Source organism: Adiantum capillus-veneris, chromosome 17, assembly GCF_014529385.1.
Source record: "Adiantum capillus-veneris isolate H3 chromosome 17, ASM1452938v2, whole genome shotgun sequence".
Classification (NCBI taxonomy): domain Eukaryota; kingdom Viridiplantae; phylum Streptophyta; class Polypodiopsida; order Polypodiales; family Pteridaceae; genus Adiantum; species Adiantum capillus-veneris.
The window spans coordinates 99370918-99443006 of record NC_140947.1 but is presented as its reverse complement, the minus strand read 5'-3'; the positions used below and the strand labels follow the sequence as shown (position 1 = coordinate 99443006).

At 42.1% G+C, this 72089-nt stretch overlaps 2 protein-coding genes across 2 annotated transcripts; one reads left to right on the top strand and one right to left on the bottom strand.

The window, feature by feature from the left end:
* The first annotated feature begins 26587 nt into the window (after positions 1-26587).
* LOC147437770 (putative serine/threonine-protein kinase WNK9) lies at positions 26588-52123 on the top strand. The gene is made up of 7 exons (XM_086487244.1): positions 26588-27462; positions 27801-27838; positions 27940-28164; positions 28257-28477; positions 28555-28712; positions 28831-29323; positions 50451-52123. Exons 1-7 carry the CDS (start codon positions 27343-27345, stop codon positions 51560-51562), a joined length of 2367 nt encoding a protein of 788 aa, XP_086343370.1. The 5' UTR covers positions 26588-27342; the 3' UTR covers positions 51563-52123.
* A 9236-nt stretch (positions 52124-61359) lies between these two features.
* On the bottom strand, positions 61360-63739 carry LOC147437769 (uncharacterized). The gene is made up of 3 exons (XM_086487243.1): positions 62792-63739; positions 62611-62675; positions 61360-62528 (listed from the first exon to the last, which is right to left on the bottom strand). Exons 1-3 carry the CDS (start codon positions 62909-62911, stop codon positions 62213-62215), a joined length of 501 nt encoding a protein of 166 aa, XP_086343369.1. The 5' UTR covers positions 62912-63739; the 3' UTR covers positions 61360-62212.
* Positions 63740-72089: the final 8350 nt, after the last annotated feature.

Here is a 72089-nt window from a genome sequence, read left to right as displayed (position 1 = left end):
ATATGGCACCCAAAATGGCCACATGAGATGAAGGTCTTTATATGGAAGGTTTTATGGGGAGCCTTGCCAACTAAGGTGAAGGTACTCACCAGGGAAATTGGCCTAGATAGATGTTCGCAATGCAAATGGCTAGCGAGGACCTCCCCCATCTTGTTAAGGAATGCCCAATGATTTGTGGTCTGGCAGAGAAGGTTTGCAAATGGGTTCAAAAGACTTTTAAAAGGATTCTTCAAGAAAGATCTCTTCTTGGAAGGGAAGGTGTTCAAGAGACAAGCATTACTCATTGCAACGCAAATAGTGAGATTTAGTTACTTCAAACATATTTGGAAGGCAAGGAACTATCAAATTTTTTAGAACACCATGAAAACTGCTAAGTTCACATAGATAATTCAAGAAATCCAAGGGGCAATCGTCACCATTGGAAAATAGAGTAACTCTAAAGAGTGGAAGAGGGCCTTGTGTGCCGTGATGAATGACTCACAAGAATAAAGGAGTGGGCTCTTCTCTCATCATTGGGTAGCCCCACATTGACTAGTTTGTTTGTGTAAAGGTGTAGGCTCGAGCATCTCTTGTCATGGGTGGCTCCCCAATCAACCGATGTAACTAGGGACACTTGAAGATGGCATGGCTCGACACGAGCATGGCAGGGAGTTTTAAATTTTATAGTTATGATAATGTAAGCTACTCACAATTGTGAGTTTTACCAACAACAACAAAAAAAATCTCTAAGAAATGTACAAAGTAACCTCAAGCTCGTGTCGAGCTTTGAGGTATCTCCTGATCTCTCCAAATGCTACAAAGCACTAGCCATAGGCTAGCCAAAATCCATAATCACTTACTCACCATTAACAGTCAAGACAATGAGACTTGCCCAATTCCATGTATTCGAGTTCTTCCTTTTTCCAAGGGCAATAATCATTTCTCTGCTTTCTGGATGATCTCTATGAAGCTAGCTACCGAGCTCTCATTTTTTAAAACATGATGGTTTCTAGCCTTCCAAACATGCTGAAAATAACAGAATCTAATAGTTTATGTGTAGATTATCAGAGCTTGGCTTTTCGTCATCGTCCCTCCAAAGAGCCAATCGTTCTTGAAGAACTTTATCTTCCATGTCCTTGAACCCATTTGCACATCTTACTTCTAAGGCCACTGATTGTTGGGCATTCCTTGAATAAGTGAGGGGGTCCTCAATTGCCATTTTGCACTTTGAGCATCTATTAGAGCCAATACCTCTGGAAAGGATCTTCATGCATGTTGGAAAAGGCCCCCATAGCACCTTCCATAGAAAGATCTTCAACAAAAGCGGCCATTGTGGATTCCAGATATTGTTTTCTACCATCACCCATCTTGCTGTCGGCCACTGCAAGCCCCACTGTTTATTAAAAGGGGAGAACCAATCAGTCTCAAACATTAATGTGAGGTAAATACTCTCGGTTTGTGGTTGGTTTGTGGGTCGTTTGTGGTTTATAGAAGTGTCTGCTCTAGGGCCATCGCCAAGATTACCACTCAAAATTTGACTTGCAAATAGGCATCAAGCACTTATCTAGCGCTTAAACAGTTCTAATTATCAACAATCTTTTAGTGTCATTGAGGTTAAATCGGGTAGCTAGTTGGTTTGACTCTTTCAAGCTCTTGGTGATGTCGTCCCAGAAATGAGCCAATCGTCTAAGGCCTTTGTTATTTCCCTTTTTGGAAATTTCTCTCCATAATGGGTTCAAAAGTTCATTTCTTGCTTTATATATCCAAGGGACCAGTGTGTTATGGAGTTTTGGAAATATCTGATTAATTCTCTCCACTCCAGTGACTCCGTTGCTTTGGTACACTTGCGTACCAGCTCACCCATTGTGCCACTTAATCTCAAGCTAGACAGCCGAGGGGCTAGAAGTTTGTCATGTACTTCTATCTCTTTCCATTGTCCACCTTGAGAGAAGAGCTTAGCCTTGCCCATCATATTTTTTGTCATAATCGCCCATGCTTGGTCTTTGCTTTGTGATTGTAACCACAAATTTGGCACATTGGGCTTCTACATAAATAATAGGGTTAAGTATCTCAATACCACCTTGCTCCATGGGCCTAACAACAGACTCCCATTTGGCCCACTACTAGGGCATCGAGTCTTTTGTGTTATTTTTCCACATAAATATTTTTATTGGTTTTAATAATTCTTTCCAATTGCCGTTGGGTATCTTAAGGAGTGGGCCAGTGAAGGCTATATACAAGAAGCTCACATTGGCATTCTAAAACTAAGTAAAATGGAAAAGAAGTAAAATATAAACGATAAAATAAATGGATCCATTGACATAAACAAAAGAATATTTTAATGCTTTCATAAGAAAAGGGAGGTCTAATAAGGATAGAAAATGTCACCATATACATGTGGTAGTGATGTGTGTGAACACACTAGGACCACCGGGGCATTTTTCCCTCTTTAAGAGGTTTTCTTTCCCCGAGCATTGTATATACGCCCATCACTCTAGGGCTATCTATCTTTCCATTGCACACTAAGTAACACACTCTCTATTATGTGCCTTGAGCTTCCTTCATCTTCTCCAAGTTGTGTGCATTTCTCTGCAAGCCTAATTCCAACAATTGGTATCAGAGCAGGTTGCGTCCTCCCGGGCTCAGTCTCGCCAGTTGCTCTAGCACACGCCTGCTCACTTTCTCCAATTTTTGTGAGCTTTGGCGAGCGTTCGCAGTTCGCACGTCTGCTCAGATTTTTGCTTCGGGCTCATTTCGGCCTCCGTTTCCACTATAGGCAGTACTACACGGGCTATTTCATCATTTTGTGCAAATTTTTTGTCATTGCCGTTTTCTGCATAACAAGTGCCTAACAGTCTTCTATGGTTTGTGCTATATAACACGTGTTGTTCCCGCTTCGTTTCTCCTCTTTTCGGGCAGTTTTCACATCAAGTGCAGCATTTACCATGGCTGACAACAACACATATGTGTTCAAGATGTTTGTTGTTGAGGATAGATTGGATGGGGACAATTACCCTATGTGGCTTACATGATGCAACACGTTCTCGTGTCAAAGGGCGTCTAGAATATTGTGCAGGGCATTGATGTACGTCCTGGTTCTGAGGATGTAGGCGATGTTGAGGATGTTGCAAGTCTTGCTGCAAGAATTGCTGCTATTAGAGTTGTTTTGCCTACGGCAGAACAATCTCATTGGGATGTAAAGGATGCACAGGCTCATGCATTGATTGTGTGTTGTCTGTGAAGCGCACCATTGTTCCTCACATTCATTTAGCAAAATCTGCAAAACAGGCTTGGGATATTCTAGTAGGTCTTTATGCAAGCCGCAATGAGGCTAAAATTGCTTTGTTGTGTAAAGAGCTGGAATCGAAGATTATGCATGAGGAAGATGATATGGACACTTTCCTTGCTGGTGTCAAGGATATTAATGAACAGCTTATTTCTGCAGGTGAAGTCATTTCAGACAGTTTCCTTGACGTGCAGACTGTTCTTGATACCTTACCAGATTCATACCAGACTTTTGCTAGTACTTGGAGACTAATGACGCAAGGAAATCCTGAAGTTGTCAGGTATGATGCATTATGCACATTGTTGTTGCAAGAGTCACTTTCCTAGAAAAAACAGGACTAGGCAGCATGTAGTTGAACAGGCTTTTATTGCTTCTCAAAGAAAGGGTGGTAACAGCAATGCAGCCACTTCTTATGGTTCTGCTGCGAGTGGCAAAACTTTTGTTCCTAATGCTTCTGCTGGCAGCAATTTGTCTGGAAATTCTAGTGATAAGGGCAAAAAGAAGATGCGTTGCCATTATTGTAGAGCTAATGATCATTTGATGTGTTGCCACTGGTGATAAGGGCAAAAAGAAGATGCATCTGGCCTTTTGTGTCGTGGGCTATATAAGCTCACTTTGTATGACAGTGTGGATAGAATTTTGCAAATATAGTTGCAGATTCAAGGGCTATTTCCGATGCAAAACTTTGGCATGCACATTTTGGGCATATGAATTTTGCCAGTTTGCTGCGTTTGGAGAAATTTGATATGGTTGCTTCTTTGCCGCCTCTTGAAGCACCTAGGATGGTTCAGTTAGGGCCACATGCAGGTTGGAGCTTGTGCATAGTGATGTTTGTGGGCCCATGCAAACTCCGTCCTTGGGCAATTACCTGTACTTCCTGACTTTCATTGATGATTACTCCAGGCATGCATGGGTATTCCGCTTAAAGCGAAGTCCGAAGTTTTTATGTGCTTCAAACAATTTCTGGCTATGGCTGAAAGTGTATCGAAATGTACTATGGCCACCCTCCGTTCCAATCGAGGGGGGGAGTATATGTCTCATGAATTTAATGCATTTTTGGCTAGTCATGGGATAAAACACCAATGTACAGTGCCATATACGCCTCAGCAAAATGGTGTTGTTGAGAGAAAACACAGGTCTCTTACAGAAATGGCAAGATGTATGGTCAAGAGTCAAGCTTTACCACATTCTTTTTGGCTCGAGGCTGTCATGTGTGCCACTTATGTACTCAACAGGTGTCCTACAAAAGGGTTGCAGTCTATGACTCCATATGAAGCATGGCATGATAGAAAGCCAACTATTGAGCACATGCATGTTTTTGGCTGTTTGGCTTATGGTTTAGTGCCACAAGTGCAGCGCAGAAACCGGATGATAAGGCTGTCAAATGTATTTTTGTTGGTTATAGTGCTGAAAGCAAAGGTTACAGGTTGTATCATCCACAAACAAAGAGTATTTTGGTTTCACGGGATGTAGTGTTTGTGGAAGATTCTGTTCAGCCCTTGCTGTCATGTACTATAGACAATAATGTAAGCTCACAAGACATTTATGACACTTTGTTGCCTCTTTTCCGTGGTGGAAGTTTGAATGTAAATTCCAATGAGGCAAATGTACAGCCTATGGGGGTTTTCGAAAATGTTGCAGATCAGCCTATTACATATGCAGATGTACATGATGTACTTGATGAGGAAAGGGCTGAAAATGAGCAGGCTAGAGGTATGCCAAAATGGCTAGTGCACACTTTGTGTGACAGTAAATTGGATGCACCTTTGTCTAGTCATACTCGTTCAGGCTCTCGCCATGCATTTTATGCATCAGATTGTTATGCTTTGGCTGTGTCTAGTTTACATGATGTTGAGGAACCTCTATCTTTTGATGAAGCACAAAATTCAGAAAATTGGATGGCTGCCATGCAAATCAGAATATGATGCACTTATAGAAAATGACACTTGGACTTTATGTGATTTGCCTCCTGGCAAAAAGGCCATTGGTACGAAGTGGGTTTACAAGTTGAAACGCAAGCAGGATGGTGAGATCGATCGCCATAAGGCTTGACTTGTTGCAAAGGGTTATGCACAACAAGAAGGCATAGATTATGAAGAGACTTTTGCTCCCACTCGTCATATGACTACTATGCGTTTTCTATGTGCATTGGCAGCTCATTTTGGTTGGGATGTACATCAATCATACATTGTTACTGCTTTCTTGAATGGTGACATATTTGAGGAAGTTTATGTAACGCAGCCTCGCGGTTTTGTCAAGAAAGGACAAGAGGACAAAGTGTGCAAATGTAACAAGGCTTTGTATGGGTTGAAGCAATCTCCTCGTGCTTGGTATGAGGGAGCTAACACTCATTTGGTCAAACAAGGATTTCATAACAGTCCAACAGAAAGCACATTGTATGTAAAGCATGAGGGTGATGTACTTCTTATTGTGGTTCTTTATGTAGATGATTTGCTGATCACTGGACCAAATGAGAGACATATTGTTGAATTTAAGGCTGATTTGAATGCTACTTTCAAGATGAAAGATTTGGGGTTGTTGCATCATTACTTGGGCATACAGTTTAAGCAGTGCAATGGTGGTATTGCCTTGTGTCAGAAAAGTTACATGGAGACATTGCTACATAAGTTTGGACTTGAGGATTGCAAACCTATTGCCACTCCCATGGACACAGGTTTGAAATTGAGTCTACATGATGCTGGTGATCATGCAGATGTCACTCTTTACCAAACTGCTGCTGGATGCCTCATTTATGTATGCAACACGAGGCTAGATATTCAGTCTCACAGGTCAGCGGATTTATGCATAGCCCAGGGTCTAAGCATTGGCAAGCAGTCACGAAGATTTTTTGCTACCTTAGTGGCACTTTACATCTTGGCTTGTTTTATCCCAAGGGGGATCATTTCCGCCAGACTTACATGCTTTTTTGGACTCAGATTGTGGTGGTTGTTTTGACACGCAAGTGTCCACAAGTGGTTTTTGTTTCATGCTTGGCAGTTCATGTATATCATGGTTGAGCAAGAAGCAACCTACTGTGGCCACTTCGAGTTGTGAGGCTGAGTACAGGGAAATCTTCACAGCTACGATTGAGTGTGTATGGCTCAGACGCCTTATGGTTGATTTGGGTGTTGGACAGGACACTGCCAACACTATCTACAATGACAGTCAGAGCACATTGGCAGTTGCAAGGAACCCAGTTTTCATGTTCGTACAAAGCACATTGAGGTGCATTACCACTATGTCAGGGAGAGGCTCTCAGCAGGAGAGATCGGCTTGGCTTATGTGCCAGCACAGGACAACCTTGTAGATCTTTTCACAAAGGAATTGTCTCGTAAGAAGCTTGAAGCTTTCTGCAAAGCTTTGGGCTTACTCCCCTTTGTGGACTGATCATGTCCTCAGGGCATGGCACTTTCCTTTACTCATGTGCCAGCTCTCGTTCACCGCATCACTCCAGGGGGGATTTGTTACCATATACATGTGGTAGTGATGTGTGTGAACACACTAGGACCGTCGGGGCATTTTTTCCCTCTTTAGGAGGTTTTTCCCCCCCGAGCATTGTATATACGCCCATCACTCTAGGGCTATCTATCTTTCCATTGCACACTAAGTAACACACTCTCTATTGTGTGCCTTGAGCTTTCTTCATCTTCTCCAAGCCATGTGTGTTTCTCTGCAACCCTAATTCCAACAAAAAATAATAAATAAAATGGACCTTTATGAGGTCCTTAAATGAAGGGGCTCTTTCACAAATTAAAATATTAAGAAAATTTCAATGTGTCAATACTTCACATCATGGAATCACACTCCTATGAATTCACTTCTTGATCCTTGTTCTCTAAAGCATTTTTTAGCATGCCAATAAGGCCAAGAAAATGGTTTACTCAAGCATACTTAACCCTATTATTTATGTTGAAGCCCAATGTGGTTGGTGCTCCAAAGGTGTCTCGCCAGATGCAAAATGAATTTATCTAGCTTGACACAAGCTTCTTATGCATAGATTACAAGGATCACACCATATCTTTGATAAATCAATCAATTGAGAATGGTTGTATGAGTCATCCTAAAATCTCACTCTACACGAGATTGCATATTATGTGGATGGGTGAATGAATTGTTCTCAAATATCAAAGCTTCATTGAAGGTACTTAGATTCCTTTTTGGATCAAGGATTAGCATTAGTGGGAGCTAAAAAGATAGCAGTAATCTCCATATCTCTCACATTGAACTTCATCAAGGATCACAGAGGGGATGTTAGCATCATGCAAGTGTGGAAGATCTCACCAGATTCCATATCCTTAATTAGCCTCCTTGTGCATGTATGTGCACATGTGTGTCTACTTGCAATAGCTATCTTGCCTTTATCTGTGGCAAACCCTAAACCCTACTTTATCTTGTAGCAAGTTATACTTTAGTACTTAGTCAATGGACATATGGAAAATCTTCACACCCACCTTTGTCACCATCATGGTGTGTCTCATCACCTTTTGCAAATGGCTCCCCCGCCCACTTCTCTCTCTCTCTCTCTCTCTCTCTCTCTCTCTCTCTCTCAAAATATCTTGTATTAATTATAAATCTTGATGGCATATACCCCAAGATAAACCATACAAAATGTTGATTACATCCACGATTGTAATTTAAATATAACTATATAGAGCTAACAAAAAATAAGACTTCTATTTCTTGTCTTTTAGTCTCTCAAACCTCCCAACATATACACTTTGATGCAGTGCATGAGGTAAAAACATCTCCTCATATTATGACATAATTACAACAAGAGGAATCTCTTCTCTATCATGGGGGTATGTTGTCAAGCCCCATAAAAGATAGGGGAGATATCGTAGTTGAAGAATCCCTATACCTATGAACATGTTGGAATAAGGCACCTTTGTTTGCCTCTAATGTCTGCAAATTCTTTTCTTTGGCTCTCTTCCTTCAACTCTTTTGCATGTGGTATAGTCCTTCCAAAAGTGCATGTAGTTAGAAGACTTTCATGAAGCTTTGTGACTGTTTCTGTAACATTTAATGGCCTAATAACTTATGTGTAGCGGAAATTAGCATGAACATAGTGGGCATTTCATTAGAGTAGATTCCTAATGAGAATTACAAGAGTGCTTGGGTGGAGAGAGCAACAAAAAGCATAACACCTAGTTAGATAGCATCGACAATACTTTCAAAAGAGAGAGCAATTAAGCTATTGACAACAGTTGAGGACCGGATTTTCATGGAGCCGGTCCCCCCTCCAAAAGGCTTTGTATTATGGTTTCTCCCATCAAGAGAGACATTGTACAATACAATTCTTTGTGTTCCTTCAAGACTAGCTAGTGCAATGAAGATGGAAACTTCATGCACTAAGCAAAACACTTAACAAACACAACTTGAATTATCCCCTTTCTCAGACCCGAGACCTCACACACCTTCGAAGATGGTGAGAGCTAGCAGGGTATGAGAGTAGATTGAGAGGAAGAAGGAGTATCTTACGAGAAAGATGTACATCTCCTCACATAATCACTCATATGTAGCATAGCTTAGCTTAGTAATTAGCTTGGTAGAGGAGATGAGCATGCATTGAATCTTGGTTCTTGGTTGGATTTGCATCCACATGCCAAAAGAGTGTTGATGTAGGCTTCTATCTCACAAGCTTGGAGTATGTGATGAGTTCTCCATTAAAGCTTGGGAAGAGATAGTCTTCTCTTTCTTCACACATGAGCTTGTGTGAGTGTGTGTGTGTGATAATGCCTTGCAAAAATCAGCCCCCTCTCTCTCTTGGGCAAGCCCTCTTGCTAAATGCTCTTCCTGAAGCCTCATTGGCCCTCCCCAAGTCAAGCCAATTACAATTAAGCAGCATAAGTGATAGCCTTCTGACATGTGTCCCCCTTTCCCCTTTTGTGAGAGCTTTAGTTAATTAAATAATTAAACTAAACTCTCATTGGACCCCTTTGCCTCCTGGCCAATAGGAATCAGGCAAGCCATGGGGCTCCTGAATGCTCATTGGACCCCTTGGGAGACTACCCAATAGTCTTCTAGGAGACTTAATTCTCATTGGTTTCTTTTATTAAATGTTTTTAAATTAATTAAACTAGATTTACTCTAGCTTAATTTTCATTGGTCCACTTCAAGGGTCATCCAATAGAAATTGGGCACACCTTGTGGGCATCTGGCCTAGGGAGCTGACATGTGTCCCTCATTCCCTTTGTTTAAAGGGAGCCTATGTGTGTGTGTGGCTTTCTCTCTCATCCCCTACCTTTAGGGCTCGCCCCCTCCCATGTAGGGATGTGCAAAGACTTTTAGGGCACACACAAAGCCTCCAATTTTCCCTAGGGTTGACCTTTGGACACAACCTTTGAATTTTGGAACCTTAGCATTTTGGAAGTCTTAATGGGTTGAACCTTAGGGTCTTTTTAGCCCATTGTTGCACATGGCTCTTTTGCAGATGGCCCCCCCTTTGGATCCCTATTTTCCCTCCTTTGGATCCCTACTGTGGCCAGTCTGCTAGCTTAACCAATATTCTAGCTTTTTCTCCCATGGCCTTCCCCACATTAAATGATCAGTTTAATATGAGAAAATCATTTAGGAGAATTAGATATTGATTATTATGACATTACCTCTCTCTTGAAATCATAGTCATCCTCGACTATGGTGTAGAGAAGATAAAGCATGTTCATGAGTCCTTTTCTTAGCGGGTAGAGGATCCCTATGTTACCCTACGACATCATTCCACAATGGATGACTAGTCCATTTGGCGCTTGAGAGCCTGAGGCTTCCGCAAGCATGTCTGCACATTAGTCCTATCAATCTTCCATAGTAGAGTGACAAGCTCTACTTGGTGTTTGGGAGACGTCGTCTCCGCAAACTTGATCTAAGCATGCATACTACTTCATTTTTGTGCACAAATAAAGAAAAAGAGAGTCTTATAAGACAAAAATTTTGTTCATTTTTAACATTTTGTACATTTGCTTACTCTTGGGAAGCATTGTAAGCATTGACAAGGTTTAGGTTATCTTTTAATTGTATGCCTTGCATCCATCTAGCATCTTCAAAAGGATAATTCTTAAACTTAATAAGATATCGTCGGATAGTCTTACCACCTCTTAGTACCTTGTCTTCATGTCGGAGAATGGACTCGGGCTGCAACACCTCTTCTTGGTCCTCGATCTCCGGTGGGTCTGCAATAGTTGGTTCTTGAGGTGGCTCTCCTTTGTAAGGATTTAATAGGCTCACATGAAAAGCGTTGTGTATGAGCCAATGATTGGGCAACTTGACTTGATAGGCCATCTCATTAATTGGCCTAAGAATCTAAAAGGGACCATAGTACCTTTTTGCTAGTTTAGCATAGTACTTTTGGTGACCCGTAGGATTCTTGCCCGTTGTGTGCCTTAATCGAGCCTTGGGAAACTTTAACAAGACCCAATCGTTTTCTTTAAAGGCTTGGGCTCTTCTGTGCTTGTCAGGAGCAGCCTTTTGCCTTTGCTGTGAGATAGAGATAGCATCCTTAATCTTTTGGAAAGATTCTTGTAGGTCTCGGCTATACTCATCTTCAGCGAAGATCTTCCCATGTACCTTAAGTGGCAAGGGACTTTTTGATCTTCCCTCAATTACCTCGAAAGGTGCTTTTCTTGTGGAAGTATGTACAGTGTTATTGTAAGCATACTCCACTAAGGGTAAGTACTTCTCCCATTGGGATCTTTGATCTACTTCCGTTACATAGGCTTTTAGTAGATCGAGAATTGTTAGGTTAGCTATTTCACTTTGGCCATCCGTTTGTGGATGATAAGCCGAAGAGAAATTTAGCCTTGTCCCTAAATTCTCAAAGAGACCCTTCCAGAAATTACTGGTCATTCTAGGATCTCTATCCGACACTATGGACATTGGCAAGCCATGGTATTTGAAAATTTGTGAAATGAAGAGGGTTGCCATTTGATGGGCTTTGATAGTCTTTTTGACAGGTATAAAATGAGCTTGTTTACTGAACCTGTCTACTATCATCCATATTCTCGTATTCCCATGGATAGACTTAGGCAATCCAAAGATAAAATCCATGGATATGCTCTCCCATGGTGAATTAGGGATTGGCAAGGGTTGAAGCAATCCAGGTTGCTTCCCTCTATCAAATTTTGTCTTTTGACATACCACACATTTGGAAACATACTCTTGTATGTTCACTTTCATGGTAGGCCAATAGAAATATGTTTCAATTCCCTTAAAGGTAGACTGAATCCCTCTATGCCCCGCATACGGGGGAGCATGAGATTCATACATTACTTTCTCACGCAGGGAGTTAGTAACGCATAGTCTATTGCCATAGATAAGATAACCATCTTGTAAAGTAAATGGTTCTTCTTTCTTCCCTAATGTAAGGGCTGAAATCACATCTCTAAAATCGGGATCAATAGCATACTCATCTATCATTGAAGATAGATCATTGTGAGTTGCTATGGAAACCGCATTCACTCTCGGCCGTCTTGAGAGTGCATCGGTTACTTGATTATGCTTGCCAGCAATGTGAGCAATATGAAAATGAAATTGTGAAAGGAAATTTTCCCACCTCATTTGTTTGTCGGAGAGCTTGGTCTGCGTCATGAAGTACTTAAGACTTTGGTGATCCGTTCGCAGAATGAAAGGAGTCCCCAATAAATAGTGCTTCCATGAGTCTAAGGCATGTAGAACTGCAAGGAGTTATTTTTCGTATATGCCTAGAGCTTGCTCAACAGGGTCGAGCCTTCGACTCTCATAGCCTATGGCGTGCCCTTCTTGGAGCAAAACAGCTCCAAGGCAATCACCACAAGCATCACATTGGACCTCAAATGGTTTTGAGAGATCCGGTAGTGTAAGCACAGGTTGAGAGATAAGCTTTTCTTTAAGCTTTTCAAAAGCATTGTTCTCCTTAGCAGACCATGTATACCTAACGCTTTTCTTTGTTAGGTCATGTAATGGTCCCACAATTTGTGAGAACTTTTCTATGAAGTGTCTATAGTATGCGCACATACCTATAAAGCTTCTTAGTTCATGAAGATTCCTTGGTTTAGGCCATCCTTTTATTACCTCTAACTTGGATGGATGCATTTGGATGCCATCTTGAGAGATAATGTGACCTAAATACTGAATCTCTTGCAAGAAAAATTCACTTTTCTTTCGATTAACATAAAGTTTATTCTCTCTTAAAACTTGAAATATTACCTGGAGGTGTTACTTGTGTTCCTCCAATGAATTAGAGTAGATGATAATATCATCAAAGAACACTCCAGTGAAGGTTCGATGAGGCTTGAACAGCTTCTCCATCAAGCGGTTGAATGTGGTTGGTGCATTGGTCAAGCCAAAAGGCATGACAATGTATTCGTAAAGACCAAATGTAGTGCGAAACGCGGTCTTTACAATGTCTTGATCAACTATCCTTATTTGATGATAGCCACTCTTTAGGTCAACCCTACTGAAGTAGGTCGATCCTTGTAGCTTATCAAATAGGTCTTCTACCCGTGGAATGGGAAACCTATTCTTGATAGTGATCCTATTTAGTGCTCTATAGTCAACACACATACGATATGTGCCGTCTTTCTTTTGCACTAATAGCACAGGTGAGCAAAATGGAGATGAGCTAGGCCTAACCATGCCCTTCTCAACTAACTCATGCACTTGCCGCATAATCTCCTCTTGTTGAGCTTGAGAAACTCTATAAGGAGGTTTATTAGGCGGTGAACTTCCTGGAAGAAGTTCAATTGCATGGTCATCATTACCTCGTTTAGGAGGTAGCTCACAAGGGATGTCGTCAATAAAAACATCTTGAAACCCCTTGAGAAAATTGGATAACTCTAATTCCTTTTGGTTGCTTTTATTTTCTTTTGCTAAATCATTAGGTTCATTTTGAGAGTCTTTAACAAAAATCATGTACACGGAAATAGAGCTCTTTATTGACTTGTTGAAAGCTGGTGTATGTACAATGGGGATGGTGTTACCCATTTCCTTAGCATCTATATACATGTCTTTTTCCCTGAACTTAAAGGAGATTCTCCTTTCAAGAAATTTAACATCGGCAGCCAGGCGGTCAAACCATGGTGCCCCTAGGATTACATCCTCATGCTTGAGAGGAGAGATAAAGAAGTCCTCTTTGTCCACATAGCCTTGGACATGAAGCCTCAATTTCCCAATTAAGGGAGTAACTGAAGCTTCTTGCCCCTTGAAGGCATTGTCTGCGGGTAGGACATCTCCCATCTCGTAGGATTGTATTCCTAGCTTGGTGGCCAACTCTATAGATATAAAATTGTGAGTAGAACCAAGGTCAAAGAGAATAAAAGCATCATGTTCTCTTACCTTTCCCCAAGCATGGCATAGAGGAGATCCTTTGTGGTGAGTTTGGTGAGTCTCCTCCTCTTGGATTTCAACCAAGGAGGCTCTAGGAGGATCTTGGCGGTTGTTCTTTTGGGGACAAGCGCGGTACGCATGCCCTTGTTCGCCGCACTTGAAACACCGGTTATCCTTACGATAACGCTCAAGCTCTTCAGGAGAGAGTTTATTCTTACCTTTGTAAACTCCCTTTTCTTTAGCTTTGTTGGAGTTGCCCTTAGGAGACTTTTGGACATTGTCCTTCCCCTTAGGCTCATTGGAACCCTTGTTTTTCGGGGGCTTATTATTTCTTTTTGCCCCCGTTTGGAAATTGATTCGAGAGGCGACCATAGTGTGGTGTATTACCGCCGATATGGTGCGTGGTCTTTGGGAGTTGACATACTACGCCATTTCTTCGGTTCAGCCCGCACAAAATTTTTGCTTTTGCTCTCCAAAATCCAACCTTTTGAAGGCAGTGGCTTTGAGTTGTAGGTCCCAAAACTTGTCTACATATTTTGTGGATGGATTCATTGGGAGAGAGCTTTAAGCTTCGCCATTCGGTGAGTACTTTGTCTTTGGCATCGGTTGCCAAAAACTGCTTCATAATGGAAGCTCTTAAAGCTTTCCATGTTCGTGGAGCTTCACCGTTGGCTTGTAGGCTAGACCACCATTGTCTGGCGGACTTTTGAAAGTGCATAGCTACATGGCGTAGCTTAGAGGACTCCGTGAAGCCCTCATCTCCAAACGCCGCATCGAATTGCTGGATAAAGGCCAAGACTTTGTCCGTAGCCCCAAAGGTACCATCATAGGTAAGGAAAGAGACGCTCTTCCCTCCCTCTTTGAATTTCTTCAACTTGGACGACCTCTTCCATGTGGCATAGGATTTCCTATGGCCTCTTCTTTTTGATGGTTCAAAGGTTGCACCATCACTTTCTTCAGAGGGTGAAGAATTTGAAGAAGGTGGAGAAGAGGGCGACCTCTTTCTCGCCTTTTTCTTGTCTTGATCTTTGTCATCTTCACCATAGTTTTCATAAGAGGAAGAGGATGAAGAAGATGGAGAAGAGGGTGTCCTCTTTCTCGCCTTTTTCTTCTCTTGCTTTTTATCATCCCTCTTTGAATTATGGCGTGGAGAAGAGTGTGATGGTCTTCTCCGCTTTGGTGGTGATGGAGAGCGTTTAGCCCGCCGTCTTCGTGGAGCCATCTCCGCCGAGATGGCGGGAGACTCGCTTCTTTCTCGTTCCTTCGGTGGAGGCTCTTGAGTTCTCCTTTGGGAAGGAGATGCATCATCAAGAAGTAAATTCTTGAGCCCTTCATAAGGATTCTCTTCTTCTTCCCGAATCGGAGAGAGACCTCTTTTGGTAGTCTCACAAGGAGGCTTCCTAGGTGTTCTCTCGTCATGGTGATGAGCTTGGAGAATCCCATGAGCACGGAGCTGCCGTTGCACTTCACTTTGGAGAGATGGATTGCCCATGGCTTGTTGAAGCCTAGAAACAAGATAGTTAACAAGCATTGAAGCATCATTAGTAGCTTGCTCATGAGCAAAATCAAAGTTATCAACATTAATTTCACTCTCTTTACTATTGTCAGCCATTCTAACAACTTTTAGGTGTAAACTTTTTAGGTGTACTTTGGCACTTCAAGCCCTAGTTGCTACTCCTCTTTACCCCTTTAGAAAAAGCACTCAAGCTACTGTACCTGCGGCTCGAATACCATTAATTGCAAGGAATAGAAGAGAGGATCTTTCGACACCAAAACAACACCGGCTCCTGTCAAGCTTCTAATAGCTCAATAGTAAGCCGTAGGCAAGCCCCATAGGACTCCACTATTAAGACCATAGCTCTCGACGGTGATGCCCCGTTAACTGCACGAAGGCAGGCGCACTGCAAGGCTGAAAAATCCCTATTCTACTTACTCACAGGCAATTAACAATACCAACCATTTGTAGCTAGCTTGAGGACCTCCCTTCTTGAGCAAGAAAAGAGAAACCTTGAGCTCTGATACCAATGTAACATTTAATGGCCTAATAACTTATGTGTAGCGGAAATTAGCATGAACATAGTGGGCATTTCATTAGAGTAGATTCCTAATGAGAATTACAAGAGTGCTTGGGTGGAGAGAGCAACAAAAAGCATAACACCTAGTTAGATAGCATCGACAATACTTTCAAAAGAGAGAGCAATTAAGCTATTGACAACAGTTGAGGACCGGATTTTCATGGAGCCGGTCCCCCCTCCAAAAGGCTTTGTATTATGGTTTCTCCCATCAAGAGAGACATTGTACAATACAATTCTTTGTGCTCCTTCAAGACTAGCTAGTGCAATGAAGATGGAAACTTCATGCACTAAGCAAAACACTTAACAAACACAACTTGAATTATCCCCTTTCTCAGACCCGAGACCTCACACACCTTCGAAGATGGTGAGAGCTAGCAGGGTATGAGAGTAGATTGAGAGGAAGAAGGAGTATCTTACGAGAAAGATGTACATCTCCTCACATAATCACTCATATGTAGCATAGCTTAGCTTAGTAATTAGCTTGGTAGAGGAGATGAGCATGCATTGAATCTTGGTTCTTGGTTGGATTTGCATCCACATGCCAAAAGAGTGTTGATGTAGGCTTCTATCTCACAAGCTTGGAGTATGTGATGAGTTCTCCATTAAAGCTTGGGAAGAGATAGTCTTCTCTTTCTTCACACATGAGCTTGTGTGAGTGTGTGTGTGTGATAATGCCTTGCAAAAATCAGCCCCCTCTCTCTCTTGGGCAAGCCCTCTTGCTAAATGCTCTTCCTGAAGCCTCATTGGCCCTCCCCAAGTCAAGCCAATTACAATTAAGCAGCATAAGTGATAGCCTTCTGACATGTGTCCCCCTTTCCCCTTTTGTGAGAGCTTTAGTTAATTAAATAATTAAACTAAACTCTCATTGGACCCCTTTGCCTCCTGGCCAATAGGAATCAGGCAAGCCATGGGGCTCCTGAATGCTCATTGGACCCCTTGGGAGACTGCCCAATAGTCTTCTAGGAGACTTAATTCTCATTGGTTTCTTTTATTAAATGTTTTTAAATTAATTAAACTAGATTTACTCTAGCTTAATTTTCATTGGTCCACTTCAAGGGTCATCCAATAGAAATTGGGCACACCTTGTGGGCATCTGGCCTAGGGAGCTGACATGTGTCCCTCATTCCCTTTGTTTAAAGGGAGCCTATGTGTGTGTGTGGCTTTCTCTCTCATCCCCTACCTTTAGGGCTCGCCCCCTCCCATGTAGGGATGTGCAAAGACTTTTAGGGCACACACAAAGCCTCCAATTTTCCCTAGGGTTGACCTTTGGACACAACCTTTGAATTTTGGAACCTTAGCATTTTGGAAGTCTTAATGGGTTGAACCTTAGGGTCTTTTTAGCCCATTGTTGCACATGGCTCTTTTGCAAATGGCCCCCCCTTTGGATCCCTATTTTCCCTCCTTTGGATCCCTACTGTGGCCGGTCTGCTAGCTTAACCAATATTCTAGCTTTTTCTCCCCTGGCCTTCCCCACATTAAATGATCAGTTTAATATGAGAAAATCATTTAGGAGAATTAGATATTGATTATTATGACAGTTTCAATTCTCTATGTATTTTGTCTACTCATGGACTACCTTGCACGTGCATCTAGATATCACATGGGTTGTCAATGAGCAAAGCAGTGGCAAAAGGCTAGAAAGAAACCCAATGAAGAACATCTCTGCCAATTTTCAGCCCCATGGATAGTTGGGAGAGCAATAAAACAAGGAGGATCTTTCACAAAATATGTGTGAAGGGTTAACCCTGATGATGGGGATCTAACCTCCATCAAATGGGGGTGCATTACCTTTGCCTAAAGCCACATCAAGACTCCTCCCAATCTTTGAAATACATGGAGAAAACATTTAGAGTATACCAAGTAACGTCACTGTAACTACAAGACCCTTTCCCAAACCATATAGATCCATGCCTTGTCTCCATCTATAGAATAAAAAAAAGATACGCTTCAATCTAAATAAATCTATTCTATGATCTCATTAGTCTAGTCCAATTTCTCTAATTGAGGTCTCAAATAGCCCCTCCCCATCAAGGAGAAATCCACACTCTTGATACGAAACTTGTTCACTTAAGATAGCCTCTAAGTTGCCCCATCTCAATAGCCCACCTTACATACCAAACAAAAAACCTCCAATGAAGTCACCAAACCATAGATCATGTGCAAAGTGTGTGAAGAAAATATAATACCAAAACACGAGCTACCAGACTACGTAGTCTTACAAAACAATAGGGCATTGGCAAGTTATTAATGACAAAGGCCCTTCTATGCCCCATACTGCCACTAGCTAAACACTAATAACTTCTCAGTAAAAGAGTTTTGAAAACATGCAAACACTCTGAACGCCTTCCTCAAGAACCCCAAAGAATGGTGTGCTATGAAACCATACAACTGTAAGAAAATTTCACCAGGGTGTTATTGGAAAATATAACCCTTGCTTTTTTCCAAAGGAGGTGATCAATGCACACCTCTTTGCATTATCCTTTAGTATCACATGTCTATAGCAAAACATATATAAGTCTTAAAGTGACCTTTTGTGTGGTCGATGTCATCTCAAAATGGATGCTTCTTAGATGTTGATTCACCTCCCTTTTGCTTTCTTAGTTTGTAAAGGGAACTCTTGGAGATGTGGTAGATCTATGTGGGTGGTGGGGCCCAAAAAACTTCTATAGGTTTTTGACTTTGACGGTGTTTCATTGCTTTGTAAGGTTAAGACTGATTATAAAAGCCTGTTTTGTTATCTGCAACTTTGGTCTCATGCAAGGTCTGCTGCATGAGTGTTCTATTGTGGTTCTTTTTGGCAATGCTCACATTATGTGAGTTGATTTAGATTAGTGTATCATGGCGAACATAAGACTGCCAAAACAGCTGAAGAATATAGGACTTTTGCCATCTCTGCCTTTTCAACATCCGATTTGGGACAATCATGCTTGCTAAGTTTTCTGTATGCAGCCATAGGGGGAATTAAGGGGTACTTAATTTCCCCCCCCCCCCCCCCCCCCCCCCCCCCCCCTGCATATTAAAATGTTTCAAGACCTTGTGAATATACTCTTCGTGCAAAAGTTCAAGTATACCATGTTTGCGATCTCTCTTGATACGCATACCAAGAAAGTGATCGGCATCGCCCAAATCTTTCATGGAAAACTGCTTGCTTAAGGCATCATTGAGAAGTGCAGTCTCATCTTTTGGCTTTTTGGATATGAGCATATCATCCACGTACAAAATCAGAATGATGAGGGAGCCATCGTTCAGTCTCTTTGTGTACAAGCAGTGATCCTCTTGGCTTTGTACGTAACCCTGGGACTGAATGTAATTATCAAACTTGATGTACCATTGCCTTTAGCCTTGCTTTAATCCATACAAATCTTTCTTGAGTCTACACACCAGTTCTACCCATGTTGGCTTCTCAGGTTTTATGCCAAAACCCTTTAGCTATTACATGTAAACATCCTCTTCAATATCCCCATGAAGAAACGTTGCCTTCACATCCACTTGGACCAATTCCAAGTCCTCAATGGCTACTAGACCAAGCACAAGACGCAATGTAGTCATCTTGACCACTGGAAAAAAGATTTCATCAAAATCCACGCCTTGTTCTCTTGAACCCTTTTGCAACCACTCTTGCCTTATACTTAGGCTCGGGATCATCTCTGATATAGTTCTTCTTGTACACCCATTTGCATGGCAATTCCTGTTTACCCACAGGTAACTCTGTAAATTTCCAAGTTTCATTTGCTAAAATCGAGTTATACTCAGATTTCATAGCCTCTTCCCACTTCATGCTATCATCCATTTGAATGGACTTTCTTGTATAGCAAGCGGGTTCAACACAATTAGTGTTGACTAGTAAGTAGTCTAAGCCTAGCTCAAAATGCTCAGGTGCACGAGACGTACTAGTAGATCTCCAAAGTACCTGACTGTTGGATTCCGCTCTCTCTGGAGCAAGATGTGTGTGTATACTAGTGGAAGGTGCATGACTAGCACGTCCAACATTTTTTGTAACTGGTGGTGAGGAAACATCCTCAAATCGTAGTCATCAATACTCAATGTATTTCACTGGCTTTTTATGCATCTTAGACTCGTTGAATATCACCTGTGAGCTGTGTATAACCTTCTTAGATTCCGAGTGCCAAAGACGATATCCCATCTCTCTGTCTACACCATATCCAATGAAGTTGTACTTGTGTGATTTGGGGTCTAGCTTTTGTCTAAGCGCTTTTGGCACATGTGAGAATGCCTCACACCCAAACACATGTAATCTATCATAATTGGGCTCTTTGCCCGTCCACATCTCCTGTGGAACCTTGTACTTTAGTGGTGTACTAGGTAACGGATTGATCAAGTAAGCTGCCATCGTAACAGCTTCTCCCCAAAATTCTTGAGGTAAGATGGCCATAGACAACATAGAAGTGACCTGTTCCTGAATAGTTCTATTCATCCTCTCAGCCACACCATTTTGGGTGGGTGTGTAAGGAGTGGTAAAATGTCTTCTAATGCCTCTTTTACTGCAAAAGTCCTTGAATTGGGAGGAGATATACTCGCCTCCATTGTCACTGTGCAAAGCTTTAAGCTTTCTATCCAATTGGCTCTCTCCCAATGCTAAGAACTTATGATAGACACTAAAGAAGTCGCTCTTCTACTTCAAGATATAAACCCACACCTTTCTAGTGGAGTCATTTATGAATTTCAAGAAGTATAACGCTCCCCCTAGAGACTTGACTGGCATATGTCCACACAAGTCGCTATGAATGAGATCTAGAGGACTCCCTAACTCCTTTTTCGAAGGTGCTGATGTCAACCTAATCTATTTTCCATAGATACAATGCTCACATAAAGAGAAGCTAGAGTAATCTAACACAGGGGTATAACCAGAACGTTGCAATACTTTCAGTCCCTTTTAACTCATGTGTCCCAGCCGACTATGCCACAACTCTGTAGAAGGTAGCTCGGCTACACAAATAGAATGTTCTTTCATGGAAGAGACATAAAGTGAGTACAATAAGCCAGACTTTTGGCCCTTAAGTATGACTAGATTTCCCTTCTTGATAATCCAAGAACCATAAGCAAATATGGTAGTGTAACACAAATCATCCAGCTGTCCAACTGACATCAAACTCTTTGTCAATTTGGGTACATGTCTGACATTATGTAACATAAACTCAATGCCATTACGCATAGAAAACTTGACGCTGCCCATACTGCATATATCAAGCTCATAAGAATTGCCTAGCTTCACCGTGCCATGTGTGGCAGTGTAGGTAGAAAACCACTCCTTGTGAGGAGTCACATGAAAGCTAGCACATGAGTCCACAATCCAATTCTGTGCATAACACTCATTATGAGCTAACAATGCATCAGGACTCAAATCCGATGTGAAAATCAACACATCATTTGGCACGTCAGAAATTGTCTCAATGGATGCAAACTCAACCACATTAAGCTCTTCAATTTCACAATGCTTCTAGGTTTGTCAGACTTTGTTTTCTCTTTGCCCTTATCATGCTGCATTGTTCGGCAATCTTTCTTCAAGTGTCCCTTTTTATGGCAGTAGTAACACTCTACATTTTGCATGTCTTTGTTGCGGCGACTCTTGCTACGATCTTGCTTGCAATCATGTGAACGACCGCGCTACGACCACGCTGCCTTTGCTTGTCACGATTGCCAATAGCCACATATGTATCACCATGTCCACTTGCATCAAGAGATTGACGTTGAATCTCCTCAGTGAGCAACACACCAACAACACTACTAAAATCTAGCTTGCATAATTGCTTATGGATATGCTGAAAGTATCCCATGACGATGGTAGCGAACATAGCAAGAAAATGGCCTTCATTTCATCATTGAATTGAGACCTTTTGAAGTAAGCTGTGAAAACACGTTGTTGAACTCGTTCAAATGAGAACCAATATTACTGCCTTCTTTAATGTTCATGTGCATCGATTTCTTCATCAATAAAACTTTGTTCGAGGCGTTGTTGCCATCCCAAGCCTGGCATAGAGCATCCCACAAATCTTTGGCATTGGTCTTATCCATTATGGTAAAGTAAATGGATTCACCAAGGTGCAGGCAAATGGTCGCCATAGCCCGCTCATTCAAGTCATCCCACTCATCATTAGTGTACGCATTCTCTCTTCTTGCACGCAAGGGTGTTATCAAGTCTTTGTTGATCAAAACATCTTGCATACGCTGCCGCCAAATGACAAAGTTTGAGCCATCAAACTTTCTGATGTAGTACTCTTCTCTTTCGGAAGCACTACTCACAACCATGATTAAGAGAATGTAGCCAAAAAACTTTATGGAAAATTGGATGGGACAATTTTAGCAGAGTTTCCCCTAGAATAGGAGCGAAAACTCAAACCAAAATGTAGTACAATCACTGTGTAAGAACAACTAGAACTGCTAAGAACGCATAAAATGGACTCACGAGAAAAATTCAGTAGAGTCTCCTTTGTATGAGGAGTCAGAAATCAACTAAAAAAATGCATAAACTGCTCAAGAAAAGAACCATTGGGCATCAACTGCTCAAAACCACTGTTGTGTGACCGCCAACTCGGCGTCAAAACCACAAAAAACTGTCCAGATACATGTCCTATGGCGAGGGTACCAAAAAGGGGAACTCCAACTACCTGTATCATCGAAGGTATCTCAACATTCGAAATACCCCAGCTCAAAGAAAATCTCACGGTATCGACCCTTCAAAGGCTAATGCAGCACAAAAGGACTAGCCACAGTCTTAGAAAGGGCTCTTCCGGTCAAAGTCTCAAAAACGGTCGGGAAAAGCAGCCAAAATAAACAAAAATGGCTCCACACGTAGTACAATGGGTAGTGTCCGCAACTCAACATACATGAGTGACCACGCTCAAACAGGCGCCATGAACTGCTACATGCAGTAAAAGTGATCCGTGCAGGGATATCTTCTCTCAAAAGAGCTCAATAGCACTAGTTGTGCTCACATAAAAATGCATCTGTCCGCAGAGAAACTAGTGTCGAAAAGATTGCTAAATCGCCTATGAAAGCGTTGTGTCTGGAAACCTGGAGAATCTGTGTGTAAACGGGCTGAAAAGCCCCCTGTAACATGTAACCTGCGTGTTGGTGTTGATATGTGTCGATTTTCACCGACGGGTGAGAATGCGCTAGTCAAATAGTCTCCAAAGCTGTCGTAGTGTGCCGTAGAGCGCGATCAGTGCGTTTGATGCTAGTGCCAGGTGTCACTCCTCTATGGTAGAGGCACCTCACCTATGCGTGTGGCAAGCACGGCCGTCTGCGAGAAAATGCACCGTGGGAATGCTCGGTGTCAGGTTGGATGTCGAAAATCTGCCTATGTAAAGAGTGTCGCTGAAATCAATGTCGAACTGAGTTGAATCGACACAAAAACTTTGAAGTCGGTGTCAAAATGGAAAATTGTCGATGTCGATGTCGTCTCCCACTGCCAGACGGAAGTACTCACCGTATCTGCTAAAAATCGGGTACCGAGCTCGCCAATATCAAGGATGATGTCGGGTGTGCACACACACTATGTAGGTGTTGGAGCCGGAGCTTTCCTCTCTCTGAATGCCTGAGAACGATGTCAATGTCGATGTCGGAGATGCCCATACACCCAATCACTCTCTCTCACTCGAGGAGCTGTCTCTCAAGCTCTCTCTCAGCTTTGCTCATGGCCTGATGTGTGTGAGCAGGATCGAAGGATTCAGGGGGGGGGGGGGTTGTCGAGGGCTTCGTCGGAGTGAATCCTTGCACACACACATTAAGTTTGAAATTTAATTAAAAAAATTCAATTCTACTATTGTTGCATTGACGGGCTCTAACAAGCATGTGTGTCTGTGCTTTGGCTTGCTCACGATGCACTTCTCCCAATGCTACCCGAGCTTACTCTCTCTTACTGTTTGGCTGTCTGCTTGGATTGCTCCGATTACGAGCTCTCGACTTCAATTGCTCTAAAAAATGAGCTACTACCCACGCTATAAAAAACCCAGCAAATTCCCCCTCGATGCTCTTGCTGTCTCCTGTGCTCGCTGCAGATCGTGCACTACAAAACATTGCCCCGTTTTTGTGTTCGGCTGCTGCTCCTCGATTCAGATACACGGGCCTGCTCCCCCTTGGTTAAGCTGGTTGTGTTCCTTGCTAAGCTTCAAGCTCTCACCACATTCCGACTGGCTTGCTTTTCTCATGCTTGCACTACCTCCCAAGCTCTAATTTGCTTTGGCCGACTCTTCCTGTTATTGCTTCTACCCTCACGACCCAATTTTTGTAGATAGCTTCCAAACTCCCCTTGTTCGGGGTTGCTACACACGTGGGGAGTACTTTCTATACAAATTTGGTGTCACTACCATACAACTTCACTTCACAAGGCTCAAGCTCTCCTCCTTAAATTGTTATGTTCAAATGAGACTTTTACAAATAGTTGAGAGTTTGTCACGGTGACAAGGCATAAGACATGGTCAATTCATCACTGAGATGTCCACCACAACAAACTGAATGGTATTAAGGTAAGGCAACTTCTCAATGAATGGATCATGTCTATTAAGGTGCCAAAAGTGTCGTACTTCAAATGCGTAGGAGAGAGTGTTGTGTGGCATGTTGACTTTCTGGAAGGGCACATCCACAAGGATCACATAAAACTCACTTGATGAGTGTAAAGCAAATAAATGATGCTATTGGTTGTGCCTACAAGGTCTTCTCCAGATATGCATTACTCTTAGCTATGAATGCTTCAATGGTATTGCAAAAAACTTTTATGACTCACACTAGGGTTTCATGGTCTATAAATTGAGATTAAAATTTGATCGATAAAAGGTACTAGCTCCCAAGGTTAGAATGTGAGCTCCTAAGACATCCTAGCTCGGTAACCATGGGCAAGGAAAGCTTGTACTTTGATAGAAGCAAATCGTTAAGCTCATTAGGACCATTTCTTTAAGCAACCTCAATGTAGACAAGGTTGAAGAACTAGGGGTCTTCGATGTGTGGCAATGCGAAACACTTGGGTTAAGCTTTGATTAACTCATTGGTGACTTGTTTTTTAAGCAACTTGTCACATAGCCTGTAAAGGTGCTCATGGTCCACTCGTAGTGGGGGCAGAGCTTGATTAGGCACCAAGAGTAGCCCACCCGAGAGTGGATGTCGGATGTGTCCATGGTTTAAGGTCGTAGCTTGCATGGGCACTCATGCTAATGTGGATAGGTAGGCCACATTTAACTAGGCATTCACATGATGCATATAATGTGTGGTGCTTAGAGCACTCTCTAGCCCTCTACTTGGGGTGGTGAACCTGAGCTCCTTACCTCGTCATCCTCCCTCGATCATGGTGTAGCCCGTGGCAACATTACATCATGTAACACAACCTCAACGTACACTTAAGTGAGTTGAGGTAAGAGACTCTGGGTTAGTTTGAAGATAACCTGAATAATTTGAAGGAGTTTCCACTAGAGACGTGGAGAGAGGTTTGTTTTGTGGCTAATCCCATCAACACGGTTTTCGTTATTTATATTTCAAACATAGAGATCAATGCTTGCATGCAATTAGAGCAATAGTCCATTTAACTTGAGAGATTGAACGGTGGCAGGTGTTGTATGCTTATTTGACATATGAACACAATTGACAAATTATGGTTGCCATATCTATATTTCAAATGCAGAAATTAGTGCTCGCAGGTGCTTAGAGCAACCCATTTTACTTGAGAGTTTGAATAGTGGCAAGTGGTGCATGCTCTTTAGAGGTTGTGGGTGGTGGTTGTCATATGCAAGAATGATGCCTTTCAACTCGAACATCCAAGAATGAGATGAGCGCGTCCATTGCGTTGCTTTGGAGATTGTAAGGAGCAACACAAGACATGCTTGCATGCTTTTGGAAAAAAAGCAATCAGTAGACGAGGCGCATGTGAATTCAAATGAAAGGGACTTGGTGTGGATTGGCTTCTAAGCAATGCTTTGTAAACTCAAACAAACGGTGCCATAACAAACAACCTTACATGAATAAAGCTAGCGCTTCTCAACAAGCGACACTTCCTCAACCACTCCTCGCAATTGAACACTCACACACACAAACATATATACATAGCCATGCACTTGGAATTTGTAGCTATGTTTACTCCATAGATCTTGAAACACTACGAACTCTCTCCTTGTAGTGCTACTCGTTTAGTATGCTCTCCTCACATTGCTTGAATATTTGGGTCAAAATGCAAAGGTTTTGTAGCTCATTGGAGTTTACTTTCAATCACTTATAGGATAGGCTATGAGGAATCCCACAACAAAAAGCGCTTCTCATGGTGTTGCACATGTGCACACTATGTAAGCATCTCGAGAGCATATATGTTCGCACAAGTGGGGTAGAACCCTTGCCTCTCGTAACAAAATCGTCTTTTGATGCTAACTGCACCAAGCTTGAAACATGCTTTTTTGGAAGGGCAAGGTTAGAAAAAAACGATTGCTTGGCAAAGTTGACATTGTAACTAGGTGGGGGTTCAACCCTGGCCATGCGTATCTGCCCTTGAGTGCAAAAGAAGGTGGGGAGGCAAAAACATCCAACCAATTATAAGGCAAATTTTGGGTGCTTTGGCGAGGTTTTATCCGAGTTGGAGATTGGAGATGTTGTGGGGTGACCCTCCTATCCACTAGGTAGTTTCTGCCCTTCGTTGCTGACCTTGGTTTTGTAGGGTTTCTAGAAAGTAGCTTATTTTTTCGACAACAGGCCCTCAAATGGAGGAGGAGGAGATGGCCCAACGACCGGCCGAGGTACAAAATTGACAATAATAATGCAGAGAGAGAGAGAGAAAGGTAGGCTTTAGAGAGAGAAGCGTGGAGGTAGACGCCGCTAAAGCAGACGGCGCGAGTGTGGGAAACGTCGCCGGCAAGCGGTGCAATTACCCGTAGAACCGGTAACCATGGAGCGTACGTGGGCTCCATTGACAGCGTTCACATCACTCTCTCTCTACACTGCTGAATCGCTTCTCTCTCTCTCTCTCTCTCTCTCTCTGGCCCGAGTCTGTTAAGCATCTCGATTCTCGATCTTCAAGGTCTCAGGGCCCGGCATCTCTCTCTCTCTCGGTTCCTCTGTCACCTGTGCAAGTACTTGCATTTGCCTGGTGCAACCTCGTTCAGCTTCCTGCTGCTTGCCCTTGCGTTTCTTCTCGACACCGCTTCGTCGCCCCTTCTTCCGCGCAGGTTTTAGCTCTCTGGGTTGCTAATAAGTTCGAGGTTTTTTGATCGATGATCTCTCTCTGTACGCGGCGCCCTGAAGCAGCTTGTTGACAGAGGAGCATATTTGGTTCGATTACCAGTGAGTTGGGCGCAGGAATAGGCTGGTACTTCAAGGCCTTGCTTGGTTTAGGGTTGCAATTACAGTGTTTTTGTCGAACGGCAGCTTGCCCTCAAGGCCTAGCGGAATGGCTGGCTCATCTACACATCTCTTTGGGAGCTAATTTTGTTGCCTCTTAAGAAGGCTACTGGGATCACATCTGAAGGTTTTTCCATAGCTATCTCAGAACCCACAGCTTGGTATCCAGGTTGAAGAGAGCAGGCATGATATTTGCTTTGATCCCATCACCGTGTAAAACAGCCACATTGGAGCCTGAAGGGAAGAGGCATTGCTTCGGTCTCTTCGACACTGGGCGAAGACAGTGCACTTGTTTAAGATATCTGCATCATACCTCCTCCTTTGTTCTCTAAAGGGGGGCTTATTGATTGGTTGATTCACTCAGCACATATCAAGAAAATGCCTGTCCATCGATGCGGCAGCAGTGCCCTCTGCCTGCACGAGCTTGGAGGAATTGAGGCTGATGAGGCTGGAGATTTTGAGTACATCGAGATTGATCCCACTGGTCGATATGGGAGGGTATGCCTTGACAATCTACAATCATCGAAACACTTTCTGAGTAGTTAAGGGATCTTTTATTCACTTGGCCCTTTTGCTTGCATGATGTGTATCCTTCAGTGATGTATTACAACCTTATTGCTTAAACACCAGTGAATGGCAGCATCACTCTGTTAATTTGCATGCGTCAAGATGTGATCTGCAGCTCAAAGCAAACACATTAGGGGCCGCTTATGCATGCTCTCCATTGGTTGATTCACAAGTTCATAGGTCCATGTTCATGTCAGGGATGCAGATTCAAGTTGCAAGAAGGGGTAAACTGGTTCTGATGGTTTTTACTTGTTATGACTGTCTTACAGTACAAGGAAGTGCTGGGCAGAGGGGCCTTCAAGACCGTGTATCCTCACTATGTCATTTGTCGTTTGTTTGATCCAGAAAAGTGTTGTTTTTGAGCTTGTTACCAGCATGATTTTGTTGGTCCTTGACATGCTGCTGTAGTTATCGGGCTTTCGATCAAGAGGATGGGATTGAGGTGGCTTGGAACCAAGTGCAAGATGTGTTACTTCGCACACAGGAGGACCTGGATCGTCTGTATTCAGAGGTTCATTTGCTAAGCCAATTGAAGCACAAAAACATCATAAAGCTTTATCATTCATGGGTTGACAAGAAGGCACACACTGTTAATTTTATCACGGAGATCTTCACGTCAGGGACGCTACGCCAGTAAGCTCCCATGATCTGAATGCAGCTCGTCTTCCGTTGTATAATGGGTGGTGGTTGTTGGCTGTGCCTTGACTGTTGGGCTTGTGTTTTAGATATCGCAAGAGGCACAAGCACATCGATATCAAGGCTGTGAAGAACTGGTCTCGTCAGATTCTACGAGGGTTACTTTATTTGCACAGTCATGACCCCCCCATTATACATCGTGATCTGAAGTGTGATAATATTTTCATCAATGGAAATCAAGGGGAGGTTAAAATTGGAGATCTTGGCCTTGCAGCAATCCTTCAGCATGCTCATGCACGGAGTGTTATAGGTACAAGAGCCCAGACCATTGAAGGCTCTGTTTCTTAAATTGCTGGGATGAAGCTTACCCTTTCGCTATCTTTGCAGGCACACCCGAATTCATGGCCCCAGAGCTGTATGAAGAAGAATATACAGAGCTTGTGGATGTATATTCATTTGGAATGTGTCTTTTGGAGATGGTTACATCTGAGTATCCTTATAGTGAATGCTCGAATGCCGCCCAAATCTACAAGAAAGTCATGCTGGTATGTAACTTCTCTAAAGCAAGGTGAAACTGTGCTCTTATTTCAGTGAGATGAGCTCGGCCTCGTGTGTTGCCATTCCTATCTAGAATGATCCTGATTTTTCAAAACTCTTGGTTAGGGGAAGAGACCAGAAGCTATGAAGCTGGTCAAGGATCCAGAGCTTTGCCAGTTCATAGAGAAATGCCTAGCTCCAGCTTCAAAAAGACTCCCTGCTAGGGAACTTTTAATGGACCCTTTTCTCCAGTGTGAGGGCAGTCAGAGTGCTTTAGAGTCGTCTCCACATGTAGGTCGGATTGTACGAAGAGCTAGTGGCATGGATGAACTTGGGGTCATCAATGAAGAGCCCCATGCTATATCTGCAACTGTGCAGATAAGTTATGTGCTAAAGGAAACACTTCCTGCTTTTGTCCATGATGGGTCTGACGTTTGTGGGTGCTCAGCTGGAGACTCAAAGGCAGCTCAAAATGGGGACTTTAAGGCACAACAAAGTGCCGAACTTGTGCCGGTTCATTATAAAGAAGATCGGGCTAGGAGTGTGGACTTCAGGGTTAATGGCAAAAGGAGGGAAGATGACAATGTTTTTTTGAAATTGCGAATTTCAGGTTCAGAAGGTAGCTTTCTCATCCTTTTGCTCACTGTTGCAGTGCTTGTTTGATGCATATGAGTGTGGGTGCCATCACCAGCGTTCTTTTAGTGCAATATGAATGCCTGTATGCTGTTTCTAGAATTGCAGGTCAGGGATCTTAATATCTCAGTTCCCTTTCTGACACATCCCTTTTTCTTGGAGTGGTCTTGTTTGAGGATGGTGTGACCTGTTTTCCGTTCGCACTTCTTTTCTCACATGAACTGTTCCTTTTAGCACGAGGACTAGCAGTTAACAAGTATGCGGGAGAATAGTTGATGCCAAATCATATTTCTGTTTTGTAGTAGTTTGATGCCTCAAATTGAAGCTAAGTTTTAAAAGACAGAATAGAATGATTCATTTGGTTAAACAATGTGCAGGGTTAAGCCTGTATTGCTTCCTAAGTTGCCACTTACTCAAATTTTTAACAAAATTAAACATCGGTACATTCGACTATGTGGCACACTCACAGGTAAGTGGCCTGGTGTTGGCACTGCCTTGTTCTTGTCAAAGCTAAAGCATTATGGAGCCCTAGCGTGAGACATGTTTGTGTAAGATTGTTGTAGCTTAGCTACTAAATGGGGGCTTAAGGTACTAGTTTCCTTTTTGACATTGTAGACAATAGAATGTTTCTTTTTCCATTGCTTGTGTTAGCCAATTAGTTTCTTTGTCAGTATGTTGACAATCTGGACATTGGCTAAGAGCTATGTATACTTCTTTGTTAATGTGGGTGGAGTAGCACACATTGGAACCTCTCTCTCTCTCTCTCTCAAACTGCTGACATGTCAAGCCATTGAAGACCTAGAGGGTTGGGCACCCTAGCCCTAACCCTAGTTGACCTGTAGATCCTGGCTGAGAGGCCCAAACCCAAGTAGAAGCAGAAGAAAATGAAGTCCTCACCAACTTACCGATCCTTGCCGAGTGTCCCATGGATTAGGATTGAATTCCTAACCTCCAGCAACTTATGGGACCCCCGTCCGATGTGGCTAAAGTAAAGCGCGCGCGCACACAAGAATATTTGCATAGAGAGCTGATGACGTAGTAGTTGTATGTATGCTCACGTTTTGCGTCAGCTGAAGACGTGGTAGTGTACGAATTCCCATGAAATGCGTTGGCTGACCATAGCGCTAGCTTTTGGGACCTGATGCTTTTAAAGTTGATGCTTTTCATGTGAAGTGTCAGGTTGCATCGAATTGAAATGGTGAATATCTAGGTTTTACACTTCCACAAATCTTTACTTTCTTTCCTTGCGTTAATGATTGCTTCTTAGCATGAATGATGGTTCCTTTTATTTTCTTGAAGAGAGGGAATGAGAGAGAACTAGAGATGTGTAGAAGAGAGAGAAGAGGAGAATGACAGCCAATGGGGTCCAAATCAACCCTTTCAAGGGCCCCCCACACCACTGCCGATGTGGTATTTGCTTTGCTTTTGATTGTGTAAATGGAATGTACACACATGCAATACCTTAAGTGCAGACTCTACTGACTCAAATGGGGATTGTGGTCTCGGTAACTCTTCAAGATTAAGCACTCTTAGGCCCTATCAACTACCTCATTTTTGTGCTAATTTTTTCGATTTACTGCTTCTTTTAGTGTTAGGCTTCATTATGGCTGAGTCTGCCCTTGATCTTCGGAGTCATGATCGAAACTCAGTACATTGAACTTTGTGTTGATGTATGCTCGTGTGTGTGTGTGTGGGGTGTTGTGTTTGGGAGCATATGTTAGTACCTAGTGCTACACCCACTATTGGGCATTGACGACGTTAGTGGGGATGTCGTGGTATTTAGTCAATACTATGCATGATGGAGCTGATGGTTATATTGTCTTGTGGGTGACTACCATGGGTCTATACCTTGCACTTTCCTTTATGGGTGAATCTGGGCTTATCCTGGATTCATCTAGGTACACTCTTAGGGCTGATTTGATGCACCTTTGGATCCCTCTTGGCGAGGGATTGCTGATGGCCACCAAGGGGGTAGATTTGGGGCTGATTTGTGCTCCCGATGTGAGAGGACTGAAGGGCTGAAAATGCAGATCTCGATGATGTTGATGATGGACAATAATGGGAGCACTGGATGTGGCGAGGGAATGGCCGAAAAGAGACTCAATGGTCTGCTGAAGTATCGGGCTGTACGAGAATGTTGGCGAGGTTAGCTCCAAGCCGCTCCTGCGAGGGAAAAGGGCTGAAACTTAAAAATGCTGGCTGATCTAGTGAATTTTGCCAGTGCGAGGACTGATCTGGCAAAATGCTGGCTGATTAGCCTCCCTAAACGCTAGGGCTGATCTGTAGCAAAGACGCTAGCTGGCTGCTCTGCAAAACGCTCATGCTGATTTGTAGTGCTAACTCTCTTTATAGTGAAAATTTGGGTTTAAGAACCTCTTAAGACTTAGGTAGGGCAAAACCTCTGTCAAAGATTATAAAATGACTCAATAAACTTGACTTATTAATAAACTTGATCAGGGCTAAGTTTCGGGGTGAAACTGTTGCACTAAAAGATGAGTTTTTTTTACAAATGGTACGTACCTATTACGTACCTTAAAGGTGGTTCAGTACGGAAGTACGTTCAGTACGTACCTAAAACATGTCGTACACTACGTACCTTTCCACCTTGGGCCATCCTGTTTCCAAGTCCCTAGCCCCACGTAGTCCGAAGATCCCATTCGCGTTTGATTCTCACTTAAGTCTTTAGCTTATATTAGGATTTAAGGATTTGCTCTTTTGTCTTTTGTTTTGTTATATGGATTCTCGAATGTCGGGTCAAGTCTTTGTGTTGTCTCATCCTTTTTATGGAGTATTCACTTCAAAGTTTCAATTAAGTAAGCTTCTCGCACTTATTTTGCCTAAGTTTTTTCTAATAGCATTTTCAAGTACATATTGTTTTGTTTTATAGTTTTGGTTCAGTAAGAAAGATGATGTTTTTCTTTTTTATTGGTTTTCTTATAAGCCTTGCTTTTGTGTTTTGTTTAAGTGTTTCAATAGCTCTCTATAATACGCAAGTTCAAACTTTCCTAACTTATGCAGGTATATCTTCCTTCTTTAAAGCCTAAAATCTTTGTCTTGAATCCCATGGTTACTCATGTTTGAGGATTTCCGTCACAAGACGGGCACCACGTGCCAATAGAAAAGGACAGACCGAATAAACTTTTAGCACTTCAATAACATTTGAACTGAAAAAGAGAGAGAGAGAGAGAGAGAGAGAGAGAGAGAGAGAGAGAGAGAGAGAGAGAGAGAGAGAGAGAGAGAGAGAGAGAGAGAGAGCACACGTAACATGGAGTGGCGGAATTCCACCCCTAAGAGTATTGGCCCCAAACCTTGGCGTCCCTTTTGGTATTTCTTTATATTGCTTCAATTGAGTACAATGCCAGTACTTCAATCCCTGCACCTTCACATTGACTCATGCCAGAGAATGAGCCCTTTGCACATATATAAAGGCTCTTGGCCTTGAAAAGCAGTTACATGAAAAGCAATCAAACTCAAAAGCAACTTGTCCCAAAAGCACTAGCGCTAAAAGCTTCCAGCACGTTTGGCGAAAATCCGTACAGCTTTGCCACGTTAGTAGCCAACGTAAAACACGGAAATCCGTACAGGCTGCCACTTCATCAGCGCAAAAGCCGAAAATCCGTACAGGTCTGCCACATCATCGGTTGCTACGCAAATAGAGCGTGTGGTCCTGCTTTATTTAATCTCTTTAGGTCACTTGGGCCCCATCAAACGGGGTCCCAGAAGTTGGGGGAACTCCTCTTTAAAAGTAGGCCACTCAAGTTGGTAAAACTTCTTCTACTGCTTCTGCTTTTGCTTCTTCACTTAGGGTTTAGGCCAGAGTTACCGTGGAACGCCCCTACCAGGCCTTGGAAAGCCGGAAGGGCGTTTCGGCCGGTTGCATGTGCCCGGAACGACAGGGCGTTCCGACAAACCAATCATCACCGTAACGATAGGGGGAACGTCCCGGAATGGCAGCAATGGTAAGAAAGCATAAAGGGGCAAATCTTGGGTGTGTGTTTCCTTATAATTGCTCCCCCCTCACCCCTTTCCTTCACTAATGCAACAAGCCTCAAGGTTCTCTCTCTCTTCCTTGCTCTCAAGCTCTACCCTCGCGCTTGGGTCTCAAGCTCTCAAGCTCTATCCTCAAGCTCTCAAGCTCTCTCTCTTGGGCTTGCCCTCAACTTTCAAGGCTTCAAGCTTTCTCTCCCTTGGTCTCAAGAAGTGAAGCCTCTCTCAAGCTCTCTATCTCAAGCATGCAGTGTGTCTGTTGTGAATGTACTATGACCACGCATCACCACACGATGCAATCATATCATGTTTTTTGTGAGTATTAGAGTCAAAGGACTCTAATACTACTTGTATTCGAACACATAACGCTAAAAATTGCATTATTTGGGTGTTTTTTATGCCTCTTGTTCCGCGCCGTTCCCGTTCCGGATCCCTTGCCGTTCCCCCGTACCGCGGGAAGGCGTGTCGCCGTTCCGGGTAACTATGTTTTAGGCCCCTCGGTCGGGATCTGTAGTTGGCTCCATTCTTCAGTGGCTTGACAGGTTACCGGTTTGTGACATTTTCTTTGTTTGTTTTGCTAGATTTATGAGGGTTGATTACTTATTCTTTGCTGCAAATCTCAAGATAGCATGATATTTCGAAGGGGCTTATGGTTTAGAAGGTTTTGATTTTGGTTTTTCCCCACCAAAAGTTGGCCATTTAGTACTCTTCATGACATTCATAGAACACAGCCATGCGTTGTTAAGCATTCCTTTTCTTACGGTTTCAAGCTTTTCGAAACTGCTAGAGGGGACTCGATTCAATATGGCTCAAATCTAATGCAATTGATTCTCTTGTTTGTAGGAGGTCCTGTTCTATCTCTAATACCTCTATGGAGTAACTTGGAAGTTTTGGAATTTTGAGAGACTTCTTCTGTGATAGTTGGCATGGGTCCATACCTTGAGCACGAAGCATTACGTGGAAGTACTATGCTCTAGAAACATATAAATAATTTCAGGTGCAGAAATGGCTTGTTTTTGTGACAAAAAGAGGAAAACAAGAAATGAGACAGGGAAAAAGAGGAGATGTGTTGCGAGGCTTGTAGTGAAAGTTTTGACTATGTATGGAACCTTGCAACATTAGTACTACTCGAGAGCCAAGATTATTCTCCGTGATGGCTGATAAAGCATCTTACTTAAAGCTTCTTTGTGGTCCGAAATGGGGGTTCGACAATGTTGGATACCAATGTTACACATAGTGATAATGGATGTTTTCAAGGTCAGTGTAACTTGATTCAATTTGCTCTAGAAAATGGAGAAAAATATATGGCAATGGAGAGAGACACGGACATGCTGCCGGTGTCTCAACCAATTTTCTTAAGGGTCTCCTAGCTCTTACTGTTGCAACTTTTACTTCTTATTTGCAAAATGTTGAAATACAAGGGTGATGCGTGTATGTTCCAATTTGTTTGTTGGGACCACCAAGCTACTCCTCTTGAAGAATTTTCTCTTAGAGCTATGCCCGCATGTCCGGATGAGTCCATTAGATTAGGTTTTCGAGTTTTGAAACCCTCTTGCATGAATGCTTTGTACATGCGTTTTGGAAGATGTTACTACACTTCGGTGGGCATCTGACATGACGGGCATGTAGGTCCTGGCTAGAGGAACGTGTCGGTTGAGTTCTTTCGTCAAGTGGTTCACATATCAGTTAGTTATCGCGTGAAGCTCACATGTGGGCACATTTGAACATTTTCCTGACCTTGGCACATAAAAAGTCAGTATAAAGGAAGCAACAAGCATAGCGTTTTTTCATTAGTTTGGAGCGCTAGCAGATCAGCCCAGCGTTTTTGCTTTCAGCAGCCTGACGTTTTGCAAACACTTCGCTGGATCAGCCTTGCAGCCTTTAGTTATGGTGCTTGCTCAATTCCCTCGCCGGAAAAGCCTTGCATCCACTAACTCTAATCTCCTTGCTGCATCCCGTACCTTTTGGCAGCCCATGGAGCCTCTTCTCGGCCTTTGCCTCACCGCATCTAGTGCTCCCATCGCTGTCCATCATTTGCTCCATCATCAACTGTGTTTTTAGCCCTACTTAGCGCGTCAGATGTGCTGCGTTTTTGCAGCCAGATGTGCGTTTTTTCATCAGCCCTTCATTCCTTCCACATCGGGAGCGCAAATTAGTCCCAGATCTACCCCTTGGTGGCCATTTGCATCGAGATGGATCCAAAGGTGCATTAAGTCAGCCCTGGAGGTGCTTAATTTTGAAGAGTTACCGCGGCGACATTCCCCATTCGAGTTAGTAGAGTCTACATTGAGGTATTGTATGCGTCTACATTCCATTTACGTAATCAAAAGCAAATACCAGATTGACAACGGTGTGGGGGGGTTTGGAGAGGGTTGGTTGGGACCCCATTAAGCGTGGTTCTCTCTCTCTCTCTCTCTCTCTCTCTCTCCACATCTCTACCTCTCTCTCTTATTCTCTAAAAGGAAAAGAAGTAAAGATTCCTGGCTGTGTGAAGTCTAGATCTTGTCAACCTTTTTATTTCCCTTGCATTTGACATTGGTATCAGAGCTTTGAAGATTTTGCACTAATTCGCGAATCTCCAAGAAGTTATTTTTCTCTCGTGTTTGAGGTCGTGTTTTGTAGTGTTTTGGGACACTCCTCCCACTCTTGGAACAAGTGGCCTGTCATTGTGTAACACGTGTAGGTCGTGTGCCTTGAGCATCGGAAATAGTAACCAATGTATACCAGGTATTGTATGCGGGGTGCGCCGACGTGGGGGGGATAGCTGTCTCGAAGATAAGTCTGCGATCTTCCTTGAGCAGCACAAGAGCGGAAATTTTTGCATGGTCAAGACTTGTAGCGATATGGAGACCTTCCCCAATTCAAAAGGCAAGCAAGTTCTTCCTCGAGATCCTCCAGGTAGCCCTCTCCATAATCCACAAGATCCTCCCCCTACCCCTTCATGCTTGCTACCCAATCCCATGGATTTAGTGATGTGGATGATGATGCGGCAAGATGAGGCATGACCACGAAAATGTGGAAGTTGCGGAGCGAGAGGAACGTCGATTGGCGATCGAAGTTGAGGCTCATCGATAGGAAAGGGCAGCCATGCGTGATCTCATTACCTCTTCAGCGGTTTGATCCGATTCCTTATTCTTTGGAGCCGAATTATGAGAAGCTTGCCAAGACCATCACAGAGGCAACCAATGCTACACGAACTATCAACGAACCAATTCTTGAGAAGATTACGTTCAGTAAGTATGATGGTAAGATGGATGCATTTGTCATCTATTCTTGTCTGCATCAATTTACATCTTATTTTGTTGCTGTTAAAAAATTTGATAATAACAAAGTTCTCGTGGCTTCCATGCATCTCACGGGTGATGCTATCACCTGGAAGGATGAGTGGATGGAGAAGAAAGAGGATGCCCACAAGGCGGCCCGTGGTGAGTCTCTCCTCATTGTGTAATGGGATGGGCTCGACGTGCCAACGGAAAAGAACAGACTAAACAAAACTTTAAATGCTTAAAAACAACTGAATTGAGAGAGAGACACTTCACATGAGATACGGAGTGGCATAGTTCCACCCCTAGAGAGCACTGGTCCCAAATGACGGTGCCCCTTTCGGTGTTTCTTTATATTGCTTCAACACAGTACAAGGTCTGTGGCTCTTGCTTTGCTTCGCTCTTGTTGGAATGCCATAGAAGCTACTTCTAAAAGCTATTGGTCTAAAAGCATGTGTCTAGAGGGCTGTCCGTATACAACGTGCCATGTCAGAAGCCAACATGATTTAGAGTGTCCATATAGCTGTTATGCCATCTTGTCTACGCGATTTATTGAGTGTGTGTGCTTGCTTTATTTTGGCCCTTGTTGGATGGGGTTCTAAAAGTTGGGAGGGCTAGGATTAAAATCCTAACCCATTGGGCCACTCTACGAGGATCTGTAAGTTGGTGAAGACTTTCTTCTTCTTCTTCTTCTGCTTCTACTAGGGTTTAGGCTCCTCGGTCGGGATTTGCAGGTTGCCCAACCCTCCAGGTCTTCAGTGGCTTGACTTGTTGCATCCCCCCTTCTTGAAAGAAGAGTAAGCGTCCGCTATTATTATGCAAAACAACTCAAGTTAGGAAAATAATATCCAAGGATCATGCTGTTTTCTCATTCCGTTCTGTCATTTGGGAGGTCTTGATATTCCAGCGTAGCAAAATTAGCCATCACACCCAGATCGTGCTGATTTGTAATGGGTGTCTCAATGCACTAAACTTACATACCTAGGCAATCTCACTCAAGTAGAATGGCACATCACGATGCAACACAAATGCTTACACATGGATGTTACGAGAACAATAAACAACGCCATTGAGCACTCCTCCCAAACAGACGGTCTTAGGTATGAAGCTACTCAACAACTACCTTCTCACTCTCCTTGCAAATAGCCTAAAAAGGTCCAGGCCATGAACTTAGAGGACTGATACAACCAAACACTCCCCACACTGCAGCTTGCGTTGCTTGGATGTTCCCAACATACAGCTCCCCAGACACCCGGTTTTGGTCGTTCAAAGGTTTCCAACGTACACCTAAACGCTCCCTAGACACCCAGTTTGCGTTGTTAAGACGTTTACAACAAACATGAACACTTCTCCTAGGAAAGCCTGAGATGAAGGTATTCAAAGCACCAATTTTGTTCTTGGGAGTAAATTTCAAACCATTGAAACCAACATCAAACAAGAATCAAACAAGCTCAATCTGGCACAAACAAGCTTAAAACAAACAACATCCATTTTAAACAAATTCCAAACAATATTTTCTTTGAACGAAGTTTAGAGAGTATCTAAATAAAAGCAATTAGAAAATTCATTTAGTTTTTGTTCGAATAGTTGATTTTTAAGGACGACTAGCTTGTCCTTCTGGATCAAAGTGATCATACGATTCCAGATTTGGAGTGTCGCATCATCCTTGTCATGCCAAGGTATGGCCAATAGAGTGTTGGAATTGCCCAATCTCAATGTGAAAGCGTGCCTTTCCATGGTATCCATGGATGTTGACAGGGAGAGCACTAATGAGAGGTACCACCTTCCATGTGGCCAACTCAACTTCAAGTTCTCCAGCTTGTGAATCGTAGTCAAGGTCCATCTGCTTGAGGAAGTATGGATGAAATTCGCGGTTGCTCGCGGGTCAAAGAAGATAAGGGCTTTCAAGCCGATTTTCCCCTAAGCTTTGCATAATGCATTAAAACTTTCGAGATTAATGCCACAAATGTCAGGTACAAGTCCAATCGCAGGTCTAGCTGGCTTAGCCAGAGATGGTCTTGCAGTTCTATCCGCTCTCAGAGCGGGAGGTTACTCTGAGGATGTAATTGTGCCCTTTTTGAAAACATTCAAAGCATCGGCCTTCTTGTAAGAGGGTTTCTCGTTGACGTTGCGTCAAGCGAGGCCTTTGTGGTTGACTTTCACGCGATTCCCAGGGGTTTGTTCGTTGTGGTCAAGGGTTCTGAGTGGTTGCGTGAGTTTCTTCTGTAGTAAACTCTAGCTTTTTTTCATAAGCTTGTAGTCGATCGGAGGATTGTTCATAAGTTCTTACATTGTTGATACTTGTTTGAAAGAGAATACTCTTGCAACAATGATGGATCATGGCAGTTCAATTGTGTATCGCTCGTAGTGGTCCTCCAGGGGAATGAACCTGAAGAAAGACACTGGAAGGTAGACATCGCGAAAGCTTTAGCTGTAGTCTTCCATGGTCTCCGTGGCAAGCATTTTCAAGTTTTCCCATTCTGACAAAATGTGGACTTTGAACAGGGAGGTCTTGTAACTTTGTGCAAAAACAATCTTGAAAGCTTGCCAAGTCCTTTGAGCATGTGGGTGGGTAGCGATTGAACTCCACCACTGCATAGCATTATCTTTGAGAAATCCCACATTAGAGGGGGCAACATGTAATTCGGGAACTCTTTCGTCTCTTTTGCATGTTACAAGGTAGGTTGAGTTTGCGTGTAAAAGGCGAAAAAAGGTATTTTGACAATGGATGGAGTGGAATTATTTTTGAGTTCCTTTTGAAGGAGAGAAGGCCTTTGAGTCTCTGGAGTACTTGATTAGTCTTTTCACATGTATCAATCTGCAGTTGATGTTTGTACTCCGCTTTGGCCAACTTCCCCACCGAAAATTTGCCCAATTCTTCATTCTTTTCTTCAATTTTCGTGCCGGATTTCAACTTTTCTTTGCCTTGCCACAGAGAGGTGCTATCTCTGTCAGATTCTCGGCGAGAATCCATGTGTACTCTTGGGTTCTTTATGGCTTATGCCCTTTAAGACAGAGCGATGGAGACGAGATTGCGCTCGATGCGCGATGGACTAAGGATGGGAGGGGCTAATAAGTTCGCGATTCTGACTCGAAGATTCTTTCATAAGCAAAATCTTGTCTGCTTTGTGAGGTTCTCCTTGAGAACCTGTGTACTGCAAAAGGGATCGGATCCTTAGAAGAAGAATCTTTCTGAGCTCTGATACCACTGTTACAAGCTTGGACACTCCAAGCGAGAAATCAATATCAACACACAAATAGAAACTTCAAAATTATTGAACTTTGAGAGAGAGAGAGAGAGAGAGAGAGAGAGAGAGAGAGAGAGAGAGAGAGAGAGAGAAGAGGGGGGGGGGGGGGGGGGGGGGAGGGGGAGGAAAAGAAGAAGAAGAAGATGATGATTTAACGTCGTAGGAAACTATCCCAAGAGACCTTGAACTTTTATATATATATATATATATATATATATATATATATATATATATATATATATATAGATAGATAGATAGATATAGAGAGAGAGAGAGAGAGAGAGAGAGAGAGAGAGAGAGAGAGAGAGAGAGAGAGAGAGAGAGAGAGAGAGAGAGAGAGAGAGAGAGAGAGAGAGAGAGTTTTCTGCGCCCAGAAACTCTAAGCCCAAAGATTGGCGCCCCTCTCGATATTTCTTTATTATTGATCACATCAAGGTACAACTCCCAAGGGTCCTTTGCTTTCAGACTCTGCGTCGAGATGCTCTGCAGAGTGAGAGGCCCAAGGGCTGTTTTAAACTTACGAGGGATGCCCAAAAGCGCCTCAAAAACAATCAGTTCGAAAAGCATTAAACCCCAAAAGTGCCATGTCATTAGTCTAGCGCAAATCGCAAAAATTCGTACAGCTTGTCACGTGGCACTTATAGCGCAAAATGCAGAAATTTCATACATCCTTCCACGTTAGCATGTCAGCACGATTTACGGAAATCTTTCCTAGAGTCTAGGCTTTTGTCTTTTAGGGTTTTGGGCCCTAGGGCCGATGCTTCATAAGTTCTTCAAGTAGGTTGGTTCAATTTCTCGTCTAGACTCCACTCAACTATTTCTCTTCTAGTTGGTCATGCCACGTCATCACTTTGTGACAATAGAATACTGGTTCTTTGTGTGCAAACATTGAAAGAGTCCTTGCCCTTTCACACAGATTGACCCTTGACTTGGTGCCCTTGTCAGTGTTTCTTTTCTTTATTTTCAAGTGATCAAGGTACACCACCATCTTTCTCAGAGAGACCACTCTCAATGTCGGAGTAACAACTAGCCCCTTCATTATATGTCTGGTTGCTACAAAACAACTTACTGGCCATGCTTAATGAAACCGGCCTATGGGGTGGTAGACTTTGGCTTTCACCGGAAACTTCACTTTAACTCTACGACACAGAGGACCTTCAGGATTAAGCTTGTGATTGGAATTCAACACTTCAAGACATTTCACGACTTGGTAGCTAGCGCGCTTCCAAGCAGACAACGACACCCTGTTGGCCCCAAAGATTGACGCCCCTTTCGGTATTTCTTTATTCTTATTACACTTGAAAAAAACCTGTAAACTTTTACAAGCTGTCCCACTTTTATCGGGCTGAAATTCCTCTACTCTAACCCGATTTCGGCAACATAACCACAATAGAAGTCTCCACGGACAAAATCCCAAGTACACGGTGACTTTCAACGCACTTTACAAAACCTAGCGAGAAATTACAGCTCACTAAATTCTCAGTTTTGCGCTCCGATTCGCGTGCCAATCACTTCTGTGAATAGCCCTCGAGCTCTCACACATGTAGGGTCACTTGCCCCTTGAATTAGACGAGATTCCTCGTGGGAGGTCTCGAAATTGTCTTGTACAAGCACCCAATGCTTTTCCAAGGCTCCCGTGGCAAATAAACGATCCGAACGCTTCCACCTAACCCTCACCAAGCTGTCCAAACCTGTCCATGGCTGTAATTGCAGGTTTTTGATCCAATTTCGAAAACATAACAGCGCAAATATCCCTGTAGGTCAAAAGTACACGTCAAGGACACTTTTCCTTGCGGGTATGGAAGCTTTCTAGTGAGTTGCAGGTCAATTTCAGCATGCTGTAATTTTCTGTTTTGCCACCCTTAGCTGCCTACTGCCGTGTACAAACATTCCAAGGCCTTTCCGAGGCTCCCCTGACGATTCCTTGCAGTTTAGGTGTGAAACCCTAAACCTGTAGAAAAACACAGCAGGCTGTAATTCGCTGTTTTGCACCGTTTCGAGCGGAGCGAGCACGCCTACGCGTGTCTCAGGTGCTCCCGCCCGCAATGGGATAGTTCCCTTGTAATTCGGACGAGTTTTCACGCGAGAAAACTCCGTTTTCGCATTCCTTTGCGATGGAATTGTGCGTACTTAAGGGGATTAGCAATTAGCTAATCCGACTCTTGTACAGAAGGCTCTTGCCTTGGCAAACGCGCATAAAACCCCTAGAATTGTACATGGTCATCTAAGAAGCCCAACTAGTGGGGCATTATCATATGTGCAAAGGGGGGAGAGAGATGCGTGAGAGAAAATGGTCGTGCTACATAGAGCAAGGGAGAAGGCAAGCTTTCCATTAAAGCTGTGGGCACCTGCACCCACTACTCACACACACTATAGCACACTTATGAGCTGAAATCAGCCCCCTCTTGAAATGGGCGCTCCCTCTTGGTGATGCTTCTGGCAAATGCATCTAGAGCTGTCATGTGTCCAGTTTGCCTCTTTTGAGTTAATTCCCTAGTACCCATTGACTTATAAGTGTAGCGAGGGGCCTAAAGGACTTTGAACTGAGCCTAGACACCCTTTTACTACTCGGATTCCAGTGCCGATTGGCCCGACCAACTCGTGGTGACTTGGCCCAATTCTCGATTGTGGGTGAAACTCTTGGTCGTTGGCCATTTCACACTGGCCATACAATGTCCGGTCATTTGCAACTTCAAAAAGTGGGTCCCAAAAATTAAACAAAAATCATCAGAAAGAAACCAACAACTCAAGTTAGCAATTGCCACGTCCTCGTGACACTTAAATCTTCTTCTTCGTGGATGCACATGCTGCGGAATGAATGTTTGCGCTTTGCTCAAGATGAGTGCTCCGAACTGTGCTCAAGGTTCCTTTGGTCCTTATGGAAGGGAGAGCCTTCCGTTCTTAACGGGAGAATGCTATGATCACAAACAAAGTGAATGGACACTGTGCGTGCAAGTGTATGAGACTGAGAGAGAAGAGAGAGAAGAGAGATACGACACCAGAGACGTTGTAAAAACCCTCCTCCGAAGGCCCCACTTTGGTCGGCGAGAGTGGTCTACTTATGATTGCACAATCTGGTAGAAATGGTATGCATGAGACTGATGCAAGTCTAGGGACTATGTTGGTGACGACGACGGGGATGACGACGACGACTTGAGGGCTGAAATCTGCGGTCTTCTATCTGCTGTCCAAAAACGCTATGGGCTGAAATCTGCGACTAGTCCAAAAACGTTGATTTGGGACTGTTGTCTGTGGGTCTTTGACGCTGAAAATCTGCAGGTTTAGGGCTGAAAACTGATGATCTTCAAGGTTGAAAACTGAGGTCTTTCTAGGGCTGAATCTGCTACCTTTTTAGGGCTGGTTCTTGTTGATCTTTTAGGGCTGCAAATCACTGCATGCGCCGGATCTGCAACGCTGAAGCTGAAACCAAAAATGCTAGGGATGCTGTGTTCCAAAAACGCTAGCTTATCTGTGACGTCCGACGATGAAAGACGATGCTGATGCAAGCGCTAGTGTCTGAACTTGCTGGCGATGGGTAGATCTTGAAAACGCTAGAGAATGCAGAAAATGCTAGCATGGGGGTTCTTGCTTGGAGGGGGAAACCGCCAAGGTTCTGTTGAGAAGTTGCTTGTTGAGTTTGGCTCCTGTTGCCTCTTCTGCCAAATAGTGCTAGTTCTAGTTTGCTTATATATTTTCTTATCCAAATTGCCCTACCTACTTTTGTTGGAAAGTCACTTAAATTAATAAGTGAAAAATGCCAAAAATAGTAAAATAGGCTAAATGCACTGGAAAATTCCCTTGACTGATTCTGATGGATTCTGATGGGAATGCTTATGATCATGCTGTGTGCAACCAAGGGATATGCATCTACACTAAGTGACTGGGCATGCATGGTCTACGAATAGACTCATAAAAGTGCCAGATCACTTCTAATCTAGACTGACTGGACTGACTGAACCCTGTTATGCCGTAGCTTGTCCACAGACACATAGGGTTGGATGTGTCACGTGACATCCCCTCCTTTTCAAAGTGAGGTATTGGTACCGAACTGTATGGCATCGAGGGAGATCGCCAATAGCATCCGGAATCTTGGAGGGGACTCTTCGTCTGCATACTCTAATGTGTGGGTCGTGCGACGTGCGATACTTGAACTTCATAAAGGTCTGCAACGCTTGCTTCTTTGGGCCGCGCCGAAAGCGACACAAAGTCTTCTGTGGCTCCTTCGATGCTTCATCTTCATTGAGAGTCATGCTTCCTTCTTCTTCAAGAATCTCCATGGCTGAAAATTCCTGAAACCATTTCCAACACAAAACCATGAACATACGCATTCCATGTAAAGTGAGTGGAAAAAATCTTGTCTTTGCTAAAGACTGTGTATGCAATGTAGAGTCACATAGAGACGGAGTGACAACCCGTTCATCAAACATATGCAAACAATGAGATCGAATTTCTCTTTTGATCTAGAGCAATCAACTGTGGCAAAACACAATGGAAATGCCTACGCTTGGTGCTCATACATTCATGTGCTCGTTCGAAAACTGTGTCATGCCAAGGAAGAGACATGGAATGTGACTTCCTTACATACATACTTGTCAGCTTTTCATGAAACACCCGCATACATTCGTGCTCATCCATGAGAGAAACGTGTTCAACATACAATATGTCATGCCTATGAAAAGGGATCACATAAAGATGCTGACTAAACTACAGGAAACGATCACGAATGAAACACTCGAACAATGCGTGCGTATCAATCATGCGAACACATAATACTTCCTGTGAGGGATCATTGGACCTAAGCTCAAGAGCCAAGATCGGTTCTTCGTGATTGATCGAATCCTCAATGAGGTTAGCTTCGCTAGAAAAAGCATCCACTAACACATCATCCTTGTGAACAATCACATCATCTTCATGCAACTCATCATGCTTGTGAGAAATCACATCTTGATCATGCAAATCATCATGCTTATCATTATCATCCAAATCATTATGCAAATCATTGGCATCCAAATCATCATGCTTATCATTGTCATTCAAATCATCATCATGCTTCACACAATCATGCAAATCTTGTGTATCATGCTTTGGAGAAGAAGAGACTGAGAGAGTCTCCTTTTCCCGAATCTCTTGCATCTGTGCCGGCATTAGAGACAAGAGTCGCAAGAACTCTTGCATGTGTCTGCGTTTCATTTTTGCTTTTCTTTCTGCTTTGTCTTTTGCGTGTGCGATCCATTTCTGCTTTTATTTCTGCGTGTCTGCGATTCATTTTTGCTATTCTTTCTGCATTTCTTGCTTCGCGTTCTAAATTCAGTTTCAGAAACAATTGCTTCAAAGTCTCCATAAGAGTTAGTGCAATCCTTGACGTAGACGTGGAAAGGGAAGGGTCGGAAAAACCTCACGGTGGGGAAAATTCTTCTTCGCCTCTCTCATGCTCATCACCTCTAAGCGAAGTATCCATTCCACTTCGAGTGATGACCATTCTGAAGTCGTGGGTTCTTGTGGTCTTGGGTTCTTAAGTTCACGAGGAACTTGGGTTCTTGGGAGTCTTGGTTCTTGGGGGTCTTGAGGTTCTTGAGGTTTTCTTTCGCTTGCAAACCGCGTTTGAGAAGGATCTTCTCTTCACCTGAGTTCTACTCCTTTCTGCGGGCGCTACCTACTTTTGTTGGAAAGCCACTTAAATTAATAAGTGAAAAATGCCAAAAATAGGTAAAATAGGCTAAATGCACTGGAAACTTCCCCTGACTGATTCTGATGGATTTTGATGGGAATGCTTATGATCATGTTGTGTGCAACCAGAGGATATGCATCTACACTAAGTGACTGGGCATGCATGGTTTACGAATAGACTCACAAAAGTGCCAGATTACCTCTAATCTAGATTGACTGGATTGACTGAACCCTGTTATGCTGTAGCTTGTCCACGGATGCATAGGGTTGGATGTGTCACGTGACACATGCTAGCCCACGTAGGTCTCCCCGAAAAAGGATTCGCAATGGGTTGTTGATAAAAGCAGCCACTTTAGTCAGTGTCTGTACGTTGCTTGCCCCATCACAACAATGTCTATACTGTGGAGTCCCTCTTTGTTGCTGGCCATGCCGCCATTATGCTCATTTATAAAGATCTTCCAGGGCGACAACTGTCACAAATTGCTGACGTGTCAAGCCATTGAAGAACGGAGCCAACCTGCAGATCCAGGCCAAGAAGCTTAAACCCTAAGTGAAGAAGCAGAAGCAGCAAAAGAAGTTTTACCAACTTGCAAAGTCTTGCCGAGTGGCCTATTTTTAAAGAAGAGTTCCCACCAACTCATGGGACTTCGTCCGGTGGGCCCCAAGTGACATAAAGGCATTAAAATAAAGCAAGCCCACACACACACACACACACACACACACACACACACACACACACACACACACACACATACATGTGAAGAATTGATGACATGGTAGTTGTACAGATTCCCGGAATTCGCGTTGACATGATGATGTGGCAATTGTACGGATTTTCGCAATTCGTGTTGATATGATGACGTGGCAGTGCAGGGATTTTGGCAAAACACATTGATAGCTTTTGGTGCTAGTACTTTTTTGGACGAGATGCTTTTGAGTTTGACGCTTTTCATGTAACTTCTTTTTAGGCCAAGAGCCTTTAAATAAGTGCCATGGGCTCTTTCTCTGGCAAGCATCAGTATGAAGGTGTAGGGGGGGAGTATCGGCAATGTACTGAGTTCAAGCAATATAAAGAAATACTGCAAGGGGCGTCAAGGTTTGGGGCCAGTGCTCTCTTGGGGTGGAATTCTGCCACTCGCCGTCTCGTGTCGTGCATCTCTTTCAGTTTAGTTGTTATTTGAAGTGCTTAAAGTTGTCAAGTGTGTTATTCTCCGTTGGCACGTGGTGCCCGTCCTGTGCTAGTGGTATCAGAGCTTCAGGCGTATGCTTTTCTGAAAGAATACCGGTACTATCAAAGAGAAGACAGAGCAAGATGGCGCTTCCAGATTTTACGAAAATATTTATGAGAGAAGTTTCGTGGCCCGACCCTAGACTTATCAGCCACTCCCACCCTTACTTCATCGCGCATCCGGTGCGCTCTTGTCTTCATCGCTCTGTCTTACAGGGCATAAGCCATAAAGATCACTTGCAAGAGAAGGATCCAAGATTTGTTTCGAGCTGTTGTTTTTCTCAGAGGCAGTGCTATGCAGTGGTGGATGTCTATAGCTACCAAGCCGGACGCTCCAAGGACTTGGCAAGCTTTTAAGAATTTTTTTGCCTAAGGTATATGGTTTTTGACATCTTCCTTTGGAGTGCAACTTCTGGCAAAGTGGGGTATCCTAAAATGCTTGCCATGGAAACCCTAGCAGATTGTAACTTGAAATTTCTTGACATCTCTCAGTGGCTTCTCTTCTTGAGCTGATAACCTTGGAGGTTCGGTGTGATTGCTATGTCTTGGGACTACCATCGCCGCTACAAGAACACTGTCTGTCCAAGAGTTGATGGACCATGCTGTGGTTGGCTACGACCTTATGAAAGGAACCTAATCCTAATTTTTGGTGCAGGTTTTAGATGGAAAGTCAATCGACTTTTCGAGCTCAATTGATGTCGAGATTGCTTTTTAAGTCTGACGGAACTTGTTTGGTGATCCAATTTGGAATTCGTTTGAAATGGATGGCATTTGCTTTAAATCTGTCTCGATGCCAATTTAAATTGTTTGACTCTGGTTTTAATATTGGTTTCAATGATTGGTGATTTTACTCCCAGGTGGAGTACTGAGAAACGATGTTTGAGAATGCTTGCTCATACTCATGGCCCGGACCCTTGTGGGGAGAGTATTGAATGTTTGAAAAGTGTTGCTTTTACTCATGGCCCGCACCTGTATGGTTATTTGCGGGGGGGGTATTAAGAAGTTTGAGTAGTGGTTACTCTTAGCACCTCCAAACGACGTAGGTTGCGGTCTAGGGGGTGTTTGGTTGTAAAAGGTCCCTATATCTCATGGCCCAAACCTTTTTAGGTTATTTGTGGGAGGAGTGATGAGGGAGTCGTTGAACAGCTCATGGCCCGGAGTGCTCATTGGCGACTTTATGTTTCTATGTCTTGTAACATGCATATGTGAGCATTTATGTTGCATTGTGATGTGCCAACCATTGAATATTCCTTATTGGATGAGATACTTACGGGAAACCAACGATCCAAGAGCTCCAATCTGGAATGCGACTCCTTATTGGATGAGATTCTTCTGGAAAGCCAACGACCGAGGAAATCAAGAGCTCCGATAAAATTGACGTCCCTCGGAATGTCCCTCGAGATGACCCTTGGAAATTTTTGAGCTAACTTGAGTTGTTTTTCGGATATGCTTTAATCACGAACAATTACTTTCTTTCAAAAAGGAGGGATGTCACAAATTGGTGACGTGTCAAGCCGCTGAAGATTGGAGCCAACCTATAGATCCCGAGTGAGAAGCCTAAACCCAAAGTGAAGAAGCAAAAGCAGCAAAAGAAGTTTTACCAATTTGCAAAGTCTTGCCGAGTGGCTTATTTTTAAAGAAGAGTTCCACCAACTTATGGGACCCCATCCGATGGGGTCCAAGTGACATAAAGGCCTTAAAATAAAGCAAGCCCCCCCCCCCCCCCCACACACACACACACACACACACACACACACACACACACACGTGGAGAACTGATGATCTGGCAGTTGTATGGATTCTTGGAATTCGTGCTGACACGATGACATAGCAGTTGTGCGGATTTCCGCAATTCATGTGGACATGATGACGTGGCAGTGTACGGATTTTCACAAGACACGCTGGTAGCTTTTGGCGCTAGTACTTTTTTGAACTAGATGCTTTTGAGTTTGACGCTTTTTATGTAATTGCTTTTTAGGCCAAGAGCCTTTTAATAAGTGCCATGGGCTCTTTCTCTGGCATGCTTCAATACAAAGGTGCAGGGGGTGGGTACCGGCAATGTATTGAGTTCAAGCAATATAAAGAAATATCGAAAGGGGTGCCAAAGTTTGGGGCCAGTGCCCTCTTGGGGTGGAATTCAGCCACTCCACGTCTCGTGTCGTGCATCTCTTTCAGTTCAGCTGTTATTTGAAGTGCTTAAAGTTGTTCAGTTTGTTCTTCTCTGTTGGCACATGGTGCCCGTCCCGTGACAACAACCAAGGTGGATAGGTCACAGTTACCCGGAACGGGGAACGACAACATGCATGAAATGCCATTCCCTGTTTCGGATACTCACGTCTAAAAAATGGAATGGGAATCCGGAATAGCAAATTAGAATGGGAACGGGGACGTGAAAATGGCCATTTCTTGTAACTATGGGATAGGTACGATAAGTATGATACGATAAAAACTTAAAAAAACGTTGTGTAGTATAGGTAATCACTACCAGTACGAAAATTCTTTAGGTATTGACTACAAATAGACGTACATGTCTTCTTATGCATGCTTGCATACATGTAAATGCATGTATACATGCACGTACTAGACATACATATGTACATGCATGTATACATCATACGTACACAACTCTAGATACATGCATGTAGGTGTGATTGTGTGTGCCTACAAATAACAACCAGTATATAAAGTATTGAATACCAGTTCGGTATTTAGCGTACAGTATGGGAAGGCTAGTTCAATCTTGGCGACAACCAACCACTCGTACGGACAGAGTCGTAAGCTCTTTGTTAGTTTTATCGTTTCAGTATACCATTTTGTACCATAGTGATGAGCATGGCATAGCCCACAAGGGAGAGATCCTCCAAGATTTCAGTCACAGACAAAGACGTTCAACGTAGGAATCCAGTCGGCCACATCGACAACATGATTGTTGGGTCCTTTACGATGTTGGATCTCAAAGGAAACTTTTGCCTAAGCTCAATGCATTTGGCCTTTTGGCCTCGAAGATCATCCTGATCATAGGATAGGGCAATGAGTGATGGTCAACCTCTATGCGACCAAAGTAGGGCCATGTAGGTAGCGCTGTCACTTCTCCAATGCACAGACCACAGTATGTCTTTTTCATATTCTGGGCATTTTCTTGCTAGCATCGGAAAGCTTTTTGCTTTGGATACAAAGAACATCTATCCTGCTTAAGTGCTGCATCAATTGCACAGTCATTAGCATCAGTCTTTGCAGCGAATGGTGGAAAAATGGTGTATATGTGCGTTTCTGGGTGTAGATTAAAATGTCATTGACAGATACAAAAAGGAAAGTTTTAAGCAAAATGAAAACATGGGATTCATAATCTTTAGTGTCCACTGATTGAAAAAGCACAGGTTCCCTGCTTACAGGTATGTGAGCTCAAGAACCATTTTGCAGGTACTAATTGAAGTTAAAGAATTGTTGGCTAAGAGGTGATGAAGAATAGCTTTAGAAAGGATGCTAGTGGCAGTAAGAGCAGCGGTAGATGGCTTAATTTCAACCCTTCAGTCCAGTGTTTGAACTTCTGCTCAGAATAAGGACTGTATTAAATTAAGTATGCGCTTTTCTTTTAGGCATTATGGAAGGTTTTGTTTGCCTTCCTTTTATGGTGTATTTTTTCCTTTCTCTGGTAGGCAGTGTGGAAGGTTTTCGCTGACTTGTTTTTATTTCTGATTATGTATTGGCGTGTGAATCCAGGCCAGGTTCGCAATATACATTTTCCCTTTGATGTGGAAAGGGACACTGCTATGTGCGTGGCAAGCGAGATGGTTGCTGAACTGGATTTGACAGATCAGGATGTGACCAAAATTGCGGAAATGATTGATGCAGCAATAATGGCACTGGTGCCAGAGTGGAAGCCAGGAGTTGCCATTGATGAAACATGTTGTGAAGGTGAGGCTCTCGATATTGAAGGCGGTGATGTCAGTGCAAATGTATTTGATCCGGTGGCTTTGTCTGAGGGTCTATTGGAGGACATCATTCCTAGTTCTCCAATAACAGAGATGTTATCCCCATCAAAGATCGAGGGCCTTGTCTATGGAAGATTTGAAGAAGTTACTTACCAATGTCATAGGTCTGAGTTTCCTGCTCATGAAGTTGAGCAATGCACTGAGCAATGCACAGTCTCCAGTGATACATCTGATTTATCTAAGGAAGGTGATTGGAGTTTGTCGGATAGCTCAAGCTCTCATACCTCTCAAATGCTACTTCCTACCAACGAAGCTGTTATCCCTCTCTTTGAGCAGCCATCACACATTGATTCAATGGAAGCTAGGGATGGCAGCCATGCTGCCACTGCTTTCAATGAGCTTGTTGAATCCAAAAGAAAGAGTGGTTGCGCAAATTTTGTGCATAAAATATGGGAGGGCCTAGTTCATGGCCATTCGTGTGGTGAAACCAATGCAATGTTGGCCTCAGCACCCTTGCAAGAAGGTGATGATGAGGATTTCGACGATGAGGCTACAAGGGAACTAGCTGAGCTGGCCTTGAGGCATGAGCAAGAAAGGCTGGAACTGCAGCTCAAGCATGAGGAAGCACTTGCAGAAGTTAGGAAGCGGTGCCGACAGAGAAGAAGTATGAGATGTGAAGATAGTGATGATAGTTGCCACAACCCAGGCAGCAAGTTTCTGGCAAGCTCCCTCGAGGGACTTAAAACAGTAGACTCTTCATGTGAAATGCAAAGAAATGTGCCTTGTGAATATGGCTCACTCACTGGATCCATGACGAGCCTTGAGGACTTTTCGAGCATTGGGCAAGAAACACCCAGAAGCATGTCCAAGGCTGGGGTCTGGCAAGAGCCAAAGTTTTGAAGGGGATCTAAGCTTTGTCTATGGGACGTTGTATACTCTCCATTGTTGATTATAGAAGGCAGGGATTGATTCAACAGGATTACGTCTTGAGGGGGTGACGTAGGTAGATACCTCGTCTGAACATTAAGAAAACAGGAGTCACTGTTATTGCTGTTGAGCACAGAAGTTTGCCTTGCCAACGCATTGAGTTGTAGTGGTTTCGCTCTTCTGATTATGTCCCATGCCTTTTGGAAGTGAACGACAAGGGGTGGCCGAGTACAAGAATGGCTCAAGCCTTGCGGTCCGTCAGAAGGTTCAAACGAGTAAGAAACCTACTTCTTGAGAAAGGAGGGAAGTGGCGGTGGGTGTTTTCTTCAAGTCTTAAGCTTTCTAGGTATTGGTTTCCAATGCAAGTTGGAAATCGGGTTTGTGTATGTAAATCATGCTTTTTTGAGGTGTAGGGATGATGTACAGTTTCATTCTCTAATATCTCCAATTGCCAAGTTGCATTCAAAAGCTTTTGTAATTTCAGTGGGCCCATGTTATTATTCTACGAATAGTAAAAGTTATATTCTTTGGTGTGGTGAAGTGCATTGCTGTTTGGTACATTTCTTTTTGAGTTGCGGGTGCTTGCCTTAGGAGGTGGAGGTTGCGTTGGTATATCTGAGTGCATTTTTAGTATGTAACTGGAAATGCACTCAGATCTGAGTGCATTTGGTATATCTGAGTGCATTTCCAGTATGTAACTGGAGACGTTTTAGCAAGTTATATGTGCTTCTGCCTTACTGGCTGGTAGTCGGTTTTCATGCTCAGATGCAGATATGATAGAATGCTGTTATTAATTCTGGCTCTTCTCGGAGGAGATTGTTAATCGTAATTTCAGGGCAAGAAGGTTCACAGAGAAATGAGGAGTTTTGTGGGCTTCTAAAACATTGTTGCCCTATGAAGTGGCTGATTGTGTAAGTCAAGATGCTTAGAATTGAAGGGACATCGGTGTTGGCTTCAGCTGATGCCCTAATCATTTTATGTATTGTAGGCTTGCTCTTTCTCATATCATTGTCTGGTCTTTGTTTACAACGGACAGATGCCCCTATTGGCAGGATGCTGCAAGGGGTGGAAGTAAACCTGGGTACCTGAGTTTAACATTTTTCCCGAGTTTACTTCGTGTGAGTTCCACGGTACCAGAGATCTCATTCCCTCCCATGCCTGTGTAAGATGTAGCTGAGGTGTTACCTTGGGCGCAAATGCCCATGTGAGGTGTCACCTTGTTGTAGTGAAAGTTTTTGTCCTGAAGAGCACTTTTTTAAGAACATGGCTTGGGTTAAAAACTAATAACTTCATTGCTTTAATAAGAATGTTTTGCTACTGGTTAGGCAGAGCTACTTCATTGGTGAATGCTCGTCTATCGTAATACGAAGGCTGTCAATCAGGTTCCCGCTTGACTCCTCTTGGTGTGCTAACAATGCCAAAATCTTTCCCTGGGGCCTTCAAGCGATTTGTACCCCGGATGTAAATCATAAAGGTTGATTTTATCATGTTCATCCTGTTCAGCAGACAAGACAAGGAATCATGCTGATGCTTATGCATGGCTTTAAAAGGAATGGTGCCTTGGATTCCTTTGATGGTCTTACCATATGACTACTAATTGTCCTCGTTATCATTGCTCTTGAATGCTATTTTAGCATATCAGAAGTGTATTCTGCATTTTTTATTTTTGAATCCAACACATGAATTGATGGTGAAAGAAACCCGGATAGGCTTGGCACAATTGATGTGACTCACCAATCACCTCCCCTCTCCTGTCCGACCATTTGATACCATTGAGAGAGGGACACATTTAGAGGAAACTTGAGAGTGCTAGGCTTCTATGAAAGTATCTGACATATAAGTGCCGCGGTCGTGGTGGGGTTTTAGTCGACCATCATAAGTTAGGCTTCTATGAAAGTATCTTTGACATAAAAGTGCCGTGGTCGTGGTGGGGTTTTAGTCTCTTTTGATGTTCTTGCGCAAGGGATTGTTGTTCTCTCTTTTTGAGAGCTTATTCCTCTAGTTGCTTGTTGCATGGTGTTAACATGTCTATGATGCGTATGTTTATGCTTGCTTACTCTGTGTGTGTGTGTGTGTGTGTGTGTGTGTGTGTGTACATTTGCTTTTTGATAGTGCGGGTGTCTCCTTGTGTCGTGTCTTGTTGTGAACATTGTTTGCTCAAAGGGATTTGCACTATCATGGTCAATCCTTTTGTTAATTTTGTTAATTTTGCTCGTGTTGGTTCGCATTCGTTTTTCGCCTATATGTTGAGTCACTGGGTGGCCATGGTGGATGCGTGGTGTCCTCTTCCTCCATTTGGTGCACTTTTTGCGTTTGTCTTTGCAGATGTAGGTATTTATGCAGAAAGAAAGAGTGGAAGGTTCTCTTGCCTTTATCTTTTGCTCTCCTTTTGACCATTGAACCTCATGCTAGAGATTTCGTCCCCTCTCAAAAGCCATGCTTGAGCTTGGCTCTGAATAGGTTTCAAATACTTGTTTGTAGATGGCTTCTAGCCTTTGGCATTGGTTTACAATCACATAAATTTTGAGGACCTACTTTCATAGTGTCTTTCTTGTTAGCTCTTGTCGCAATATTTTACTAGATGTAAGGCTCATTATGACATGTCATCAATAAATGGCACGGTGATATGCTAGATGCTCATTCAATTTGTAGTTGTTAGGAATGAAATCATGTAGTACTTTGTTCATGCCATTTATAATGTGAGCAATCAAATTGGTTGCACTCCGTGGTAATGTACATATTCTTACCAAACCCATAGGAGTAAGGATACTAGTAAAATCCTTGCTTTTCCATAGCCAATTGGAATTGCTCATAATTTAAATATAAATCTCCCATAGAATAAACGGCTCTACCTGCAAAAGTCTCTGCAAATTCATCAGCAACTAAATCTATTCCCACATTTCTGATAGTTGCCTTATTCACTAGTTGCATATCTTGCATGAACCTCAACGGTTTGATCTTTTTGGGAGGTGTAAACCACTTGTTGAAATTTGGAGCACAAGATGGTTCCAAAATAACCACCTTTATCTTTTCATTGAGTAATTCAATCTATTTAGGAAGATGAGCCTTTGGAATAAAAGTAGGCTAAAAATCCCAAAGCATATGGAAAAACCTGAATATAACCATTGGACCTACAACATTCAGATAAACACAACCAATCTCACTTAGTTGGAAAGCAAAAGATTTTCCATGTCTCTACAAAATCTCATGAAAACACTTCATTTTTTCTTGATTCAAGATTTCTTGTAAGATATTGAACCCTCTAAGGTCAATCCAAAGATAGCCTCCTTGCCATGAACAATTGATGATAAATTTTCCTTCAAAGCACCATCATAGTCTTGATTTATAATGTCACTCAAAAAATATTGAATATCCCTATACTCCTTCAACTCCTTTATATTTCGATAAAGGATGATTTTAGAGACTACCCCTGTTTTTGGTATGATCCACACAAACAACTATGACATAAAAGTGTCCTTTTTGGTACCAAAAGGGTTGCGCACTCACTAAATAGCGATTCTAATTCAATCCATGAATACTGCACTCTTTGTGCACCTCGAGAAAACAATGATGGTTATTGACGTGGTGATCATGCATTGGTCCTACCTTATAATGATTGGCGGTGGGATACTGATAAAATACACGCAAATGAATGCCTTGCCAATAACCGCTACTTACTTCAAGCCTCTTTTGGATATCTTACATCTGAGGTTGGACTCTGGTGACCTTCATATCATTCTCTGGTTGAATAGTATAGTTGACTCTGACCACTTTCAACCTTACTAAGAATAAATCAAGTGGGGGGTTTTCATCTAACGCGGGTTTTCAAAGTTAGATGATTCGGCTACCTCAGAGACTTATACTGGAGGCTCTCCTAGAGTTGAATAATACAGCTTAAAGTTTGACCCATTATAGACCCTAGGTAGCATCAATCCAAACAAATCCTTCAATCTAATTGTGCCATTGAAGAAAACCGAGTCAACCCTATAAGGTCCTTCGTGCCTAACTTCGACTAGTATAGCAAAACTAGATGTCCTATTTTGAATTCCCGTATTTTTCAGTCTGTTGTCATGTCAATGTTTTCTTTGTTGATGCACCACTTTTTATTCCAGCATTTCTCTCTATCTGATTTCATCTAGCTTTAATAACTCATCCATCTCTTCTTTAGACTTGAGTTATAATCCATATCATGTTCTATGGCTAATATGAGACCGGGAACATCAAATTCCATTGGTCTAACTTCCAATTGGTCTTCTAATTGGCTAATCTGAGACTGGGAACATCGAATTCCATTGGTCTTCTAATTGTGCTTAGTGTGGCTGCACATGATTCTTTCACCATCATCATGAATGCAAGCTTAATCTATCCCCCTTAATCTATTTACTTAACATGTGGTATTAGAGTCTAAAGCTAAGCCATATCTATTAGCTTAGGTTTGGGTTTTGAGGACTTGAGTAGGTTTAACTCTCTCCTACGCTAGGGCAATTCCAATCTCTCTCTCTCTCTCTCTCTCTCTCTCTCTCTCTCTCTTGGATGGTCGCCATTCATAACTCCTTACATCCAATTTAGGATTTTGCACGGTAAGAATTGGATTGATTATGGTGTGTCATTGCAAGTGCAAATCTCGATTTTTTGCATCTCAATTTTGAAGCCTACTATTGCCACATTCTCTGCAAGATTTTGTGTACGCAAGTAGCATTTGATCATGCCTTTCAAATGAGCCCAAGCATGCTTCATTTGGAGACTTTTTGAGCTCATAAGGTCTTGAGCAACTACTGCAACAAGCTTAACACACGCAGAGTCTGGTTCCTTGACAAGCAAGCACCTTTGGCACTTTCATCTAAGGCGACAAGTTTGTCTTTGGTACTTGGGTGGGGTCATATGGTCAACCCTCAAATTCTATTTTGGGCGTATAGAGGTGGACCTCAAAAATCTACTCAATCGGATTATGAGATGTAGCGCATCCACAAGGGAGCCCTCAACCCTCACGAGCTGGCAACTCATTTTTGTAGGAAAGCTCCCACGAGCTTCGTCTTTTGGCTCATGGCCTAAAAGCCCACCTTGTCAAACCATCACATGAGCCTGTTCCCACAAGCCAAGGCACCCTCCTCCTAACTCCCTTGGCCCAACACAAGACACTTTCCCATGAGTGCTTCAAAAGGCCCCAACCAAGGAGCTTTTCCTATACCCCTCTTTTTGAAGCATACCAACCTTGAAGCCTCAAAGGCCCCAAGCTACGAGAACTCCCCATAGATGCTACGAGAGCTCCCCATAGATCTTTTGGAGCATACCAGCCCAGAGCATCAATGCCTTTTGTAGAGAATACTTCACATTGAAAGCCTCACTTGCAGGATCTACATTCAACCAAGCCTTGCTTACATAACATCAAAGTTGGTTTTTATTTTGTGACACCCTTTGTAAACCCCGAGCTTGAAAGTCTCTTTTTGCATGTTTTTGTGAAGAGGTGATCCACAAGAGTGGAGAGCTACTTCACAAATACTTTGTAAAACTTTTTGCAGTTTTTTTTAATGCACATTGAGACTAGACATTGCCCAAAACGGGTAAGACCTTCTACACATTGGGCTACATCATGGGCAAATAAAATTTAACCGTTTTTTATGGCCCCGTTTTGCATACTTTTCAAATAAAAACAAAGGGATACTTAATGAGAATAGGAACTATGGTCCACAATCAAGTTGCTGGGAGAGGGAGAGACGATTGAGACTAAGTAAGTCTTAGGTACAATTCACAGTACGGGATGAGCAAGCTTTAGGGATTCTTCTCATCGATATAGGGGATAATTACATCCACTATCCAGACGAATGCACTACTTCCTATGATGCGTAGGTCACGCTTAAGAGACACTTTGGAGCCGTAGACAAACACTCCAAAATCTCTCTCGAAATGCAGTTCTATGGTTTCACCACGGAACCAGGAGAAGCTCTCCCTTCTCTTGTCAATAGAATGAAGAGCATATGCACCCAATTGGCATACATAAAATGCCCGATGGAGAACAAAGACCAAGTAGCCGTTATCCTCAAAGCGGTACCAAATGGTGACTACTGTCAGATTATCACAATGCTCAAAGAAAAGGAGCCCGTACTAAACTTGGAGGACCTCATCAACTCTCTTTAAGAGCACGAGAAGAAGATTTGAGATACAAAGACTTTAAGAGGAGCTTTTGTTGCTACATCATCAAGGAACCCAACAAAGAAGAGATGCACACATCTAAAAAGTGTTACAAAATCAGCCCTTGTGTGTATTGTGGTAAAAATAATCATGGGTCTAATTGGTGTTTGCACAAAGATGTTAACTGAGTCGATGTCAGGTAACAGGAGCTGCTAAAGGCCCAAGCCTAGGAATTGCACATCAAGGATAAATGCAAAGAAGCAGTTTAGATTGGAGTTGCACATTTTCACATTTTTCCAAAATGGCCATGTATTGTAAATTTCCGATTTATTTCAAGCCATTGTAATAATTGTAACGTGTTACGAGCTCATTGAGAGTTTGAAGCTGTAAAGAATAGGTCAATTAGTATGATTAGGTTACATATTTAGTAAGTTGTGGAGCCCTAAGGGCCTTGGGCACTTGAACAATGCACATTTTAACCCTAGGTATACAAGGTAGCGTGTAAATGGAATTAGGGTTCTTAGCATCATTTATTGAGACCACTCTTAGAGAGAGCTCATAAGGTGTGTGGCTATGGAGTCCTTGACCTTCTCCTTGCTCATGTGACTTGATTAACACTAATCAATGTTTAGTTCTCTTTCACTATGCCTCTTTCATTCTCTTATGATTGCATATGATGCTTTGATTAGCTAGATCTTAACTAATTAGTGGTTAATTTTGGTCTAATCTTGTGATTGCCTGCTATTCTTTGTGTGTGCATGTAGGTTTGATTGGAGTGTGAATTCTCAATAGATCTATGTGTGTGCACTTGTGATTAGAGTGCTGCATGATGGGATTAGTGATGTGCATCATTGAAATCGTTAGTGTGTATTACTGGGTTGATTTGAGGTGATCATTGTGGCTTAGCTCCTCCATAGGCCGAGAAGCTCACCTCGTAGAGTCGTTCGTGTTGTCCTGATTAGCTCACTAATTGTGTGAGTGTTTCCATGCCCTAGCCGAGTAGCTCATCACTCCAGATTTACATTTATTGTTAGTCATTGGAGCTATGCTACGATGGTACCCCCAACATTTGGCACCCTTGCTGGGGATCGATAGCCTATGCTATTGTAAACGAATAGGTTTTCTCACTAATTTCTTCACTAATTTCCTTTGTGTGTGTGTTGTTTTGTAGATTTTGGATGTATGTGCATATGACATTGTGTTCAATTTTCCTTATGGCATAAACGAATAGGTTTCCTCACTAATTTCTTCACTAATTTCCTTTGTGTGTGTGTGTTGTTTTGTAGATTTTGGATGTATGCGCATATGACATTGTGTTCAATTTTCCTTGTTTGTATACCAAATCTTGTTAATTGTGTGTTTATCCCTTGCTCATTTCACTATTTTTTTAAAACTTACACACGAATTTTTTACTAATTAGACATGTTTTGTGCTTATGCTTTGATATTTTCATAATTAGAGGCTTGGATTGCATTCTAATAATGTTTATTTATGCTAATCACATGACCATTTGTTGATTTTGGATTGCAAGATTAAGGCTTGGAGCTTTGACAAAATCGGCCTACCATTGAGCAGTCGGCAATTGGATGGTGCCATTGGATTCAAGAATTGTGCGGTATGCAAGATTGTTGTTAAGCTTGTGATTTTGAGCTTTTGATTTGTGCATTTACATGCTGTCGTAATGCCAATTTTTTTATATAAATCGAATGTAAAAAAATTGTTGGTTTCGCATGGTAATGTGCATTGTTGATTTGCCTAATTGCATGCTTGAATGGTCAAGTGCAATTGTGTACACTAAGATTAAGTGTGTGCACTCTAATTGAGTGTGTACAACTAATTTTAAGTGTGTGCTTTAATTTGCTCTTGTGTGTGTCCCAAAAAATCAATGTATGCTTAAGGATTTGACAAATGTGTTAAATGATTTGTGATATGATCATGCTCAATTAAACATTTATGCACTTCAATTGCAAAATTGACATGATCAAAGCTTGTGTGTGCACCTAGAAATTGGTGAAAAACTGTCAATTATTAGTGTGTGTTTGCATAAAATTTGGTTAATGTGCTTACATAATTGGATGTTTGCTTGAAAATTTGATGTACATAATGATTAAATGCTGCATTTTTGAGCTCAAAACGGGGTTTTTTACACACTCCAATTATGTCAATTTTTGACCTAATTTTGTCGGTTTAATTGCCTACTTTTGATTTTCATTAGCAAAATTATTTGACAATTGAATCGATGTGCTAATTGAGATTTGATTTGGCTACACCATTCATCTGTGTGGATAAGTTTTTTTTTTTAAAAAAAGATATTTTTCGGATAGTTTTTGCATTTTTTGCATTTTTTGGCTAACTTTTGCATTAATTTTCAATTAATTCCGTAAAAATGTGATCTTGGCAAGCTGTTTTAAATGCATAATTGCGGCATGATGTGGAACGCTTTTATGCCTTCATTGATCAAGCTCTCGCTATTTTTGGGAGACCGGGTCGATGATTTTGTTATAATCAATGTTTTTTATAAAATCTGCTAAAAACACATTGAAAGTGTTTGACTGTGATTGCTAATTATAAGTATAATGATTTTTTTTGGAATTTTCGAATAGTTTTGAGTTTTTGGCTAATTTTCGAGCTAATTTTGGCATTTTAAGGGATTTAAAAAAATTAAACTTGAAAAAATTGATCCCAACTTGGCTTTAGTGTGCGCTCAAGTAAAATTTTGACGCTCATTGTAGTTTCGACGGTGAAACATTGGGATTCTGCAAAAAATCGATTTCACGAGTCGTTTTGATGAGAACTTCTTGTTGTGATTAAGAGAAAAAACAAGTGATAAAATCACAAAGCTTGCCAAGCATGATAAAAATTTCTTTTTGACATGCAATTTTTCAAGCCCCCTTTCATATGCTTTGTGTAATGCAGTCAACTTATATAATTTGCCATATATAACGTTAACTTAAAGATATAAATACAAAAAATGACAAGCAATTTTGAGATTGTTTTGATAGACAAAATAGCCCTTGACAAAAAAAAGTAGGCGTCAATTTTTGGCCTCGATCTGACGTTAGATCCCACTTTAAAATCACTACATCTCCAAGTAAAAAAAAAAAAAAAAAACATAAGCACATAGTTGAAATATAAAAGCACCCTTAAGCTCTCCACCCTAAACTTTAGATCCCTATGCTCTAGACTTCACTTTAAAAATTCTACATTTTCAAGCTCTTAGAGCTTTTTTTACAAATTTAAAATTGTAGATCCCTAAATTGTAAATCCCACTTTAAAAGCTTTAAAGTTCTAAGTCCTAAAACTCTAGCGTCTCGTCTCAGAGTGACCTTCCCCCTACTCGTGGATCCATGTAACATTTTCACTTTCTTTAATTCAATGTTTTACCTTCTAATAAAAACAAGTGATAAGATCACGAGACCTGCCTCTGGAGCTCCAAATTGATAAAAAGATAATCAATATCATTTTAATATATTATCATTTCAAGCAATTGCATTTTTCCTGTGAGTAGCCCTTGACATTGTGATGTTAAGAACTACAATTATTTGTTGGCCTATTTTTGCAATGAAATTGTGGAAGCACGGCAATCACCACATAGAAATATTGTCTAATATTATATAACGGACAATCTGTTGACACAACCCTTTTGATGAAGGCCAAAATTAACTCTATTGCAAGTAGTAAAGCTTTAAGCTTAGATTTTGTGGTAGAAAGCATGGCCTTCGTGCAATGACAGGTAATCTATTCTCATCGAGTACGGTTATTGTATTTTTGAGTATGGCAACCATTTTCTCCTTGGTACAATGTGAAGCAAAAAATGTGAAGCTCAATACATAACAAGTATTGCTGAGTATTACGGCACAATTTAACAATGCCCTTTACTCCCAGATTAGACTGCAAGCTTACCCTCGTGCATGGCAAACACATGCAATCTGGCAATGACGGTAGGCCAGACAATCCCAATATAATCCAACGAAACAGGGAGTAAAAACAGACTACTACCACCAACTACTTACATCAAACTTAAACATCCATATAGAAGATCAGATGCGGCCATTTGAATTACTAGTGCATGCATCTTGCCCTTCGCAGAGGAGGAAGAAAGCAAAGCATCACACTTCTCCTTGCCGTCCGCAGAGCTTCGCATCTGCTGAATGACCTAGGACAACCCAAACATGGGCACTTACCACTCCAAAAAAGAAGCGACCTGCTGAAAATTATTGCCATCAGCACCATCACAAGCTATTGGCCAACGGTATTGGGAGGCTCCAATGTGCCCGAGAAGCTAGCATGCTGAGGATTGCTAGGCCTTGACCAAAACAGTCCTTTCATAAGCTCTTCAGGAGGAAGCGAGCCTTTACCAACTTGCCGAGAGATCGAACCATTGTAGCTCCTTCTCCAACTTTTCTGCTACAAGACAGCCCCCATACCATTTCTTCCGCCCATTCAGCTCCTCATCGTCCTCCTTGGATAACAAGCTTTTCTCTTGATTGATTTCTAAACTTCGGGTTGCTTACTCTGGGACTTTTCATCGCTACTCGTATTAAGAGACGACGGACCTATTGTTTTCTTCCTGCAGTAGTTACTGTCCAATGGTCTTTGTATGCTGAGTGAAAACTGGCTATATTTTACACCTGCCCGAACATATTTTGGAAACTCTAACCAAAAAACTGAACTAAGCCAAGTGATGTGTTGTTCATAACAAGACATTGTGAAAGGCTTCCATACAACAGGCAAGAAGCTCCTAAAAGAGTACATACCGCTGTACCTCTGGCATAGACCGCAATTTCCAGCCGACGGAGCCACATAATATCTGTAGAGCAAGACAAATGTGTGAGTCTCTTTATCACATTATAAAGGGTTGCATTGTCAAAAAAAGCCCCAAGAACTGAAACCTTATTAAATCCCATATGGTAGTAGAAAACACTGCCCTACAACTGTCCAAGGAGGAATTGTTGGCCTAGTAGTAGGCATCAACCATCAAAGACATAGGATGGCATGGTTGGAAACGATGTCAGCGCCATAGCAAAGCATATCCTTCTGGATGGGAGAGCTGTCTTGGATGATTCCACACACCCAATCTACAACACTCTGTAATGTATCCTCAATATCCATCACAGGCTTGGCCACACAGAAGAGGCCGTTGGTGGTTGTGTTGGAGATGACAACCTCACCTCCCAAGTTTGCAGAGGGCATACTGGAGTGAGATTAATCTGCTACTGGCCTGTATAAATTCTATATGTATCCACATTAAGCATGGAATAAGAACCAGTTTGTGACTGAAAGCTAAGCATGCATGGGTCATCGTGAGGTTGTTGAGAGATCATAGTTTGTTGAGAAAGCTTATGTGTGTGTGTGTGTGTGTGTGTGTGTGTGTGGCGAGGGAAGGGACACAATGGACGAACTGGGTGGAGCAGGCGCTTGTGCATACCTCTCGTTCTCTCATCCTCTCTGTGTCACTCTCTCTGTGCCTCATCCTTGCAAGGAGATGGTTCGGATGGTCGCAGTGTCTGGAAAGGCATTATTTGTGAGACCTCATAGGTGAGGGTTGCTGGAGGGGATTATGGAGGGGTGAAGAAAGTAGGAGGAGCGAGAATTGGCCGTGTGTGTCTGTGTGTAATGGCGGCCAGGTAACAGATCTCTCTTGCTCACACATCCTTGCAAACAGCTTGGTCGGCTTGATATGCGTCGATGGCTGGTTTTCTCACAGGGCAGTGCCCACGAATGAATAATTCGTGAGTCTTGTTGGTTGCCTCGCACACGCAGGCTGAAGGAAAGGGGAAGAGGGGGTGGGGCACAATTGGGGTCAGGCTGGAGACGAGGAGATGCAGGAGGATCACGAGCATGGAGGACGACGAGCATGAATGTGCAGAGCGATCAGCATGCACTGACGTGGCTCTTGCGTGGAGGCTCCAAATTCCCACCACAAAGTTAAGACAACCATCATCTAAAGGAATGGATGCACCCGTGTGGAATATTTGGAGAGGGCATATTCTTTGGTTCACTTGGCTGAAGAGAAATGCTACTGTTTTCCTACAACCCTCCTCCTTTCCCCTGTCTATCCTTAAAAAAGATCTCAAGTCTTCGGCTGTCCAATTGTGTAAGGCTGGTGTCACACTGGGATGGGGGGGGATGGTCGTGCTGATTTGGCGTGCTCTCATTGGTGCTCCAAAAAGTGAAAGATATCCGCTGGGGTTTGTCAGAGGGGCAGCCTTCCCACCTCGGCCAACTTTCAGCATGGGAGGCCATCTGCCAAAAGCTATGGCGCGAGCGCACGGGATTGGGTTTGAACCCTGGCAGGCAGCGAGAAACCTGGTGGTCATACCACTTGGCCAAGGCGAATTCGCTGCTGCCTCCACGTAGGTTTTTGGAGAAGGCCCAGTGTGACAGCAACGACGGGCGGCACCCTGCAAAAAGTGAGGGACGCCCGTCTCAGTGTGACACGGGCCTAATATGGCCTCTTTTCCCTTGCCTCATAATGTGACCAGCACCATGCTCCAAAAAAGTATGAGATGGCAAAAATGGAGACATTGTGTGCCGAGATTCACCCAAGCTGTTAGAATCAAGATGAAGGAAGCTATGGCTCCTTGAGTTTGTGATAAGGGTTAACCCACCCCCCACATGTGGGTTCTGTGTACCTTTTTATTTCTGCTCTTTTTAATCCAATTCAACTTTCTCGAAAAAAAAAAAGACAACCATCATGATTCATCACCCCCCACTCCCAGCTACTTTTCATTCGACATCCTAGAAAGCATCACCCACCGGGTCACCACTAAAGCTTTTCTTTATCATAAATCAAATAAAATTGTTTTTCGGGAGGCTTCAGTAAGGCCTCCCTGGGTATGCCAAAAATTGTCCATTTTTTAAAACTAACTCCCTTTTTCATTAGCAAAAAAGTTTTTTTAGAGCACCGGTGCCCACTATCACCTGGAGTCGGAAACAATAAAATCAACTGGCTAGTAGTAGCTACTTTGATTGTGCAACCGACACACTTTTCTAGAACACTTATTCTGTTTCTAGATCTATTGGCTGCAAGCATTTATAAAATAGTATGTATCCGTACATGGTATCTATCCCACCATACTTAGTAATGAGTGCCCACTCTATCTTATTCATTTATAAAAAAATTGTGCATTTAAAAATCAAAGAAATCCTATGATTATACATAATGGTGGCAAAACGGAAATTCACTTTTTTTTTTGGTATTTTTCAACAGCAAAAAAAGGAAACCCATCTCTGCCTTTGGGCAGACCAAAAAAACTCAAAACTAAACCCACATTCTTTTTATTAGAGGCAGCTCAAAATCTTTAATATTTCAAAACTCAAGACATATCATCATTAGAGTTACATACTCTTCATTTAAATGAGTATCCACTATCTTAATTCAACCAATCACATTTTTGGCTTAGCAAAAAATGCTTAAAAATACAACTCAATTATTTTTTCTATTTTAGTCAGAAAAAAACATTGCATCGCTATAGCCTTTGCCCTTTGGACAACCAAAAAACTCTAGGTCCTCCTTGGATCATTGGAGACCTTACTTAAAAAGTTCTAGATCTTTAAGTTCTAAACTTAACTTTAAAATCTCTAAAAATAAAAATAAAAAATCTTGAAAGGTTAAAGCCCTAAATGATAAATTCTTTCCATAAAGTTTTAACTACCAAAAATGACAACTTTAGTCTATTACCTCAAGTTTAAAGGGGTGAACCAAATTTTTGAAATGAAAAGGTGGGTAAAAGAACTTCTCAAATTTTAAAATGAAAAGGTGACTCTTGGGATTTGTGGAGCCTCTAAGGCTTTATCATTTAACATGTAAGGCTCTCAACGTTTGATGACGCTTCCAAAGGCATTGGGCAACCCAAAATCTTTTGGTTGATATACTAGAGTTCATTTCATATTTCAAAAGTCAAGACATGTTTATCATTAGATTTACACAATTCATTTCAATGAGTGCCCACTATCTAATTTCAACCAATCAACATTTTTGACCTATCAAAAAATGCTTAAAAATACAACTCAATATTTTTCCTATTTTAGTCAGCAAAAAGAGAAAGCAACGCCATAGCCTTGTCCTTTGGGCAGGCCAAAAACGAGTCACTCCCCAATAAATAAGTGGGCTTATTATCCCTTCACTCCTTTCCACTCTCTCTCTTCTTCTTCTTCTTCTTCTTCTTCTCTCTCTCTCTCTCTCTCTCTCTCTCTCTCTTTTGAGAAAAAATAATGTTCTATATCTCTCTCTCTCTATCCTACCCTCTTTCTCTCTCTTTGATTGCACAAACAGAGAAGCGCTTATTATGTGTGTTCTATCACCCACAAACACTTAAAATCACGCCTTTCGATGCTATGGAATTAGACAACACACACACACACACACACACACACACACACACACAATTTTCTTTTCTTCTTCTGACTCTCTCCTCGCTAGCTGCCGACCTTTCTCTTTGCTTTCTTTGTCATGCTCCTTGCTGATGCCATTTCCACACACCTACACACCCTCTCTCTTCTCTCTTGCTGTCTTTTCATATCATGCACATTGAGTCTACAACTACCGAAATCAGCATCGTGGGCTTGTAATCTCTCACTCACTCTCTTCCCTTCTCTAGCTGCACGTGCCCATCTTCTCTCTCTGTGCTCGCTATGCCCGAGACCACCACCAATAGCATTCATTCTCTCTCTGTCCTCTACTCTGATTGCCATCGCGCTGGAAAATAGGTCCCTCTCTCTCTCTCTCTCTCTCTCTCTCTCTCTCTCTCTCTCTCAGTGAGTGCCAGATACGTCAATGCCTCCAGGATAGCAAGGTAAGTTTCTTTCTTTTAATTAAATTGAGTATTTTTTATATATTTTTTGTTTTATCTTTATTTGTTTAAAAAAAAGAAATAAAGAGAAATAATTGACCCCAAGAAAACACAAAAAATTCCAAAAAATTGCAACTTCATAGAAAAATAAAGAAGAAAAGAGAGAATAATTCAAAAAAATGAAAAAAATGAAAAAATGAAAAAAAAGAAGGAAATTCACCTAAAAAATAAAAAAAGAGTGAAAAAATCAAATAAAAGTAAGAAAATAATTTTAAAAATCCAAAAAAAGAGAATGATTCAAAAAATTCAATTAAAAAAAGAGAAAAATTCAAAGAGAATCTAATTTTTTAAGGAAAACCACTAAAAATACAAAAAAGTAGAAAAAAATCACACAAAAGTCAAAAAATAGAAAAAGGCATAAAAATTAATAAAAATTCACCGAAAAAATAATTAAATATCCAAAAGTTTCATTAAAAAAGTAAAAAAATTTCATTAAAATTACAAAAAACTTTATCAAAATTTATAGAAGTAAGAAAAAACATAAAATTCACAAAAAATAATAAAAAAAGAGAAGTAAAAATTCGTAGAGGAAATCACACAAAGAGTAAAACAAGTCGAGGAGCAAGAAGCCATAAAGGAAAGAAGAAACAAGAAAGAATTGAGAAGAGCCGAGCTTTGAGCCAATGGAAAAAATGAGAATATCATCAAGATAAGCAAAAGCGAACTCATTTAAAGCGAGCAAATAAAGACCTGAGACCCAATCGATCAGGAGCCCAGCGGCGATTAGGGCAGTGTTCACGAGATGAATTTGCGAATCGAGACTGAGATTTAAGCTTGTTTTGGAGGAAAACTAGTAAATTTGAGTTGTTAAAACATGCAAGAGCCTAGAATTTGACCTAGAATCGTGGTTAACCTTTGATAACTGTGACTTAATTGTTTCGACCAAGAACACCTTTGTTCTAGCTAGTTTTGGGAAAGGTTGCTGCAATTCAATCAAAGAATGCAAGAATAGCTAGAAGTAATTGTGCCCACCACAAATTGGCTAGTACAAGTAATTGCATTGGGCTTAGAATTAGTCAACTAGGGGCACAATTGACATTTGATTGCAGATTAAGCTATTCAAAGCCGTAGTTTCATCGTTTCAAAGGATCGTAATCAATTCTGATGCATTCAAGATAGAGTTACCCAACTCTTGTGAGTTTAAAAGAATTCAATTGCCAAAATTGCTTTGGCACAAGCAGTCTTGTCAACCCAAAGCAAGAAAAATTTGATCGTATGACAACATAAGTTGCTAAGAGATAGTGTCAAAGACCAAGCCAGAATGGACTCGAGTTGAGCCAAGGATTCAAGTGAACCAAAGCAAGTTAGTAGCAATAACACATGCACAAGTGCAATAGAGAAGATTTTACATCTCTATGGCTATAGTGGAGATAAAGTCTTATATGCAGATTTAGAAGGCCATAGGTATCTGATGAGCAGCAAAAGCAACACAGGAGCCAAGATCCTATTGATCAGAGTGAAGCCAGATCCAGATAACTCCAAGATGTTTATAGATTTTAGTAGAGCCAAGTATTGTAAGCTCAAAGATGAGGTGCATATAGAAGTTCAAAAAATTGACCCAAGTGGTTATCCAGATATCTGCATAAGCCAACATATCATACAGTTGGTGCATATTCAATCAGGATACTTGTACATGGACTACAATGGGTGAGTTTATAGTAGAGAGGCACAATTGGAAGACCCAATAGATCAACCAATAGAAGCAAGTCTAATCGGAGAATGGAACCAAAGGCAGTATAAAGATCAAGATGGAGTAGTCTACAACCTAATGCTTAGTGTTCTAAAAGAAGATGTCAATAGCTTGGCCAACATAAAAGTTGAAACTTGTCAACAAGAGCTTCACATGGACGAGCCAATTGAAATACTGCTTAAATTGTGGAAGAAAATGTGGACATTCTCTAGAGGATTGTCCTAGAAATCCTGACAATAGGGACATCGCAACTGCAAAGTGAAGCACACAGCAAATTGAAAATGAAAATTTCGATGTAAGTGCATCCAACTTGTTAATTTTGATGCAATCAAAAGCTCTTGCATTACCATTAGAAATACCGATACAATCACGGAAAGTTCAGAATTTGCATGAAGATGCACAGACACGTGAAAAGCTTAATTTGAAACCGTTTAACAACAAATTCACAATTTGCGAGTGATTTTGCATCCACAACCAGTAGTGTGCACTCATTTATGATAAGAGATACATCAAAGTAAATGATGTTAGCATTGTATGTCACACATAATTCCTATGCACATTATGTAGACCAAGAAGGGCAACTATATAAAAAGAGTCGACCAATGTTTGAAAGGCCTACATACCAGCTCATAGAATTATGCCCAGTGTTAGATCAAGAAGGATGGTTTATCTCAGAAGAAAGAATCTATTATAGCCCATCCTCTCTAGAGCTGAATGACATTACCAGGGTGAATCCAAAAATCTGCTGAGAGCCAAACTCTCACTCATCAGAAGTCAAGCTTCAATGTTGTGACCAGACGAGCATATAATTTGATTGAAATGCCCGTAGATATAGATGAGAGTCTAAGATCTATGATGCATTGGGTCCTAAAACCATAGAAGCTTATGTCATAGGAGACCCACGAGATAGACAATATCAAGGTGAAGATAATGCTATCAACAACTTGACTTGGGGAGACATATGTCATGTTTCACAGAGGTACATTGGACACTATGCATAAGGTTTACAAATGCCAAATATTGACAAAGCAACACATAATATGCCTTCACAGTCCCAGAAGATGAAAACAAACCAGAGTCAAACACTCTTGAGTCCAACTCATGGAGAAAGCATTAGCGACGATCACCCTAGAAAGAAGGGAGCTGCAAATCCATCAAACTCTGCTCTTGTACTAGGAATCACAATGTCAGTTAGAAGCCCTAGAACTTTTAGCCAGTCCTCTTCAAAGAAAGAGCCATTACCAGATCATATGGTTGTTGGATCAAGTTCACAATCGAACCAGATTCCATCAAAATCTGATGACAAATGCTTCAATGAAGATCTTCAAGGACAAAAGTTCCAATTGAATTTCATAAGTAAAAAGTAAAAGCCAACGAACCCAATAGTGTTCAAGCAATTACATGTGACCAAGCTCACATACGCATGTAGAGATGCAGATGGCAATGAGTACCAGCAAGTTTATGATCTTATAAAAATACATACGGATAGCCAAACCAAGTGAAAGATTATCTCAAATTGATGCACACCTCAAGCTTCAAGAACATATGATAGATAGTTCAAAGTCGATGAAAGCTAAAGCTCAAAAAGCTACACAAAGGTCACCACCAAAATCTCCTCCAAAGAGACAGATTTTGCAAAAAGTACATTGGATCTTTTAAGATAAAAGGTTATCTAGATGCAGGCGGATAATGCTCAATAGTTGCAAGAAAAAGGTACAATAACATAGCCAACCAAACGTGCCAACATTGATCGAAGTAAGTGGCCAAAGCAAAGAAGTTTCAAAAAAAGTTCAACCCAAAGATACAACCATGGTAAGACCAGTCAGTGTACAGAAAGAATTCCTGAGAAGATCAAGTGCAACACTACTGGTGAACATGAAGAAAAGCTGTCAAGCAAAGTAAAGCTAGAATTTCAACTAGACAAGAACCTCATGTCCCTTTTATACTTGGAAAAAATATGGCCAACCATAGGTAGAAGATGCTTCTGAATTCATTAGCATATCTAGAAACAAATAAGCTGAATGCTGAATCATTTCCACCACCATTTAAATAGGTTCAAAGACCCTCATAGCTCATTTTTATATGAAGACAATAAAAGGTGTAGCATATCTAGAAACAAACAAGCAAAATGTTGAATCATTTTCACGGCCATTCAAATAGGTTCAAAGACCTCATAGCTCAATTTTATATGAAGACAATAAAAGTGTACCAGACAACATTATATTGGGAATGCACCTGCTCACGGAGTTCAAATAGGATGCACTCTTCAAAGACAACCAAGAATGAAGACCTAGAATGGTCACCGATGAAATACAACACAAAGCCCTCCGATACAACTCAAATGGAGACCGATGTGAAAGCATAGTTTATTGAAAATGATTCATCTCCACCCAGCGAAAAACCCAAAGATTTTGAAGCAAAGCAGGTAGCAACAAGTGCAAATGAAACACAACAAGTAGGTCATTGTTGGGTATATTCAAGCCCGGCTTCAGCTCGTGTGTCATGCCCATGGGAATATGGTTTTGTGGCATGCAGGTAACATTAGTGATTAGTGGAGATTGCATGAGTAAAAGGAGTGGTTGATATCACTTCTCAAAAGCTATGTAAAGACATTTTTAATGGAATTATCAATAGTAGCGTGTTTATTCAAGCTGTGAATCGACTCTCTCTCTCTCTCTCTCTCTCTCTCTCTCTCTCTCTCTCTCTCTCTCTCTCTCTCTCTCTCTCTCTCTCGCTCTCTGCTGTAGCACGTCTGCACCACCATGCCTCCATAGCTAAACCACCCAACACTGGTATCAGAGCCCTACCGGGCCTCGGCTCTCGACTCAGCCTCGCGGGAACCACTTCTTGCAGAGAAGATGATGGCTTTGTGGACCTGCTCGGATTTGGTTGCAGATCCCATCAACAGGGTCGCTTTAGCATCCTAGTGAAATTATGACACTTGAGCGTCTCCTAATTAAGCCTCCTTAGCTTGTTGCAAAGAAAATCTGTCATCTCGGTGATGTCTGCTACAGAATTCGACATTATTTTCCTTCTTTGTTAATCCTTTTAGACTACCTATTCAAAGTGGCCAACCCAATTTAAAACTTCAAGCAAGAGGGCTTTCACACTTGTAAAGGTTGCAGTCTCAAGTAAAATCTCCACCATCAATTGCATTTTGGTAAATGCTATCGAGTGTTGAAGACTCAAAAAATCTGAAGTCTGTAGCTATTGCAGCCGTCAACAAATATTGTGTAAATACGCCAAGGTATGGACGGACAGTAGAGAAACTTGCCAAGAATTTTTTATCAACTTTTGCTCATTAATCAGTGGGATTTCCAAAGCACTTTTAAACACCGCTTGAGAGGTTGATAAGCACGGGTTTTTGGTGGCGTATCACAAAGCATATCAAGCATAGCATCAAAGGTGGATACGTTTAATGGATCTGGCTTCCACACTTGGCAGATCAAAGTTAAAGGCTATTTGATGTGGAAAAACCTATGGAACGTGGTCAAGCCTCTTGCAGCCGAAAAATCTGGCACATCCGTTGCAGTTACAAGGGAATTATCTGCCGAGCAACAGAGGAAAGACGAACAAGCTTTTGGTATCATTTTAACTTCCTTAGAAGACAAATTTATTCATTATTTGGATGATGTTGACTCTTCAAGTGCTGCCTGGATAGAGTTAGAGAAGATTTTCGGTGCCAAAGTTAAGTATTCAAAAATGAGTTTAAAAATGGAATTATATTCTATTCGCATGCGTGAAGATGAAAATATTGCAGATTTAGCTAATAGACTGAAGAGCATCAAAACACAGCTAGTTTATGTTGAAGCCCCTGTGCCAGATG

Coding starts and splice junctions, on each gene's coding strand:
- LOC147437770 (XM_086487244.1), top strand. CDS start 27,343: ATGCCTGTCCATCGATGCGGCAGCAGTGCCCTCTGCCTGCACGAGCTT. Junction 27,839..27,939: donor AGAGGGGCCTTCAAGACCGT/GTATCCTCACTA, acceptor ATGCTGCTGTAG/TTATCGGGCTTTCGATCAAG. Junction 29,324..50,450: donor GCGAATTTCAGGTTCAGAAG/GTAGCTTTCTCA, acceptor GTGTGAATCCAG/GCCAGGTTCGCAATATACAT.
- LOC147437769 (XM_086487243.1), bottom strand. CDS start 62,911: ATGCCCTCTGCAAACTTGGGAGGTGAGGTTGTCATCTCCAACACAACC. Junction 62,676..62,791: donor TACAGAGTGTTGTAGATTGG/GTGTGTGGAATC, acceptor GCCTACTACTAG/GCCAACAATTCCTCCTTGGA. Junction 62,529..62,610: donor ACCATATGGGATTTAATAAG/GTTTCAGTTCTT, acceptor CTTGCTCTACAG/ATATTATGTGGCTCCGTCGG.